The sequence below is a fragment of the Loxodonta africana genome, chromosome 3 (assembly GCF_030014295.1).
Source record: "Loxodonta africana isolate mLoxAfr1 chromosome 3, mLoxAfr1.hap2, whole genome shotgun sequence".
In the NCBI taxonomy this organism is placed as follows: domain Eukaryota; kingdom Metazoa; phylum Chordata; class Mammalia; order Proboscidea; family Elephantidae; genus Loxodonta; species Loxodonta africana.
Window position 1 is genome coordinate 130,946,142 of NC_087344.1, and position 72,089 is coordinate 131,018,230.

At 39.3% G+C, this 72,089-nt stretch overlaps 1 protein-coding gene across 1 annotated transcript; it reads left to right on the forward strand.

The window, feature by feature from the left end:
- The first annotated feature begins 11,954 nt into the window (after window positions 1-11,954).
- Window positions 11,955-49,173, forward strand: LOC100665607 (calcium-activated chloride channel regulator 1). The gene is made up of 14 exons (XM_003411111.4): window positions 11,955-12,650; window positions 16,308-16,448; window positions 16,618-16,765; window positions 26,569-26,674; window positions 30,952-31,129; window positions 33,913-34,131; window positions 34,916-35,143; window positions 38,480-38,654; window positions 40,518-40,624; window positions 42,787-43,002; window positions 43,573-43,834; window positions 44,905-45,075; window positions 47,242-47,481; window positions 48,627-49,173. The coding sequence occupies exons 1-14, from the start codon at window positions 12,489-12,491 to the stop codon at window positions 49,037-49,039; spliced, it is 2,766 nt and encodes a 921-aa protein (XP_003411159.2). The 5' UTR covers window positions 11,955-12,488; the 3' UTR covers window positions 49,040-49,173.
- Window positions 49,174-72,089: the final 22,916 nt, after the last annotated feature.

Here is a 72,089-nt window from a genome sequence, read left to right on the forward strand (position 1 = left end):
GCATATGAGCTGATTGAAAACACTATGGCTTGGGTCAGGCACACCGTAGTCCTTAAAGTGACATCTTTGCTTTTTAACACTTTAAGAGGTCTTGTGCAGCAGGTTTGTCCAATGCAATGCATCTTTTGATTTCTTGACTGATGCTTCCATGTGGGTTGACTGTAGATCCAAGTAAAATGAAATCTTTGACAGAGTATAACTGCCCCATAGGGTTTCCAAGGAGCAGCTGGTGGATTTGAACTGCCAGCCTTTTGGTTAGCAGCCAAACGCTTAATCACTGCACCACCAGCCCTCCTTTAGTGGGATAATTATGGTAAAATGCTAAGATAGGGGTGTGTGGGTTTCAAGTCCTCAAATGCTTTTCTCATTTTACAGAGTGGAAATTGGAGGTTAAATGAGTAATCCAAAGTACTGTGCTAATTAATGGCAGACCTCAGACTAGAGCCAGGTTCTCCAACTACAAGTTCTCCCCAATCTATTTAAGAAGATGCAAGGCATATGCAGGGGATTACACCTAGAAATAGTTCTTTCAAAATCATTTAGAAGGAGAGCATGTCTGGCTTTAAAGGATCTAAATTTCTCTGTCTCTTGGGTGCAGGAATGGAACAAATGAACTTAAGTCCAGAAATTAGTGAATTGGAAAAGGTAAAACTAGGGGATACTAGGATGTTAAAGTGACAAACTAAAATATATTTTATAGGATAGGACAGTGGTCTCAATAAAGTGGGTAGGATGAACAATGTGCAGTGGTCGTGAGGGCGTGAAAGCATTAGATAACAGGAAGAATATGGCAAATATGGGCAAATATTGATTTAGAGATATAGACAATCAATAGAAAGAGCTATTATAAAGTGAGTGACTTGATTCTCAATAAATGATAACAAATATAAACAGAGAACACTTGGGCCAAGGAAAATGAGAAACTGTGGAGCTTTAATCACTGGCAGAATGCCGCATGAGTAGTAACATGATTTAATATTTAACCCTATATTGCAAAAGAAGGAAAAATATGAGCCATGTTGTCTGAGAGAGGGAAGATAAATCTAAGAAATGAAGAAAAACTTTAGGGCTCAAGTCCCTCCAAGTCAGAAGGGCTTGGTAAAAACCTTGGGTTTCCATTGAAGTTTCAGAAGGACCACATTAGGGTTAAAGACCATGTTCTCAGACTAAGAGCTAACCCTAGAACCAAAGACAAAACTGAAATAAATACATCTGCTCTCACAAAGCCTAAAATTAAGTCTGCAGGATCAAGCTAATTTAATTGCTGCTAGGACCAGAGGAAGATAATATAATCCAGAGTCTCTACAAAATACCATCCATATATGCACAATAAAGACTAGCATACAAGCAAGAAACTGTGCCTATAGTTAATAAGAATAAAAATCTGCCAATAGAAGAAGACCTAAAAATGATCCAGATCTGGAATTAGTAGACTTTACAATAACTATTATAAACATGTTAAAGAAAATTATTTTAAAAATATGAATATAAAGGATAAAGACAGGAGAAATTTCAGCAAAGATGTGGAAATTCTTATGACGGGAACCAGTGAGTACCCTAAAATTGAAAAAATACAATTTATGAAAAAATTTTTTTTGGATAGGATGAGCAATAGATTGGTGCTACCAAAGAAAAGATCATTTCAAGGCAAGCCAATAGAAATCATCCAAATTAAACCACAAACAGATAAAAGGTTTTCTTAAATGGACAGAGCCAAAATGACATGTGGGACAATATGCATGCAAATGAATCCCAGAATTGGAGAAGAAAGAAAATGGAACAAAAAATTATTCATTGAAATATTGGCTGAAATTTTTCTAATTTGATTTAAGCTCTCAACTCATGGATCCAAGATGATCAGTGAACATAAAATAAGATACATATAAAGAAAATAATACCTAGGCCTGTCATCAGACTGATGGCGGACGATTAGAAGCATTGGCAATCAGAAGACAATAAAATGACATATTAAAGTGCTAAAAGAAAAACCTGTCAACATAGAATTCTATACTAGGAAAAGTATCCTTCAAAACGAAAGCAGGTAAATAAAAGCTGAAATAATTTTTTGCCAGCAAGAAATGCCAAAGGAAATACAGATTTACAGGAAGGAGAGAAGGTCACCGGAAGTGGTAAATAGGTGGGGAAATATAACATATTTGTTTTTCCTTCTGTTGATTTTTTAAAAAGACAGTCAGATGTTTAAAGCAAAAGCAGTAAGAATGCATGACAGCATTTATAACATATAGAGAAGTAAGATATATGCCAATAAGAACACAAAGATGATAAATGAAATTATACTGTTGAAAGGTACATACATTATACATAAAGTGGTATAATGTTAATTAAAGGTAAACTGGAATAAATTAAGGATGCAAATTGCATCACCTAGAGCAAGCGTTAGTAATACAGAAGTGCACATCTAAAGAGCTAATAAAAATCAGCTGCCATCAAGTCAGCTCCAACTTACAGTGACCACATGGGTGTCAGAGTAGAATTGTGCTTGGTAGAGTCTTCAATGGCTGATTTTTTGGAAGTAGGGCACCAGGACTTTCTTCCAAGGCATCTTCTGGGTGGACTCAAATTTCTAACCTTTTGATTAGTAGCTGAACACATTAACTGTTTGCAACACCCAGGGACTCCTAATATAGAAGATAAAATGAAACATTAAAAAAATACCCCATTAGTCCAAAAGAAAACAGGTGAAGAGAAAAGAGCAAAGAGCAGAGGGGACTGAAGTAAGTCAACAGCAAAATGATATGCTTACAGCCAACCAAATCAATAATTATATTAAAAATAAGTAAACAGTGCAACTAAAAGGCAAAGATTATCAGACTACATAAAAAGAAAAGCAAAACTCAATGATATAGAATTTACTATAGATATACTTTAAATATAAATACAAAGAGGTTGAAAGTTAAAGCATGTGAAGGTAGGGAGTTGCGTGAAACAGGCAAGAGAGAGCTTTCTAGAGACACGAACATGGCTTATCTCTTGATTAGGTTGGTGGTTACATGTGTGTACACATTTATCAAAACTCATTTATGTACACTTGATCTGTGCAATTTTACTCTATGTAAATTTTGTCTAAAAAACTTGGTACAAATGAACTTTTATATCCTTACCTGCTAACAATATTTATAGCAGTGGTTCTCAAATCCCCCAGGGGACATCGGGCAATGTCTTTAAATGTTTTTAATTGCTGAAATTTGGAGTGGGGGCGGGAGGGTTGTGTTACTGGCATCTAGTGGGTAGAGATCAAGGATGTTGCTAAACATCCTACAAGTCACAGGAGAGCCCCCACAAACAAAGAACATGCAGCCCAAAGTTTAAATAGTGCTGAGATTGAGAAATCCTGCTTTATAAGAATATTTGATGCCTGAATGTAAGGAAAAATGACTTCACTGAGGACACAAAACTGGAAGACAGCCATCATTGGTTTGAGGGAATATTTGACCCTTGTGAGAAGAGCCAGATTTAAATGAAGTTAAGAAGCCAAGAAAAGAGAACTAAAATTAAAGTGATCCATGATGGGAGTGGATTTATAAGACTGGTAGAAAATCTCAACTGAGGAAAAAGTAAAGAAGGAGATATAAAGTTTGGGTGGATACTGCATGATGAGTTAAGATCTGTGAATGTAAAATATAGGGAAACAGAATTAAAAAGAGCCCAAGGGGAAGTCAGATAAGTAGTGGGCTCTAAAAGAAAGGAGAATCTGATTTCTTGTGTAAGTATCATAGGAAGTGGAAAAAGCAGAAATTCGGCACAAAGACAGAGACAAGATAGGAAAGTTAGAGGTGGAAATTACGGAATACATGACGAAAGGGCACTCAAGAACATCATGTTTATATTAATGAAGGTAATAGAGCTTGTCCCTAAAGGCCAAAGGAATGCTTCCCTCTATAAATCCCTCCTGCACTTAAAACAGATAGCTCTTATCGGCAAGTCAGTTTCTGGGAGGGGTGAAGAGTGACCTATATGGTGACCAATTTTTTTTCCTACTCCCTCTCAGCTCCAGGCTGTCCAGTCTTATCAAAAAGCTGCCTTCTGAGAACAATTGCCTCAAGGGCATAGGAAAGAAGTTATCTGGTACCACAGGCAATTGCTTTCTATCTTCCTGGCTCTGTGGAACAGAAGCAATTTAAATTAACAAACATTCAAAAGCAATACTTTTTAAATTGACATGAGCCCTCTTGGCTTAGTGGTGAAGAGCTCGGCTGCTAACCAAAAGGTGGACAGTTTCAATCCACCAGCCACTCCCTGGAAACCCTATGGGGTAGTTCTAGTCTGTGCTATAGGGGTTGCTATGAGTTGGAATCAACTTGACAGCAAAGGATTTTTTTTTTTTTTTTTTGGTACTTCATATCAATACAGGAAAGAAGCAGCAAGAGTATAAAGAAGATAAAAGGAAAAGAAGATAGTGAAACGGAAGGATAAAGTTAAAAAAAATACTAGAAATCAAGAGTGGAGAAGACACGGCTTCCTCTCATATGTTAACATGTTAGAATTTCAAAATAAGGATCTGAAGTCCAACATTCTTAGTTTTATTTATAAATTTATTTCAATTACTATAGTAATACATGCTATTATAAAAAAATTAAAAACTATTTAAATTTTTTATAGTAAAAAATTTATTATATTTAAAAAAACAAAAACCAGTTCCCGTCAAGTCAATTTCGACTCAGGGCAGTACCAGGTATGTCAGAGTAGAAATGTACTCCATCGGGTTTTCAATGGCCAATTTTTCAGATGTAGGTCACCAAGCCGTTCTTCTGAGATGCCTCTGAGTAGACTCGAGCTGCCAAACTTTCAGTTAGCAGCCAAGTGCTTAACTGTTTACCCCACCCAGGGACTCCTATAAAAAGTATACCAAAAAACCCAACCTGTCAAGTCAGTAACAACTTACTGTGATCCCAAGTGTTTCAGAGTAGAACTGCTCCAGAGGTTTTCTGGTGGCACTGTGGGTAAGCTCTTGACTGCTAACCAAAAAGGTTGGTGGCTCGAACCCACCAGCTGCTCCGCAGGAGAAAGATGTGCAGTCTGCTTCTGTAAAGATTTACATCCTGTTGGGGCTGTTCTACGATGTCCTATAGGATCGCTGTGAGTCAGAATCGACTTGATCTCAATGGGTAATCTTTACATCAGTACTTTATTCCACAGAACCACTGGGTGGGTTTGAACCACCAACCTACTGATTGCTGTAGTTGATTGCAAACTGTGCCACCCAGGGATCCATTAAAAGTATACATATAAATAAATAAAAATATGTTTAAATAAGATGTAGTAAATAAAATAGATGTTAAATAAGTAATCTTACTTTTATCTCTTCCTTATTAATTGAAACTTGGGTTATTCAAGTTCTTGCTATGTAACATAGGCTTTCAGGGTTATCCTTATACATACAATCTTGTGCACCTGTGCGAGTATATATGTAGGGTAAATTTCTAGGAGTGCAATTTCTGTGTAAAAAGTACATACACTCAAATGTCTGTGTTAAAAGATGCATACACTTAGAAGTACATACACTTCAATATTGCCCTCCAAACATTTGTACCAATTTTTCTTCCATCAATAATGTATGAATGCCTGTTTCCTCACCCTCTTTTTACCATTACTAAAGCGGGTACTGGTGATGCAGTGGTTAAGAGCCACGGCTACTAACCAAAAGCTCGGCAGTTTAAATCCACCAGACGCTCCTTGGAAACCCTCTGGGGCAGTTCTACTCTGTCCTATAGGGTCGCTATGAGTCAGAATTGACTCCAGAGCAATGGGTTTTTGAAGGGGGTAATGAATAGGAGGCGGAAGCAGGAGTCTTATTGAGGCATTGCATGGAAAACAGCTTAAAATTTACTCAAACATCCAAGATCTTAAAATCCACCTTAGGCATTCTTATTTGCTGTCACCTGATTCAAAGCCCCCAGCTTTCCCTGTGTTGTTGACTCTTCTCCAATTTCCTCCTCCAAGGCTAAGGTTTAGGTACAGGGCTGGAGAGAGGAAGTAAAAAGATACTTTGTTTATTGAATAAATACAAAGTGCCAGGCATTGTGCTAGCTGTGTTGTATTTGCTTTTTAAATTGTTTTCAATATTCAAAATGCAAGCATAGCATAGCTATGATCATAAAAAGTAAAATTTGAGACAAAGGTATTACTAGAGATAGAAAAGACATTTCATAATGATAACTCCATAACAATCTTATATCTGTATGCACCAAATAACATAGCTTTGAAATATATAAAGCAAAAGTTGACAGAACCGGAAGAGAGCAAGAGACAGAGAGAGAGAGGGAAAAGAAACAGACAAATCCATAACCACAATTAGAGATTTTAACACATTTCTCTGTAACTAAAAGAACATGCCAACAAGAAATTGGAACAAAAGAAGATACCCACTGTTTCCACTTATATTCAGTATTGTGCTGGAAGTTCTAGTTTGGGCAATAAGAGAAGAAAAATATATAAAAGACAGAAGATTGCAAAGGAAGAAGTAAATCTGTTATTAGCAGATGACACGCCAAAAGAATCTATAAACTACTAGAAATGACACGTGAGTTTAGCAAGCTCACTGAATACAAGGTCAATACATAAAAATCTATTATATTTCTATATACTGTCAATAAAAATTAGAAAATAAAAATTTGTAAAAATGTCATTTACAATAGCACCAACACACACACATACACATACTCCTTTGAATAAATCTAATGACAGATATGCAAGACCCCTACCTTGAAAACTATAAAACACTGTTAACACAAATTAAATAAAACTTAAATAAAGACATATACCATGTTCATGAATTGAAAGACTCAATACCGTAAAGATATTTATTCTACCCAAACTGATCTATAGATTCAATGTAATCGCATCAAAGCCCAGCAGGGTTTGTGTGTGTGTGTGTGTGTGTGTGTAGAATCCTCAGATGATTCTAAATTTTATATCAAACTGCAAAGGACCTAAAATAGCCAAAATAATCTTAAAGAAGAACATATCTGGAGTGCTTATATTATCAGATATCAAGCTACAGTAATTAAGACAGTGCACAATTGAAGTGTGGATAATCAAAGAGACCAATGGAACAGAATAGAGAGTCCAGAAACAGGCTTTCACATTTGCAGACACCTCGTTTACAACAAAAAAGCAACTGCGATTCAGTGGGGGAAAGAATGGTTTTTTTTTTAATAAATGGTACTAGGTCTATTGGCTATCCATAGAGGAAAAAAAAATAAGCCTCGAATTGTACCTTCATGGAGTGAACGGTCTCCTCAAAAAATATATATTGAAGGCCTAACCCCTATATCTATGAATGTGATCCTGTTTGGAAATAGGCAGGAGTGGATGACCCAGTAACCAAGGTAAGCACAGGCTTATCTGTGCTTACCTACTAATCTGTAGTGAACAATTTCACACGAGTTTCAGCACATCGTGTTTACTAGGACATCTGTCCCTGTCAGGGATTGTAAATTTGAAAAGAGGCTTTGATTCTGTAGGAAGGTGCTGTGGGGTTGGAAGAGAGAGAGATTCGAGCCATACCTAGAACCAGAATCTTTGATATGATGAAAAAAGGTGAAATTGTTCACTATAGATGATCTGGTAAGCAAGGCAAGCACCGTGCTTATCTCGCCTATTAGACAATGCACCCCCAGAAATAGGGTTTTTCTTTTGTTATCAGTTAAGTTAAACTGTAGTAGGGTGGGTCCTTATCCTAATCCCTTCTGAGTGATATAAAAGGGGACAACAGACATGAAAACAGGTACACACAGACAGGAGAGTGACAGACACCATGTGACAATGGAGGCAGATACTTAAAGATACGAGCAACAGAGTGATACCAAGGACTGCCAGCAGCCACAAGAAACTAGGAGAGGCATGCAAGAGTTTCTCTCTCAAAGCTCGCAGAGGAGTAGATACAGCTGAGACCCTGATTTGGACTTTTAACCTTCAGAACTGTGAGAAAATAAATTTCAGTACCACGAAGTCATCCACTTTATGGTATTTTATTATGGCAGCCTTAGGAAACTAAGATAGCTACCTTACAGGATACAAAAACAATAATAATAATAATACAAGACAGATCATAGACCAAATGTGAAAGGTAATCAATAAAACTTCTAGAATAGAATATTACATAATGTCTTCATGAACTTGGGTAAGCTGTCTTAAATACGACACGAAAAGCACTACCTATAAAAGAAAAGATTAAATTGGACTCCCTTAAAATTAAGAACATCTGTTCATCCAAGGACACTACTAAGGCAAGCCATCAACTAGGAAAAGATATTTGCAATACATATATCAACAAAGAACTCATATCTAAAGCATATAAAAACTCCTATAAATCCATAAGAAAAAGACAACCTAATTAAAAATTGGGCAAAAAGCCTTGAATAGGCACCCAACAAAAGAGAACATCCAAATGACCAGTAAGCATGTGAAAAGGTACTTAAGAACATTAGTCATCAGATTAAAATTAAAACCACTGTACGATATGAATACACTCCCATCAGAATGGCTAAAATTTTGAAGACTGGCACTACCATGTACCGGTAGAAATGTGAAGCAACTGATACAGCCACTTCAAAATTGTTTGTCAGGATTAAAGCAAAAATATTCCCTGAAGTCTTCTTAAAACCAAACAATAGTTTAACTTAACTAGTAAAGAATGTCTGCCTTCAGCATTGTGCTCTTTTAAGATCTATCTACATAAGATCAAATTGACAAAAGCAACTTGAAAGATTAGATAGGAAATTTAGTGGGCAATGCAATTATGTTAATGGGGGGGAACAACTCAGAAAAGGAGGATAAGAATGGTTGCAGAACTTGAAGAATATAATCATTATTACTGAATTGTATGTGTAGATATTGTCGAATTGGTGTATGTTCTGCTGCATATATTCTCAGCAACAAAAGAAAACGTTATGTGAAAATAGCCAGACACAAAAGAATACCGGTTGCCGTTGAGCTGGTTCTGATTTATAGCAACCCTATAGGACAGTAGAGACCACATTAAATTAGGCCCTCTCCCTGGAGGAAGCTGAGAAGAGCCAGTGGTTGTTAGGAGATAAGGCAACTGTGGCAGCAGGCAGGACTTTCTATTGAGCAAGAAAGCAGCCAAGGCCCGGTTGGCAGGAAGGCCACACAAATCTGGGAAGGCACATAAGCTGAGTCCTTCACTCCAAGTCATGGCTGTCATAGGCAACTCCAACAGCCACAGCCCAACAAGAGCAGAACAGCTAAAGGCTCAGATCTCTCAGAAGTAAAGGGCTGGATTACCTCAACAGACAAGCAACACAGACCAGCCAAAATGCTGGCTAAGGGAAATCTAGAATAGGTAGGGAAGGAAGGCAATACCTATGATGGCCTTAGACCAGCTTTAGCAGTGGGCACTGAAATTTATTTCAGTAGCTCTCTTGTCTTAGGTATTTTAGGAGATTGCAGTTGGCCACCACTTCAAAGTAGAGCCTATGACTGGTTGGACTTGTATATTCTCTCAGGGAAAAAGTGAGTTAATTTGCACTCACAAAAAAAAAAAAAAATGCAAACCCAAATTATAATATTGGAGCTTGATATGATGAAAGGGCATGAGTGGATCTGAGCAGCTCAAGGAGTGAACTGTATGGGATGCACCTTATTGAACTTCCTCAGATTTTCTTGGCTCCATCTGCTCCTAGACCCTCAGTCACTTGCTGGACCTCCAACACCCTGTTGCTGTCTAGTTGATTCTGACTCATAGGGACCCTATAGGACAGAGTAGAACTGCCCCACAGGGTTTCCAAGGCTGTAAATCTTTAAGGACGCAGACTGCCACATCTTTCTTGTACAGAGTGGCTGATGGATTCGAACCACTGACCTTTCAGTTAGCAGCTGAGTGCTTAACCACTGTGCCACCAGGGCTTCTTTGCTTGACCTCAGTCACTACCAATTCCTTTCAGCCCCAAGTGGTTCTGCTGCCTGAGGCCAACCAGGCATCACCTGGAATCCCTGGTTCTTCCCACACCACAGGGCATGGGATATCTCTTTCCAAGCAGTTGCTGAAGGGGCAAGAGAACACAGCCAGGAAGTCCAAGGGAATTGATTCCAAAAAAACCAAACCTATTGTGGTTGAGTCCATTCTACCACATAGTCCATTCCAAATCATAGAGAGCCTATAAGGCAGAGTGGAACTGCTCCATAGGGTTTCCAAAGCTGTAAATCTTTACAGAAGCAGACTGTCACATCTTTCTCCCACAGAGCAGCTGCTGACCTTTCACTTAGCAGCCATGTGCTGTAACCACTGTACCACCAGGGCTCTGGGAATTGATTAACTGTAGGGAAACAGGGGATGAGATGGTACCAAACATTCTCCCTTCTCCCCTCCAATGGGCTGTTCTAAGTCACGGTTTCCTTGTGTAGTCTTTCAGAAGATATCCACACATTAGGGCAGGTGCATCTGTGGGGTGACCTGCTGGCTGTCTTCATTGGGTGGCAATGGTCAGCATAGCAATGCTTCTTCTTTAATTTTTTCCCTGGCTTTCCCTGACTTGTTTCCCCTTTCCCTCACTCTCATTACTCTAGGATGATTAAGCTCCCAATTAAATCAGTAGCACATAAGCTTGCCTTGTTGTTGTTAGATGTACAACAGCACAAAACACCGCCTGGTCCTGTATCATCTTTATAATGGTTGCTATGTGTGAGCCCATTGTAGCAGCTACTGTGTCAATCCCTCTCATTAAAGGTCACCCTCTTTTTTGCTGACCGTCTATTTTACCAAGCATAATGTCCTTCTCCAACAATTGGTCCCCGCGATGACATGTCCAAAGTAAGCAAGATGAAATCTCACCACCTTCACTTCTAAGGAGCTTTCTGGTTGCATTTATTCTAACACTGATTTGTTCATTCTTCTGGCAGTTCATGGTAGATTCAAAGCTCTTCATCAACACCATAATTCAAATGCTTCAGTTCTTCTTACGCCTTCCTTTTTTATTGCCCAGCTTTCACATACATATGAGGTGATTCAAACTTCCGTGGCTTGGGTCGGGCACATCTTAGTCATCAAAGTAACATCTTTTCTTTTTAAGATTTTAAAAAGGTTTTTTGCCACAGGTTTCCCCAATGCAATGTGTCGTTTGATTTCTTGACTGCTGCTTCCATGGGTGCTGATTGTTGATCCAAGTAGAATAAAGTTCTTGACAACTTCAATTTCTTCATTATTTATCATGATGTTGCTTATAGGCTCAGTTGTGAGGATTTTCATTTTTTTCACAGAGGTGTAATCCATACTGAAGATTGTCTTTTACCTTGCCTTAGGCTCTGTTGTTTAGGAAACCCAGGTGAAAACACAGACACACATAGCTGGGAATCTGAGATTGTATGCTAAAATATTTTTTCGTTCATATGTATAATAAATGCATGCATGTTTTTATATATAAAAGCATATTTGGGGTCATCTGGACAATCACTTTATAACTGAGTACTTCCACTCTATTTTTGATTGTTTAAGATAATGTTATCAATAAGTACTAATTTAATTTTTATGAACCAATGTCAAAGAAAAGGGACAGACAAGATAAAACTGATGCATACCACCATGTGAAGTCAAAACGAAGTGATAGAATGAAGATACATTTCAAGTAATTTGAAGACAGGATAGTGGTGGACCAACTTGAATTTTCATCCGAGATTGGGCAAACTGGAGAGAATCTGTGTAGTAGCTGACAATCCGAATTCATATTATGAGTAAATTTAGTTTCAGAAAAATAATTTAATGGTGTTAACTTTAGTTTTATTAACTGGCAAGGGTCATGGAATAGAGGAAGCAGAAGTCTGAAGAAGAAAGCTCAGGGAGCTTGCTTTGAAAAGTGAGATATAAATTTTATCTTCTCAGTCCATTATAACATCTTCAGTAACATCTACATTGCTAGTCAATGCTTTTGGTGTAACTGAATTGTCTAAGGGGAATGCCATGAGGTGCTGGGGTTTATGTCAAGGTCGAAGAGGAATAAAAATAAAGACCGTCATGGGGGGATAACTGGATATATGGGTTACATTCAATGAATGCTTATTGAATACAAAAATCGGTCAGGCCTCCACTAGGCGGGCAGGTATGCAGGGATGAGGTTGGGTGGGTCTGTGCCCACGGTTGGGCAAACATTTGTAAGAAGTAAACAAGTCTTTCAATGTCGAAGCTGCTTATCACCAGTGAGTCCTTCCACTGAACAGGGTGTAGCCTCCCCCACCCTCACTTCAAACATCTCGCATAGCTGAAGGCAAGATCAATGCTTCTTTCAAAATAAATATTTAAAAGTACACAGAGTTGAAGACTCAGTTACAGTTCCTCATACTGAAGACAAACATATAGTGAAACAATTTTGGGTCAAGGAGTTAAAGTCTTGTGACAAACCATCTCTGATAACATGGGAAAATGTGTGTCTATGTATTCATATATATAGGGCAAGGAAAGACACCTGCAAAACCAACATTTTCCAGAGAGAGGAATCAAAGGGAGATGTGCAGCAATGGTGCCATTTAAGACTTCTGTTTTCATCTTGGCCCTTCACCTTCTGGAAGGGGCCCTGAGCAACTCGCTTATTCAGCTGAATAACAATGGGTATGAAGGCATTGTCATTGCAATTGATCCTAATGTGCCAGAAGATGAAGCACTCATTCAACAAATAAAGGTAAACCCAAAAGATAAGCATCTGTACTTTTCTTAAATAATTAAGCATCACGTTGTCATAGAGACAACATGAGTTCTTGAACCCAAACTGGGCAAACCTGGCAAGTTATTTTTATGTCTCTGAGTCTCAGTTTCTTTTTCTGTAACAATGGTAAAAAAAATACTTAACCATTTGGAATGCTGCGAGGAATGGCATGATAAATGCGATGCACATAATCCAGGCCTTGATACGTTGTTGGTGCTCATTGAATGGCGTCTATATTTATTAGCTGTGTTTCATCGAAAATTACGTAGTTCTGTACTAGGGCAGTCAACTACACTTAGCAGTTTCTGTGAGATTCCTGATTTTACCATTGGCACATACCAGATTCTCCCTTTATTCATATAATTGCAGCTCGCCTCCCTGTGATCCTAGTGTAGGAGCCAAAATGCAAATCTCTGACTTAAAGGTCAACACTGATCCTTCCAACGGGGAGAGCCTGCATTTTATTACCCTCAGTGCAGAGGATCTTCTCAGGGCTGCCAAGTGGCAGCATCTCCCTTGCCCCTCCCTCCATGGGAATGGGGAAGCCTTGGGAAGAAGACTCTTCCTATCCGAGCAGAGGTGTTTAACTGTTACAAAGGTGGGAAGATTAGAGAAGTCGTAGTCAAGAATGGAATACTTTTGAGGTGTTCTTGCAGCAAACAGCTAAAAATGAGAGGGGAATATTCTATAAAAGACCACCCGGGAATCTGGTTGTAACATATCCAGAGCTAGAATTGTGTAATGACTAAGAGTACTGATCTGTGAAATGAGGGTAATAATAGTACCTTCTTCACAGAATTTTGTGAGGATTCAATTTTCAAAAGCATGTACATAAGGGGAAGGAGGAGGTGAAGGTATGTGGAAACTCTATGTGTACTGCTTACAAAACTTCTGTAAGTCTAAAATTATCTCAAATTAAAAACAATAACTAAAAAAATGCATGCACAGTGCCTAGCACATAGTGAGGACTCAATAAATGGTGGACATAGTCACTGGCCACCAATGCCCCTTTAGATTCCTCTCCGACAGAAGTGGCCACTCTTCTTAACCACGCCAACGGAATGATAGCTGTTTTTGGGCAAAGCTCCTGAGTGTGTAGCCCAGAAGCTGATAGATTTCTTGCTCTAAACAGGGGCAAACCAAAAAAGGTCAGATTTGGAGAGAACCACCTTTACCACCAGGAGGCAGTGGTGGTGGTGGTGGGAAAGTTTACCTGTTTAATCTGAAGATTGTCAGATACTGCTGTCATTGGTAAAACGGAAATTTGTACCTTTTGAAATCCCTCTCTCAACAATCAGAAACCTTGGTTTAATTTTTGATTGCTTCCAAACTTTGGAAATAACATCATCAAAAATGAAGTAGCCACTTAGAGCACTAGACAAGCAAATGGGAGAAAAAATGTGCCCAGTATGTTGCTGTCCTTGACCAGACAATCAGTGGGGTTCAGGAACATGTCAGAAGGAGACCATTGATGCTTGCCTCTAATGACAATGGTAATATAAATGTATTTGTATGGTGCTTTAGAGCTTTCGAAGTGCTTTAACCTCATTATCTACAGGGTTTTCATCATGAGAAATGTACTTCTGACTACAATTATTAAGTTGGCTTTCTAGTATGAGCCCTAAATGAGTTGAGTGTGAGGTAGGTTGGTTTCCACCACTGCCTTCTTTGTAACAGGAATATTTAAAGATTTAGGTGCAAAAACTGAGTAACGTAGGAACAGTGAGCTCCTTCCCATTCAATGCTCCAGATCTTCAGAGTTAAGGGACCTCACCATGAGCTTTGCATCTTTTCCCAACCACCACTCAATTTCTGTTCCAGTAACCTTCTTTTTGTGGATGTTGTGGTCGTCTAGTATCCTTGTGAGGTCAGAAGCCTCTAAGTCAGTTCTTAAAACAGTTCCTAACTTGCCCTGCAGCTCTCCATCAACAACTGCCTCATTTCTCCATTTCCCTTTAATTTATGGCAAAGCTTCTTCACCCCCTCCATTTTCTCATCTCCCACTTTCTTTGAGCTTTTGCCTTCATTCCACTAAAACCACTCATCCATGTTGCCAAATCCATTGCCTAGTTCTTAGTCCTTATCTTACCTGATTGCTCAGCAGCACTTGACACAGTTGATCACTCAGGAGCGGATTAACCTGTAAGCACGGTATGCACAGGCTTACAGCAAGCAAGGTACGCATGGGCTTAAATGTGTTTACTTACTAATCTGTAGTGCACAATTTCACATGGGTCTCACCATATCAAAGATGTGAAACTGCGCTACAGATTGGTAAGTAAGCACAAGTAAGCCCGTGCATACCTTGTTTATTGAGTAATTTGTCCCTGCTCTTCTTCCTGAAACACTCTCATCCTGTGGCTTCTGATTTCCTGGCCATGCACTGGCTGCTCCTTCTGAGTCTCCTTTGCTGGCTCCTCCTCTTCCCGCCACTAAATGCTGGGGACCCCCAGGGTTCACTCTTCAGCTCTTCTTTCCTCTGTCTACACTCATTTTGGAAGCCAGTGCATCTCAGTCCTAACAGACTCAATCCCTCTTCTATAACATTATCTTGGATTAGTCTCTACTATCTTGTTATGATGTGTCTCAGGGAACCTGCACGGGCATTTATAATTTAATACCACAGCTCTCATTTTAGACAAATAAAGTTAGGTGGCATTTGAAAAGAAATTATATAATTGTACCACTTCCTTATATCTGACTCTTAGTACTGTATGAGAAATAAATATTACTATACATTTAGTAAGCCACGAAATTATTATAGGACTCAGTGGGCGTTGGAGTCATATTCTCTTTACTTTGAGTTTCTCTCTACTTCTACTTGCTTTGAGAGCTTAAGACTTACACTCTCTAATTCTGTTTCTCACTGAAAGGTTTACCAATCTTCAAAGGACCAAATGAAATGAAACTAATAGCTAGCACTTAATAATTTTTTTTTTTTTTTTTAATATGCTAAGTTGCCATGACTCAGGGTCAACTCCAGGGAAACTAGCAACAGCAACAACATGTGCTAAGTGCAGTCAGTGTGTGGTAAAAATGGGTAAACACTACTAACTGGAAGGCTGGCAGTTCAAACCCACCCTAAGGCACCTCAGAAGAAAGCCCTGACGATCTCCTTCCTAAAGATCACAGCCACTGAAAACCCTGCAAAGCACAGTTCTCCTCTGAAACAAATCGTGTCATCATGAGTCAGAATCAACTCAACGGCAACTGGATGTGCCAAGTAAATATGACTCCAAGTACTTCGCATGCTTAATTTCATTTGACCCTCACAGCAACTTTACGAGCTTTATTTAGAGCTAGTCATCAAATATTCTCCATTTTATAAATGGGGAAACTGAGGTTCAGGAGAGGTTAAGAAAATTGCCTGATATCCACAATAAGCTGCAGAGCCAGGATTGGTGTCTGACTCTGGAGTCTGCGTTGCTAACCCTTACACTCTGTTGCAGAGTATGTGGTAAGTGCTCGAAAACAAAAAAGACTAGCTATTACTTTTAATAAAGCTATTTCCAAATTTCCTCTTCCCATCTTAGTGAATATCTCATTTTTGAAAATGTGAAGTACAGATGATCGGTGACTTAGTTCATTTTCAGCCATAACTGTGTTTGTTATGCATGTTTCCTTTCTTCCCAGGACATAGTGACCCAGGCATCTCCATACCTGTTTGCAGCTACAGAAAAAAGATTTTATTTCAAGAATGTTGCCATTTTGATTCCTGAAAACTGGCAGACAAAACCTGAGTATGTGAGACCAAAACTCGAGACCTACAAAAATGTGAGGATTTCAAGTTCTTTTTTCAAATTTATTTTTCTCCTGTAACCCAGACTTTTAAATCAAAATATTCTAGAATCAAATGAAATTATTTGAAAATACTCCAATACGAATCAGGTTAATTCATCGACTGAAATTCTGTGATATTAAAAGTTTTTTTCTTAAATTTCAGGCTGACGTTCTAGTTGCGGAACCTGATACTCCGGGTAATGATGAACCCTATACTGAGCAGATAGGAAACTGTGGAGAACAGGGCGAAAGAATTTACTTGACCCCTGACTTCTTAGCAGGAAAGAAGCTGCATGAGTATGGGCCACCAGGTATGGTACTAGATGAAATAGCCTCCTGTAGGTCTCGTAATGTCATACTGTTATGTTCATGTGGGTCAACGGTAGCATTATTCTTGTGTAACGACATATAGGCCAAATAAACTACAGTGTTTTTACACTATATTGTATTTTTATGGTACCAGAGAACCATAAATAATTTAATATAGATATATCATTATTCAATTGTAAGGTAGATGTGATCATAATGTTAAAATGCAGAATAACACTGAGTCAAATTCCACATGCTAAAACTTCATCTCATTCCACATCCTGAGATAAAGGATACTACTGGTCAGCCAGCAAAGCAGTTATTCTCCTTACTGTTTTCTAGAACATTTTTCGTTTTGTAAGATGTGACAAAACTGAAAAAATATATATATTATCCTTTATGCTGAGGAACATGTTAATGCCACTTATATCTTTTTAATTTCCTTATTTTTTTTAACAAGTTTTATTGAGCATTGCAATTATCTTGGGTTTCATATCTTTCAAATTCATTTTTAAAAATTGAACACCTTCTAAACAGCAGCCACTTTGCTAGGCATCGAGGTTATAAAGGTAAATAAAACACAGCACCTGCTGTCAAGGAGCTATAGTGTGGGAGTTAGTCAAATAAATGGACAGACAGAAAATTTAATTAGGCTTTTACGGATCTTTGAGGTGACGCCTCTGAATGAATGGAACCTCCTGTCTGCAATTCAGGTGGTAGCCACCAGATGGCGAAGATGCACAGTGCTCTCAGACTTTTATGTGCATTCATATTATAAATCTTGTTAATAACATGCAGATTCTGAGCCAGTAAGCCTGGGATGGGGCTTGAATATCTTGCAGAACCCCAAGAAATAAGATTGCAGAGAGGAGCAAGGCTCAAATCATGCCACGTTAAGGAGTTGGGCTTAACGCTGAGCACCATAGGGGAACCGCTGAAGACTGGATACAGAGAGAGGACTATTGGGTGGCTGTTGCAGCAATTCAGAAGTTAGAGGTGGGTAGCCCAATTAAGTGGCAATGGTACTGCTAGGACAATGATAGGTCAAAGCAAAAAGGCAGAGGTGGAGTAGGCAAACCTGGAGATTTTATTAGATATGAGCTACGAGGGAGAAGGACTTCTTGAGGATGCTGCCCTGGCTGACCTGTGGAAGCCTCTGACTCCCACAGCAGCCTGTGCTGACCTCCAACATTGCAGTTGTACTGCCAGGCCCTAGACCATGAGCTATGTGAGGACAAGGCTGTTGTTTCATATTTTTATGAATAACTATCTGGCACCTACTAGGTGCTCACTTAAAATTTGAAGAGCCAAAATAAGCATTCCTACTTTATACTTTCAGTTTTCATATTAGATTTTTCTAAGGAAATCAAATCTTCAATTTTTTAAAAATTGTGCTTGAGGTGAAAGTTTACAATTCAAGTTAATTTCTCATATAAAAATTTATACACATATTGTTGTGACCCATTCAACCAGCTCCTATCCCTTTCTGCCTTCTCATTCCACCTCCCAACAGAAGCTGCCATTTAGTCTCATGTATCTACCCAAACTAAGAAGCACACTCTTCACAAGTATGTTTATAGTTTATAGTCCAGTCTAATCTTTGTCTGAAGAGCTGGCTTCAGGAATGGTGTTAGTTCTGGATTAACAGAGAGTCCAGGGTTCCTCTAGTCTCAATCAGACCATTAAGTCTGGTCTTTTTCCATGAATTTGAGTTCTGCACCACAGTTTTTTCCTGCTCTGTCAGGGATTCGCCTGCTGTGTTCCCTGTTAGGGCGGTCATTGGTGGTAGCCGGGCACCATTTAGTTCTGGTCTCAGGCTGCTGAAGTCTCTGGTTTATGTGGCCCTTTTGTCTCTTGGGCTAATATTTTCCTTGTTTCTTTGGTGTTCTTCATTCTCCTTTGCTCCAGGTGGGTTGGGACCAACTAATGCATCTTAGATGGCTGCTTACTAGCTTTTGAGACCCCAGATACCACTCGCCAAAGTGGGATGCAGAACATTTTCGTAATAAACTTCGTTATGCCAATTCACCTAGATGTTCCCCAAAACCATGGTCCCCAGGCCCCTGTCCCTGCTACCCTGTCCCTTGAAGTCTTGGCTGTATTCAGGAAACTTCTTAGCTTTGGGTTTAGTCCAGTTGTGCTGATCTCCCCTGTATTGTGTGTTGTCCTTCCCTTCACCTAAGATAATTCTTGTCTACAATTCCCTCCCCACTCTCATAACTATCAAAGAATGCTTTCTTCTGTGTTTAAGACTTTTCTTGAGTTCTTATAGTAGTAGTCTCATACAATATTTGTCCTTCTGCAACTGACTAATTTAACTCAGCACAATGCCTTCCAGATTCATCCATGTTGTGAGATGTTTCAAGGATTCATCATTGTTCTTTATCATTGCGTAGTATTCCATTGTGTGACTATACCATAATTTGTTTATCCATTCATCCGTTGATGGGCACCTAGGTTGTTTCCATTTTTTGCTATTGTGAACAGTACTGCAATGAACATGGGTGTACATATAACTATTCATGTGACGGCTCTTATTTCTCTAGAATATATTCCAAAGGAGTAGGATTGCTGGATCGTATGGGACTTCTATTTTTAGCTTTTTAAGGAATTGATTTCCAAAGTGGTTGTACCATTTTACATTCCCACCAGCAGTGTATAAGTGTTTCAGTCTCTCCACAACTTCTCCAATGTTTATTATTTTGTGTTTTTTTGGATTAATGCTAGCCTCGTTGGGGTGAGATGATATCTCATTGTAGTTTTGATCTGCATTTCTCTAATAGCTAATGATTGTGAGCATTTCCTCATATATCTGTTAGTTGCTTGGATGTCTTCTTTGGTGAAGTGCTTGTTCATATCCTTTGCCCAGTTTTTAATTGGGTTATTTGTCTTTTTGTTGTTGAAGTTTTGCAGTATCTTGTAGATTTTAGAGATTAGATCCTGATCAGATATGTCATAGCCAAAATTTTTTTCCCAGTCCATAGGTTGTCTTTTTACTTTTTTGGTGAAGTCTTTTGATGAGCATAAGTGTTTGATTTTTAGGAGCTCCCAGTTATCTAGTTTCTCTTGTGGTATTTGTGCATTGTTAGTTATGTTTTGTATTCTGTTTATGCCATGTGTTAGGGCTCCTAGCATTGTCCGTGTTTTTTCTTCCATGATATTTCTCATTTTAGATTTTATATTTAGGCCTCTGATCTATTTTTAGATAGCTTTTGTGCATGGTGTGAGGTATGGGTCTTGTTTCACTTTTTTGCAGCTGGATATCCAGTTATGCCAGCACCATTTGTTAAAGAGACTGTCTTTTCCCCATTTAATGGACTTTGGCCTTTGTCAAATATCAGCTCCTCACAGGTGGATGAATTTACATCTGGATTCTCAATTCTGTTCCAATGGTCTATGCATCTGTTGTTGTACCAGTAACAGGCCATTTTGACTACCATGGTAGTGTGAGGTAGTCAAAACAGCCTAGTACTGGTAGTGTGAGGCCTCCCACTTTGTTCTTCTTTTTCAGTGGTGCTTTACTTATTCGTGGCCTCTTCCCTTTCCGTATAGAGTTGGTGATTCGTTTCTCCATCTCATTAAAAAATGTCATTGGAATTTGGATCAGGATTACATTCTAACTGTAGATCGCTTTGGGTAGAATTAACATTTTCACAATGTTGAATCTTTCTATCTATGAGCAAGGAATGCTTTTCCACTTATGTAGGCTTTTTGGTTTCTTCAAGAGTTTCTTGTAGTTTTGTTTGTATAGGTCCTTTATGTCTCTGGTTAAATCTCCTAAGTATTTTATCTTCTTGGGGGCTATTGTAAATGGTATCGATTTGGTAATTTCCTCTTCGAAGTTCTCTTTGTTGCTGTAGAGGAATCCAGCTGATTTTTGTATGTTTATCTTGTATCCTGATACTTTGCTGAAATCTTCTATTAGTTCCAGTAGTCTTCTTGTGGATTTTTTGGGGTTTTCTGTGTATAAGATCATGCCATCTGCAAATATAGATACTTTTACTTCTTTGCCAATTTAGATGCTCTTTATTTCTTTATCTAGCCTAATTGCTCTGGCTAGGACCTCCAGCACAACGTTGAATAAGAGTGATGATAAAGGGCATCCTTGTCTGGTTCCCATTCTCAAGGGGAATACTATCAGGCTTTCTCCATTTAGGATGATGTTGGCTGTTGGGTTTGTATAAATGCCCTTTATTATGTTGAGGAATTTCCCTTATATTCCTATTTTGCTGAGAGTTTTTATCATGAATATGTGTTGGACTTTGTCAAATGCCTTTTATGCATCAACTGACAAGATCATGTGGTTCTTCTCTTTTGTTTTATTTATGTAATGGATTGCACTGATTGTTTTTCTAACTTTGAACCATTCCTGCATACGAGGTATGAAACCCGCTTGGTCATGGTGAACTATTTATTTATTTATTTTTTTGATATGTTGCCAAATTCTATTGGCTAGAATTTAGTTGAGGATTTTTGCATCTATGTTCATGAGGGATATGGATCTGTAATTTTCTTTTTTTGTGGTGTCTTTACCTAGCTTTGGTATCAGGATTATGCTGACTTCATAGAATGAGTTTGGGACTATTCCACCCTTGAAATACTGTTAGTAGTACCGGTGCTAACTCATCCCTGAAAGTTTGGTAGAATTCTCCAGTGAAGCCATCAGGGCCAGGGCTTTTGTTGTTGGTGGTGTTGGGAGTTTTTTAATTACTTCTTCAATCTCTTCTTTTGTTATAGGTTTACTTAGTTGTTCTACCTCTGTTTGTATTAGCTTAGGTAGGTAGTATGTTTCTAGAAATGTCTCCATTTCCTCTAGGTTTTCAAATTTGTTGGAGTACAATTTTTCATAGTATTCTCTTATGATTCTTTTAATTTCAGTCGAGCCTGTTGTGATATTGACCATCTCATTTCTTATTCACTTTATTTGCTTCCTCTCCTGTTTTTCTTTTGTCAGTTTGGCCAATGGTTTATCAATTTTGTTGCTCTTCTGAAAGAACCAGGTTTGGTCTTGTTAACTCTTTCTCTTTCAATTCTTTTTTCTATTCTCTATTTCATATTTATCTGCTCTAATTTTTATTATTTCATTTGGTGCTCGAGAGCTTATTTGCTGCTCTCTTTCTATTTGTTCAAGTTGTAGGGTTAATGTTTTCATGTTAGCCCTTTCTTCTTTTTTGGATATGTGCATTTATTGCTATAAATTGACCTCTGAGCACTGCTTTTGCTGTGTCCCAAAGGTTCTGGTAGAACGTGCTTTCAATCTCTTTTGTTTCTGTGAATTTCTTTATTCCATCCTTTATTTGTTCTATAACCCACTAATTTTTGAGCAAGGTGTTGTTCAGTTTCCAAGTGTTTGATTTTTTTTTCCTTGCTTATTCTGTTATTGATTTCTACTTTTATGGGTTTATGATCAGAAAAGATGCTTTGTAATATTTTGATGTTTTAGATTCTGTTAAGGCTCGCTTTGTGGCCTAATATGTGGCCTGTTCTGGAGAATGTTCTATGTGCATTGGAAAAGAAAATATACTTGGCTGCTGTTGGGTGGAGTGTTCCGTATATATCTATGATATCAAGTTGATTGACTGTGGCATTTAGGGCTTCCGTGTCTTTACTCAGCTTCTTTCTGGATGTTCTGTCCTTCACCAAAACTGGTGTGTTGAAGTCTCCTACTATTATTGTGGAGCTGTCTATTTCTCTTTTTAATGCTGTTAGGGTTTGTTTTATGTATTTCGGAGCCCTGTTGTTGGGTGTGTAAATGTTTATTATGGTTATGTCCTCCTGGTGTATTGACCCTTTAATCATTATATAGTGTCTTTCCTTATCTTATCCTTTGCGGTGGATTTTGCTTTAAGGTCTGTTTTGTCAGAGATTAATATTGTTGCTCCTGCTCTTTTTTGATTATTGTTTGCTTATATATTTTTTTCTATCTTTTGACTTTTAGTTTGTTTGTGTGTTTGAGTCTAAGGAGTGTCTCTTGTTAGGCAGCATATAGACAGATTGTGTGTTTTTAATCCATTCTGCCACTCCCTGACTCTTTATTGGGACATTTAGTCCACTTACATTCTGTGTAATTGTTGATAGGTACGAGTTTAGTGCTGTCATTTGATGTATTTGCGTGTGCGTTGTTGACAGTTTCTTGGTTTCACTGAATTTTCTGTGCTGAGTCACTTTTCTTTATGTATTTTCTTTTCATCTTTTTCATTGTTGTTGATTTTTTATTTGCTGAGTCTTTATGTTTTTCTTCTTCTTTATTCTGATGTGTAGAATTGTTAGTTTCCTTTGTGGTTACCTTAATATTTACCTGTATTTTTCTAAGTTTTAAACAATCTTTGATTTCTTGATATTGCCTTGACTTCCTCTCCATATGGAAGTTCTATGACTACATTATTTAATCCCTCTTTTTTGTTTTAATATTGTCATCTTTTACACATCAACATCTCTGTTTCCCTATTTTCAGTGTGTTAGCTTTGATTTATTTTTGTGATTTCTCTACCTGGGTTGATATATGGTTGTTCTGTCCTGTGTTCTAGTCTTGGGTTGTTATCTGATGTTATTGATTTTCTAACAAGAGGACTGCCTTTAGTATTTCTTGTAATTTTGGTTTGGTTTTTACAAATTCCCTTAACTTCTTTTTATCTGGAAATGCCCTAATTTCACCATGATATTTGAGAGACAGTTTTCCCTGATATATAATTCTTGGCTGGCAATTTTTCTCTTCAGACTTATATATGTCATACCATTGCCTTCATGCCTGCATGACTTCTGCTGAGTAGTCCGAGCTGTCTTATCAACTCTCCTTTGTAGGTGACTTTTTGTTTATCCCTAGCTGCTTTTAAAATTCTCTTTATCTTTAGCTTTGGGACTTTCTTTTTGGATCTACCCTGTGTGGGGTTCAATGAGCTTCTTGGATAGATATCGTCTTGTCTTTCATGATATCAGGGACGTTTTCTGCAACAAATCTTCAACAATTCTCTCTGTATTTTCTGTTATCCCCCTTCCCAATTTCTGGCACTCCCATCTCTCATAGTTTATTCCTCTTGATAGAGTCCCACAAAATTCTTAGGAATTCTTCATTTTTTTAGTCTTTTATCTGATTTTTCCTCAAATAAATTGGTGTCAAGTGCTTTATCTTCAATCTCACTAATTCTGACTTCCATTGCCTCAGTTCTGCTCCTCTGACTTTCTATTTCATTGTCTAATTCTGAAATTTTATTGTTAATCTTTTAGATCTCTGTTTGCTGTCTTTATGGATTCTTGCAGCCTGTTAAATTTGTCATTATGCTCTTGTATAACCTTCTTGAGTTCCTCTGTTACTTTGTCTGTATGTTCCTTGGCTTGGTCTGGGTTTTGCTTGATCCCCTTCCTAATTGCTCAAAGAGCTCTGTATATTAATCTTTTGAATTCTACCTTCAGTTATTGTAAGACTTTATCTTCCTCAGTGAGGTTTCTTAGTTCTTTGTTTTGGTTGCTTGCTGAAGCCAGCATGGTCTGCCTCTTTATGTGATTTGATATTGACTGTTGTTTCTGAGCCATCGATAAGTTATTATATTTATTAATTTTATGTTTGCTTACTGTGTCCTAGCTTTGTGTTTTGTTTTGATATGCCTAAATAGGCTGGTCACGTGAGCTACTTTGATTAATGGTGTCTTTGAAACTCTCACGTGCTGTCACCAGATGGTTAGAGCTGTTACTAGGTATGTGAGCCCAAGAATCCATTTACTTTTCTTGTGTGAATTCCACTTAGGTGTCCAGGTCATCGCTCACCGAACGTGTGGTACAGGCTGTCACCTATAGTCTTAGATGGGCAGGGCTACATAGGGGTGATTGGAGTAGGCACAGGTATCTGGTTGCAGTATGGGATTATGTGGTGAGCAAGGTAGGAGGCTGACGGCTGATCCTGAGTGCCTGAGTGGAAGGAATGTTCCTGTTCCCTAGAGTTCATAGGTGGGTGGGTTTTGCAGCCAGACTTTGGGCACCCAGTGCTGTTGGCTGTAAGGACTGGGAGGCACCACTTATTCTCAGACCTCTGTCATGGGTAGCTAGGTGGAGTAGATGGAGCCACCATCCTCAGACCCTGATGTGGGTAGGTGAGGACCCTGCTTAATGGCCAGGGTGGTGTCAAATGTCATGAATCTGCCACCCCTCCTTAGCTGTTGCAGTTGAAAATAGGCTTCAGGTATTGTCTTAGTCATCTAGTGCTGCTATAACAGAAATGCCACAGGTGCATGGCTTTAACAAAGAGAAATTTGTTTTCTCACAGTCTAGTAGGTTAGAAGTCCAAATTCAGGGCATCAGCTCCAGGGGAAGGCTTTCTTTCTGTTGGCTGTGGAGGAAGGTCCTTGTCATCAATCTTCCCCTGGACTAGGAGCTTCTCCACACAGGAACCATGAGTCCAAAGGATGTGCCTGCTCCTGGCATTGCCTTCTTGGGAGTGTGAGGTTCCCAGCATTCTGCTTACTTCCCTTTCTTTTTTATCTCTTGTAAGATAAGTGGCAGTGCAGGGCCACACCCCAGGGAAACTCCCTTTACATTGGATCAGTGATGTGACCTGAGCAAGGGTGTTACATCCCTAATCCTCTTTAACCACAGACAGAGAGTATGATTTATAACACACAGGAAAATCACAAAACAGGACAATCACACAATACTGGGAATCGTGGCCTAACCAAGTTGAAACATATTTTGGACGGACACAATTCAATCCATGACAGGTATATATACCCTGTTGTACTGTACTAATGAGGGCCTACACTGTTGAAATGGGCCCACACAGGTCTAAGCAGGGGTGAATGGCATTCAAAGTCTGTGGACCCCTTATGCCTGTGCTTAGGCAAAGGGCTGTGCCTGCCCTGAGTTCGCAGCTTAGGAGAGCTGGCAGATAATTTTTTTCTGTTTGTTAATTTGTTCTCTCTTCAAAGCATGGAGAATGCCTGGGAGCATGCAATGGGCCTACTTCCAGCCCAGGGATTGTGGCAATCGCTGAAGCCAGACTGGGACCAGAGCAGAGCAGGGAGAGGGAGGGTAAAGGGGGAGAGAGGTACTTCCCGGGGTGGCGGGGGGGAAGGGTTTTTTTGGTCCCACACTACAGGTTAGATTCTTGCACTTAACTTTCACAGATTCAGCACTGCTTCTCCCTGGTTTCAGAGGCTTGAGCAGACTCTGGGCCACTCAGTTTCTTCTGAGATGGAAAATGCATCCGGAGCACTACTGCTTGCCTCAGTTCACGCATGCCGGCCAATTCAGCCTGTAGGGTGCTAGCCAGGTCAGGTCTGGCAAATCCTCGCTACTTTTGAACTGTCTCTCCCTCCCCTGCCATTCAGCCGGAGTCCTCAACTTTGTCTTTGGTGTTCATGGCTTCTAGATTGTCATATATAATCAATTCACTTGTTTTTTCAGGTCTTTGTTGTAAGAGGGACCACAGGAAGCATCTGACTACTCCACCATCTTGGCCCCACCTCAGATCTTTAATTTTTTTAATGAACATAGCAAAGCATAATAAATGTTCAGAAGAAATGTTTCCTCCCAGTGTGACAGGGTGATTTTGCCATTGTTACTATAATTATAAGGAGCCCTGGTGGCACAGTGGTTAAGTGATCAGCTGCCAATGGAAAGGTCAGAGGTTCAAACCCACCAGCCACTCCATGGGAGAAAGATGTGGCAGTCTGCTCATGTAAAGATTACAGCCTAGGAAACCCCATGGGACAGTTCTACTCTGCCCTATAGGGTCACTATGAGTCCCAATTGTCTTGATAGGAATGACTTTTTGGTTTTTGGATTGTCATCAGGTGTTTAAACTATTTTTCCACAGGTAGGGCATTTGTCCATGAATGGGCTCATCTACGATGGGGAGTATTTAATGAATACAATAATGACCAGAAATTCTACTTATCCAATGGAAAAAACAAAGCAGTGAAGTATGTATATTTTGACTTAACTTTTCCCAAACTATTTTCAATTGTAACCATTTCTCAAATTGATTACTTTTAAAAATACCAGTCTTCTATCTTATTTTCTATCTATAATTCATTTTCTCTAGTGCCTTCTTTTTGTATTTATTGTACCAACTATAAGAAATCGACAATTGCGATGTTCAATGTCTCCTGATGGCCTGTACTTAAAATTAAAGCCAGAATCAGGGATAGAAACAGAGCTTATAGGACTTCTTCAGTGCCTTGAGGGCAGAATGATATCTGTGTGGACGTTGTCACTATGAGCGTATCTGGAAGGGACTGTGGAGTTTACCCAAAAAACAAGCCAACTATTAAAACAAAACAAAAAATTTCTCACAGTTTAAGTTAAATCCAATGTGGTGTCAGCAGAAAACTAAACAACTGGGTAGCACTTTTGGCTCCCATGGCTTCATGGGAGTGTTCTTGCAACACAGTTTCAGTATATATATAAACTGTTTTAGTTAGTACAAACATAAAAAAAGGGAACTTATGATTTTATTTTAAAAAGCTAGCATGATTCAGGTAGTAAAACCTGTTAGAGGCACAATTCTGGGGACACAGTTCTCTGAAAAGGTAAAGGCAAATTTTTTAAAATAAAAGGATAGTAAACTAGATTTGGCAGAATTAAGGGAATAACAAACATACTAAGGCCAAGTAGAGTGTCTTCCAGAAATCCACAAATTTTGTAATTACAGGTAAGCAATTTTTTTTAATTGATACAAAATATCAAGAAGAAAAATGAATGATTATGCCAACAGAGTCTCAAAAGGAATTTGATAAAATTCCACACTTATTCTTGAGTTAAAAAAAAAAAAAAGACTATTTTCAAAGAGGTATAGATGTTGCTACAGCACCCCTCTGTACTTCTACTTCCAGTCCCGCTCATCTGCTGGCTCTTAAAGGAGATGGGCTCAGCTTTGGTTCATTTCTTTATTTCACGCAATTGCTTCCCCAGGGGGATAAGAACTCAGCCTTGGTTTCACATTTCTCCCTCAAGAGCATTACTTCTCTTTACTTTTCCCTTTCTTTATTACATCAAACTCTGTCAGCTTGGTCCACTTGCACTGTATCATCCCTCATCATTGGATCTCCTTAGGCACAAATAGACACCAAGTACATCACTGATGCCTAAAGCCATGCACAGCCTACCAAATTCCTTCAACTTGTACGCTCCGCACCACACAGACCAGAGTCTAGGGTCACTTCCCTGATGTGATCATGTATTGGGTTGGTCTCTCAAATCTCCATTCCAAACCTGCCATCTACCTTTCTTGTTTCTCTTTTTTAAGATTCCAAGCACCTAGATACTGTATATTTTCCTTGAAGGAAAAACTGATTAGTACAAAGTCCTTTCTAGAGATATTCTAGAAGTATCTACATACACGGCGTGTTCTTCCTTCCACTGATAATTATGCATACCACATTAGCAAAGCTGACATGATTGCCATGTCCTAAAGACATATTATTATTATATGTTAATAATATGTATTGCCTCTTACCTTCCAAACTTTATTATTATTATTATTAAGGCCTGCAAGCAATTGCAAAAATGGCAGTATTGCCCATGACAGATGGTTACTTCTTTAAAATTATACAGAACATCTATTGAAAGCCAACAGCCAATATAGTATTTAATAGTGAACCACTAGAGACATTTCCAAGAATAAGATAAGAAGGGCCACTATTACCACATTTATCTAACCTTGTTTAGGAAGTTGTAGCCAATGCAAGAGCACATGAAACTCGGGGTGGTTGGAAGGGGGAATAAGAAAAAGACCATATATAGATGATATATGGTCCAGTTACAAGACCCAAGGGAATAAATTGAAATTAAAGTTAATAAGAGAATCAGTAAGTGGCCAGATACAAAATTAATAGTCAAATTGCTTTTCCATATATTAATAATACCCACTTCAGAACTATAATAGAAAAAATACCCCATTCAATATTGCAATTAAAGGTATAATAAAAGTAGGAATACCTCTCAGGAAAAAGGTGGAAGACATATTAAACTATAAAACATTTCTAAAGGATTTAAAAGAAGACCAAAGTTCCTTGAGACTTTTAATTTATTGAAAATACAAATTCAATCGAAATTAATGTGTAGGTCTCATTTTAAGAATACTAGAGTTCATTCAGTAAGGTAGCTAAGAACATTTCTGAAAAAGAAGATTAACAAAGGGGGGATTTACTTATCAAATTTTAAAATATACTGTAAAACTACATTAATTAAAACAATTTGGACTAATAGACACTTGCCTACATAATAATTTACTATATAAAACTGGTAGAATCACAAATCAATAAAGAAAGAATTTATTAAGGTATCAGGACAATTTATAACTTCGTGGGAAAAAAATAAAAAGACTCTCTTCCAGTTGGATAAACATGCTAAGCAAAAAAAGAGAAAACATAAAAAAAACTAGAAGAATATTAATAAATATTGGATCCCTATGTGGTAAAGGTCTATCTGTGCACTGAAGAACTGGAAGAAAACAGAAAAGTATAACTAAAAGAAGGCTAAATTTGGCTATATATGACTTTACAATTTTGTTGTACACAAACCAAATATAAGCTAAATAAAAAGGTAAACAACAGACAGAAAAAGAATTTTGCAAAAATAAAAAAGCAAGCATTCAAAAACTTAATATTCTAATATATAAAGAACTTTTACAAACCATTTAGGAACCAATAACACCCCAACAGAAAAATAGACAAAGAATAGATAAATCACAAAGGAAGGGATAAGAATGGCCAATAAACATATTTTAAAAAGTTTGGACTTATTAGAAATGAAAGAAACCCAAATTAGACAATAATGAGAATCATTTATCTCCTCGTTAGTTACCGCCAGTGGGATGAGAGCTCCCACAGATGGTTGTTAGAGGTATAAATTGGCCTAACTTTTCTGGAAAGCAATTTGGTGACACATCAAATCTCTAAAGTTTTTCCTATTTTTTGACTAAGTAATTTCATGTTTAATCTATTCTAAAGAAATAACTGAATGAGCTGTATGAACAGGCTTCAAAATGTTCAAACTTTTGGATCTGATACTTCCGCTCCGGGAATAGATTATACTTGAAACTACAGTCAGAATTTTATGTGAAATTTTGTTTATTCATTGAAGTGTTACTTTTAGTACTGACAAATTGGGGAGAGGGGAACTAAATTAAATAATCAAACTAAATTTATATTATAGTATCAAAGAGATAAATTTATTAAAATCTTGTTCTGAAAGAATATTAATAAACTAGATTTTTAATATACTAAGTTTGTAAAAGGAAGAAAAGAACTATGTGCACTGTCATTTTGATACATGGAGAGAGAAGGAAATACTTTAACATGTTAACAGTAGTCTACTTCTAATGATGGGAGATGATATTTTTCTTTTATTCTTTATACTTTTTTGCTATTTTCCATTATTCTCTATAGTATTCATGTATTGGTCATATACTAAAAAAATAAGTACAATTAAAAAATAAGATGTGGGGAAAAAAGTATTCTATTTACAATAGCAACAAAACCTGTAAAAATAAAAATTTAAAATATTTGTGAACATACACAGGGTCACTGTGAGTCGGAATCTACTCGAGGGCAGTGGTATGAACATACAGCAACTATGCAAAAGCTGTATGAACTAAACTAATGAGCGGGGCCGGGGTTGGGGGAGGAAGGACAAGAAATGTCAGCCAATTATTGAAACTCTTTGCCTTTGAGTCAATCGCTACCCTGTATGGCAGAATAGAGCTGCCCCATAAAGTTGCCAAGGAGCACCTGGTGAATTCAAACTGCCAACCTTTTGGTTAGCAGCCTAGCGCTTAACCACTGCGTCACCAGGGCTCCAACAAACTGTTAAAACCAAAAAAAAAAAAACCAAACCCAGTGCCCTAGAGTCAATTCCGAGATAAAGGGCAGCAAAAAGAGGGCTCCTGGTTTTCCAGGAATGAGGGGCATGGATTAGTAGGTGACTGAAGACTCTGGTTTTTATTAAATCTAAACCATAAACCAGATTTAGCTTTTCTGCTGCAGAGAAACAAATCTGGATACCATCCGGGAGCCCTTCACATACTTCCTGGCAAACTGAAATGACTCTGATGAGAACTTAACAATTTCTCTATTTGAAGGGGACGTATTTGTTTCTTGAATTATGAGAGGAAATCATAGAAAAGGCCGTCTGTCAGAAATTGAGCAGAGTCTGACCTTTTGAAATGCCTGAACATCTAACCTTAATTTATTTTCAGGTGTTCGGGAGCTATTACCGGTAAAAATTTAGTAAACAAGTGTCAGGGAGGCAGCTGCATCACGAAAGCATGTAGATCCGACAGAGTAACAGGGCAGTACGAAAAAGAGTGTGAGTTCATACCTGATGAACAGCAGACCGAGAAGGCTTCCATAATGTTTGCGCAAAGTATTGATTCTGTAAGTACTTTGGTCTTTTTTTTTCTTCCCTCCCTAGACTCTTGTGAATTTAGTGAGATTTTTGCTCCAGTGCTGTGAGAGAGGATCCAAATTTAGGGAAACCATCAGTGGGCAGCTGATTCTCTGTGAAAAACCACCGATAAAGTCTTATCTTCTCTGACCCCGCCCCTTAGGTCAATTCTTCCAACTCCATCACCTCCCTCCCACTAGCTTTTAGTTTAAGTGCTTAGAATTATAGCCCTGGTGGCTAGTGATTAAGAGCTATGGCTGCTAACCAAAAGGTCAGCAGTTTGAATTCACCAGGTGCTCCTTGGGAAACCCTATGGAGCAGTTCTACTCTGTCCTACAGGGTGGCTATGAGTCAGAAGTGACTGGACTACGAGTTTTTTTGATTGTTTGTTTTTTAAAGGTATACAGGCACAAAAATTCTTGTGCCTGTATAAAAAAAGAAATTTACCCAAGGTTTAGATAATTCAGTAGCCCTTAATTTAACTTTGAGAGAGTTCTTCCCAGCCTGCGTTATTTGTTTTTGGTTGTTAACTGTAATGTTCTGACTTTTTAAGAGTGTTGAAGTTCTTAAAGAATTTGTACTTAGTTATAGTAGCTTTAAATAGTTTCTAAATGGCTTTTTAATGGTTTTGTTTATGATCAACTGGTCCTAAAGTCGCTATGAGTAGGAATCGGCTGGAGAACAAAGGGTTTGTTTTTGTTTTTCTTTTTTGGGGGGGTGATCCTAAAGTGAGTTTGACTTAATTATCCATGTTAATGCTAAATACGTATACCTCAGCAAATTTGCACAAAATAAGATTAAAACTATCAGTTAACTGACTTTAGTTAGGAGTCCCTCTTCCAGTTTATTTACTTAAAATTATGTTTTTCTTTTGAAATAAAGAGTGAAATAACTTGCAAAAGTCATAACAATGTGGCATGAATTTTAAAATTTGATGTCCTTTCCCCAGAACTGTTCAGAAACTTCTAAGAAAGGGCTCAGATTATTTCAAATTAGTCAGAGTTAAATTTTATGTACAGTCTGGTTTGGAAACTTCTGCCTAGGGGTTACACGAGTTTTTCAGGTTCCTTGCCTGAGAAGGAGCCCATATTAATAATATGGAAGCAGTACCAAAATAAATGACCTGAAAATGAAAAGGAAAAAAAGAAATGTTTTATAGCTGATGATTACCATCCAAATTACTAGACCTCTAGACATTTAGGATTTTTAATGGAATAATAATACTGTAAAGTCACTGAGGGGAGGAACTAAGAAGAACATACTTTCTTTGTAGATTGTTCCTCTTTTGTAAATCCCCTGTGAATGCATAAGAGAAAGTAACCATCATTATTGACCGTATTGTATATGTTGTCATTTAATTTTTATATAATAATTATTCTCATTTTACAGATAAGACAACTGAGATGAAGACAGATTAAGGTTACTCAAAAAATAACAACAAATGTATATTGAGATTTTATTATATGTCAAACACCAGGCTAAGTTTTGAAGAAGAAAAATTTAATGGGAAATGTTTCTGCCATAGTTGGATTTACAGCCTAGTAGGTGCACTACGAAGTTAAAGGGACCTTATTAAAGTCTCTACAGAGTGCTGTGAGGGCACAAAGCGTGGAGTGAGAGTTCTCTGGGGAAAGGGGAGGAAATGAGAAAATATTTTGAAAGTGACCTTTTGGCTGAAACATGAAGGTAGAGTTCACAATACAGAGTATGGAGAAGGAAGAATTTCTTGACAATGCAGGACTCATGAGCAAAGACATCGAGATATAAAACAATCTGACAAGTTTGGAGGTTTATAGGCTACAGCAGGGAGACTAGAGTTGGGAGATTAGCGAGCTGGAAAGCACAGCTAGAGTAAGGGTGGACAATGAAGTAAAATTCAGATCTCGGAGGTTGCTGTTTGCTATGTGAAGGAGTTTGGATTTTACTGTGTGAGCAATCATGAGTCACCAAGAGGTCTTAAGGACAGGTGTAAAATGGAAAATCCCTCTGGCAGCTGTGAGATAGACCACTTGGAGGGAAGCAAGATGGGGGAGTCATATAGGAGACTGCAATAGTTTGAGAAATTGCAATGGCTTGAATGATGGAGATTCCACTGGAGAAGGATGGACTGAAGAGATAGTGAAATGTATTGATCTCGGTTAGGAGGACTTGGGTGGCTAGGTGGATGGCAGTGACATTTATCAAGCTAGGAAATACATGAGGAAGAACAGAGTTGGAGGAAAGGTGATGAGTTCAATTATGAACACTTGGAGTTTGAGGTGCCTGTGGGACATCCAAGTGGAATTTGGAGACAGCTGGAATGTTGGGTGTTGAAGGTTGGAATACAGGGGCTTGGTAAATGAGTGGGAAGTAAGGAAGTGGGGTTTGGTGGTAAAAGAATGGAGAGATACTATGGTACCAAGAGAGGAATACTGGGATGTGGGTGGCTTGAAGAGAGTGGTGGTGGTTTGAAATTGCAAATTTGAGGAATAGGAAAGAAGCCACCTAGAGGAGATAAATGGATTGCTGAGGAGCACTAGGAGTCCAATGAGGCTGAAGACATCGTTTTGATTGGAAGCCTGTGAATTAGAGATTCTGGGGTTTTCCCCAGCAGTGCTCTGCAATCTGAGTATGGATTGAACCAAGGTTATGTGTTAGAAAGGCAGATTGGGGAGAAGGGCAAGGGGGTTAAAATAGTTTTTTTAATGTGAGTTTAAAATATTTTAAAATCAAATTGGTAAAGATTTTAGCTAGTGGTTTACTGTTATCTTTATCATTTTATTGACAATTACAGGTGGTTGAATTCTGTACAGAACAAAACCACAATAAAGAAGCCCCAAACATGCAAAATGAGAAGTGCAATCTCCGGAGCACATGGGAGGTGATCAGCGATTCTGAGGACTTTAAGAAAACCACTCCTATGAATACACAACCACCCAAGCCCACCTTCTCCTTACTGCAGATTGGACAAAGAATTGTGTGTTTAGTACTTGATAAGTCTGGAAGCATGGCGGTACGTTCAACGAGTCTCGTTCTTCTGGAGGCTGCTCACAGATATGCTTACAATATGATAGAGCAGAACCTGGAACTGGCTGGGAATAAACACAACCCCAAGGGTCAGAACACTTACAACAACACTGCCATTGGAAACATTCACCTTAACTTTATTAAACAAAGATTCAGCATCAACTGTTTTATTTGCCAATTAAATTAGCTTTCAATGTATAAGCAAAGATCTAATGAATTACAGAAGCTTAAAATTTTTTTTATATTGTATTGAAAAATATATGTATAGGTCTAGAGAACTATTAGGAGTCCCTACGTGGCACAAACAGTTAAGCCCTTGGCTACCAACTGAAAGGGTGGAAGTTCGAATCCACTCAAAAGTGCCTCAGAAGAAAGGCCTGGTGATCTGCTTCTGCAAGGTCACAGCCATTGAAAACCCTATGTAGAGTTCTACCCTGAAACACATGAGGTCACCAGTAGTTGGAATCAACTTGACAGCAAAAAAAAGCAAAAAACAAAACAGCAATGTTACTAAAGCATTGTGCTAAGGAGTGCCTAATTTGGTTTATCATTTGCTATTTATACAACACAATGTTGTTTGTGAAGAGCTCTAAAATTCTACACAAAGATGCTGCTAAATATAAATGAGAACTATTTCCCCATAGAAGGATATGCATCCTGTAAGCTTGTCCGTTGCATCGAGGCAGCCACTTCCAGATTCCCTCTAGCCTGTTCTGTTGTTAGTCTGTCTATCTAAAACCAATCTGTTTTTCTTCTGTTTCTGCATTCAGATTGGTGACCGCCTTAATCGACTGAAACAAGCAGGCAAACTTTTCCTGCTGCAGACGGTTGAGCAAGGGTCCTGGGTTGGAATGGTGGCATTTGACAGTGCAGCCTACATAAAAAGTGAACTACTGCAAATACACAGCAGCACTGACAGAGCTGCGCTCGTCAAAAGCTTACCGGCGGCAGCTTCAGGAGGCACATCCATCTGCTCCGGGCTTCGATCGGCATTTACCGTAAGTCACACTCCTCTATTACAGTTTGCCAGTGGTTACGGTTTGTTTCCTGAGTAATTTTCATTTCCGGTGGTCTCATACATGTATAGGGCCTAATTTGAACATTATTAGTCCAAAAATGTACCCTGACAGAGCAGGGCAATGGTTCAAATGATGCAAAGACACAGGTCTCTAAAGCTTTCTAACTAATTTGTTCATGTTTGTGTGCTTTCATGCATCTGTGCATTCATGTTTTTCTGCACGCATGCCTGCATCAAGGTACGCATGGTGTGCCTTCTACATGCCAGATACTATGGTAGGCATTAAAATACTATGAGGGTCAAACACACAGCGTCCCTCCTGTCACAGAACTTATAATCTTATTAGAGGAGACACATTGATCACAGTCACGCAAATAAGTGTGTACTCATAAACCATAATGAGTGCTATGAAGGAGAGGTACACAGAGATATGGTAGTCTCCTAGTGGCAAGAAAATAAGCTGTGAGTTATGGTTATACTTTGGGGCAACTGAACACTCTAAACTGGATGTTAGACATCCTTTTGAGCAAGGAAATGGTTTATTTATTGAAGCAGGAGGCCTCAGGAACTGTAGACTATGCTTGCATTGATTTGAAAGATCTCATCTGAGCAGTCCTGTCATCCCTCTACTTAGATATCATCATCAACAAAATTAAGAAAAAATCCCCCAGCTAATATTTAATTCTTCCATAATATAGCTCTTACCTCTCTTTTCAAACTTAAACACTAGGGATTCTTTTCTAGGTATCTTATGATTAAGCAAATTGAATCTCCTGTCCTTAAGAGCTTCCACATTTTTGCCAGGTTAGCTCCTCACCTAGAATCTCTCTTTATGCACCATACTCTCTCTCTCTGTATATATATACATATAGCCCTGGCGGTGCAGTGATTAACAGCTCGGCTGCTAACAAAAAGATCAGCAGTTTGAATCCATTAGCCATTCTTTGGAAACCCTATGGGGCGGTTCTGCTCAGTCCTATAGGGTCGCTATGAGTCAGAATCGACTCAACAGCGAAGGGTTTGGTTAATACATGTTGTTGTTCGGTGCTGTTCCATCAATTTTGACTCATAGCGACCCCCTGTGACAGAGCAGAACTGCCCATAGGATTTTCTAGGCTGCGGTTTTTATGGAAGTAGATCACCAGGTCTGTCTTCCACAGAGCCACTGGGTAGGTTCGAACCATCAACCTGCCGAGGACTTAACCATTGGACTTAACCACTAGGGTTCCTTATGCCGTGTATGTGTGTGTATATATATATATATATATATATATGGAATACAATCAGAGAGCCTCATGAAAAAAGAGCAAGAGGCTAAAAGAAGTTGACTGGCTTAAGGTCTCAGAACCTCCACTGTATCTTGGGCACTGCTGCTCCCTCTGCCTGCTTGTGCACACAACACACATCAATGAGGCATTTCCAGATTCCCAAGCAAAAGGTAAAAAAAAAAAAAAAAAAAAAAACTAGCAAACAGTAGGAACATTTAATTTCCAGTTCATGCTGTTGGATGTGAATTCAACCATTTCCTCAAATTCTGTCTGTTCCTCTGGCTATTTTCTTCCACACTGAAGGTCCGTTCCCTAAAGGCACCTCCTGTTACATCCACAGTCAGCCGCAAACCCCTTCTCCAGATGCCTGTGTGCATCTGGGTTTTATGGTCTCTGTATTGACTCAAGATTTGATTAGAGAAGCAAATGAGGGAGAAAAACTAGCAATTAATTCATGGATGTGTCCTTCCAGACTCCTGCTATGCAAAGCCCTAGGAGAGATGGCTAATGCCAGGTGGTGTGCTGGTGGAGAGAGAACTTCTAGATCTACACTTTCCACTCAGATGGGTGAGAAGGAGAGTGTGAGGGATGCCATCAGAATTTAGAAAGCTCCTCCTCCCCAATCAAGTCTGGATGTTGGGTCAGGGGAGCTTGTGTGACTTCAGGATGATGAGATAAAGGGCCTTGGGTCCCACACTGTCCTCAAGATCCCCACTGGTTGCTGCTGCAGGACCTGGTTAGGTCTGACCTGGGTTCCTTGCAGTGGTGTCTGCTGAGGTGTGGCCATTAGATTCTGGCATGTTCTCTTGGCTTGATCAGGGCCCTGTGATCCTCCCTGGAGGACTCAGCTCTACTCTGGCTCTCACTCTTGGAGCAGATTCCTGCACTCCACCACATTCTCCATCTAGTCCCCAGTCTGGCTGTATACCCCTCAGCCTCCATGGCAGGATTACCTATTCTCTCACCTGCCAGCTCTTAACTCGGCTGCTTTCTTTTTCCCCCTAAATGACATGTGGGAACTTCTGGATGTTTTCCATGATATGTGGCAGTGATGGAGAATGGGGCAAGGAAATCCAAATTGGGCTCTTCCTCTGGCCTCTTGGGTCCTGCATCTTGGTCAGACCAAGGCCAGAGCCACGGCTGAGAGGCTTTTGGGCTCCTTTACATAGCAAGTAGTCACAGTTCTGCTCTTTTCACATGTCACCAAGGCCCTCCATATGGCAGCCTCCACTTAGAGTTCAGACAGGGAGTAAGGCAGGAGCTTTCTCTGCTTGCAGCTTTCCTTTCAATCTATTTAACACACCTCTTTTTTCTGAGATACATCTGGTCCAGAGAAGGTAGGTTACACATATGCTTGATTTTTTTGTGCTCCCTCCCCCTATGTCTCTCCTTTCCATTCTTTTTTGGAGACTAGAAGGAGTGGACATCATCTTCCTCTTCTTAAATAGATAATACTCTTCTTTTATTGAATTCTTCTTCTCTAGAGTAGAAGCACTATAATCTTATCCAACATTGGCAGCAGTATCCTCTCTTCCTTATGTAAAAAACTGTAATCTGAGCCAAATACGAATAGCTCTGATAAAAATGTCATAGGATAACTAGGAACTGGGGATTAATAGGAACAAGAATGTGTTGCAGAGGGATATTGAGACTTTTAACAACTCATGTGTGATGAGCACTGACCAATCAAAACCAATGCTAGCCATAGACAACTAGGATGGTCATACTAGTATATGTCATCTATATGATAGAAAGAAGAAAACCAGAGTAACTTTCTTTGGTGCTTCCTCATTGCTGTCCATCCCTGAAACTGTCATGCATCCCACTTGATAGAGCCCTTTCTGGATCAGGCTTGCCAAGAGAAAGCCCATTGCCAAGTTCCATGAATGCTGCTGATTTAAAACAGTGTATTTCAAGTCAGAGAGGTTACTTTTCATAGAACTTTTGTTTATTCCTCTAAATATCTCTTCTAGTTCACTGTGAGTGCAGTTTCCAGAAACACCTTGGCCATCCTGAGTCTGATAACTCACCCTGAATTCTGTCCTTAGGTGATTAAAAAAAAATACCCAACAGATGGATCTGAAATCGTGCTGCTTACGGATGGGGAGGACAACACTATAAGCGGGTGCTTTAACGAAGTGAAACAAAGTGGAGCCATCATCCACACAGTTGCCCTGGGGCCCTCTGCAGCTGAAGAACTAGAGGAGCTGTCCAAAATGACAGGTAAAAGATGAGCTGCTGAATCCCACTGCACTGTCTCTCCCACCAGACTGGAAGCTCCAGGGGCTGGAAGTGGGGAGAGGGGGTCCGTTGGGAGAGATGGAGATAATCTGATTGTCAACTAGCTGCCTTAACCCCAAATGGCCATCAGAACTCACTCACCATTTTTTTTTTAAGGCCTTGATTCTAGGACTAAGGAAGCCTGGAGAAGATGGAACCAGAACTGCAGCCTAGAGAGGACTCAGACTCTCTTCCCAGGCACTTTTAAAGGACTGGGGGAGAATCTAATAGGTTAACCAGGAAACACTCACTTCCAGTTGGCAGGTGATCAAGAGACCCAGGGGAGATAGATAGCAAGCCACTAACTAAAGAACACCATGATGCAAGTGTGATATTAGCAACAGAAAGTATAGTGTACAACAAAGAAGGGAGCCTGTAGCTTTACCTTGGGGAGGGAGAACAGTACAGGAAGATGACATCTGAGTTAGGCCTTTAAGGAAGAGTAACAGGAGAGGGACAAAGGGCATGGAGAACAATACAGTGTGGCTAGAGCACAGCAGGGGGCAGGCAAAGATGAGGGAATGAGGTAAGTAGGAAGTGGTAGAAGGTCACTCTGAAAATGTAAAATAGAATGCAGTTTCTCTTTCAAACATTAATTTACTGTGCTTCTAGTTCTTATATACAGACATATGGTTAAAATAGATCTCATCAATTATTATGCTGAATTGCCTTCTGAGGCAGCTAAAATGACAAGACTCTGCTCCTAATACTACCTGTCTTAGGCCAGGTTTCCTAGCAGCAGAGCTTGAGAGAGGGATTCAAGGGAATGTAATTTATAGAGAATGCACTCTCAGCAGAACAGGTGGAGGGGAGCAGGATAGGACAGGAGGAGCTGAGCATGGATGTGGACTTAGAGTCTAGCTGAAGCCTAACACCACAGGAAGCTCTAGGTCTGGAATTGCATCACAGAGTCACAGACTTAGTCCCACCTTGAGGCAACAGGGCTGGCCTTTTGGACCCCTGTGTCCATCAGTCATTAGCTGTGGACTGTCAGGGTGGCACAGGGATGAGGGGACGTGTCCTCTCCCTAGCTGGTGTGGCCCCCTTTTGATAAGGTTAGTCTTTGAAAAAGGGAGCAGCTGTAGGTCATTAGCAGCCACCAACAGTTACAGCAGCTAAGGATAGACACATCTGCCCAATTAGAGGCTCTGGGTGGGTATCAACAACATTACTATCATACCTTCCTTACATCTGGATGGCTTTTCATAGTTTAAAGGTGCTATCACATCACGTATCTTAGTTCCACCTATTCTAAATGGCCCAGACTGCCAGGTATTCCGTAAACTTGTTATTACATATCATAGTTTTCTATAATTGTCCATTTATCAACTGTTATTTCACTGTGGCCACATGTATGTCTTTAACAGCTCTCGCCCCTTCCAATCTGCTGACTCTGATTTTGGGAAAACCCAAAAGCCAATCTTGTTAGAATTATGTCTCAAATAAGAGGCTATCAATCAATAGGCTTGGAATCAGGCTTAATGGATTCTCTCATATGAAGGTGCATGACATTTAAAACATGATTTCTTGATATTAATTTTGGCTTGTCAGAGGTTCATGGCTGTTTTGCAGATAACTGAAGTGGCCAGACAACTGAGAGGTTGCTGTAGCTATCATTTACTAAGATTTAAATATTTGCATCAGCTTCGGAGTTAATCTGGTACTTGTTTGACTTTTATCTATTAACGCTAATAAATAATACAATGGAATCTTTACTTTCTATATTCTGCTATCTTAACAATAGGTAAAATTTGGCAAATACTTGTTTTCTAGAAAATAACTTCTGACAATGTAATTGCATTTTAGGAGGCTTGCAGACATATGCTTCAGATCAAATTCAGAACAATGGCCTCATTGATGCTTTTGGGGCCCTTTCATCAGGAAACGGAGCTCTCTCCCAGCGCTCCATCCAGGTCTGAGTTCTTACCTTTGGGTTTTTCATGCTTATACATAATCATAACCAAGATGGAGAACTTAATGGTTGGCAGTCTTAAATTCTATAATCTTCCAGTAGTGAATAAAGTTAAAATTCAAGGTTCATCCTGATATTAGACATTATTCTTAAAATTCAACACTAATCACTTAACGCTTGTTTACTTGTATGGAAACAATATTAACTGAGTTCCTCATACAAATGAGCAAAATAAAATTCTGTGACTCCAAGAATTCTTTTTTAACATCTGTTAATAAGCACGTATAGTAATATAATTGGCTTAGGGTTTTCTTCAGAGTAGATCATCTCAATTACAATTTTTCTGGGACATGTGTTCAGAGAATACTTGCTCTGTTTTTCCACTACCTCAAACCCCTGGTATTTGCCAAGATTTTTATATAATGGACTGAAAGTCCTTTGTATTGTGAACAGCCTGTGTAAATCCAGACATCTGGATCCTGGTCCTGGGTCTGCCATTAACTTTTTACCTGAGGCAAAACATATAACCTCTTTGGGCCTCAGTTTCTTTCTCAGCCAGGTATGAACCAGAAAACCTCCTTCTAGTTCTAAAATTTCAAGAAAACCAAATTGCCTTAAAAAATTTGGAGACTATTAAAAAAAAAAAGGCAAATATATTTTAAAATGCTCTTTTACAGTTTCTTTAGTTTCAGAAATTACTCGTATACATTTCGAAACAAGAGCAAGTAAACAACCAGCACTCACAGCTGTAAGCTGTAGCTTTTATTATGAAAGTTTGGATGAACATAAAGGAATACTGTAATAGCAAAGCCTAATAATGACGTATTTCAAAACAATAGGGTTTCTGGTCTCGTGTTGTAACATCTATTCACCCAAGGAAGACAGCAATTATATTCATCTGAGTTATCCTAGTTCAGATTCAGAAAATTAAATGCAACGACCTGCTTTGAAAATGGGAAGAATTTGCCTTAGAAAAATAATCAAACTGATGAAAGGACAAGCTTACAGTCAGGCAGTTTCTGCCTGTTATTTTTGTATTTAAGAATTCTAACAAGGAGAGAGCCAGAAGAATGATCAGGACTCATATACTGACCAGCCACAAGAACCCAGATCTAAAAACTCTTTACTCTCTCTACATACAAGATCTTAATCTATCTGTGAAATTAGAAAGTATGGCTTCATGACCAGTCCATCTTATCTCCTAATAGGTACCAATTTCATGACAATAAATACTTATCTAGGAGATAATCCTCAAAGCAAATTTTCTACAAAAGCCTTGTTAATCCTTCCCCCTCTCTATTCCCGCTCTTAGGCACCTTCATTCGACCCCACGCAGCAAATCAGCCTTGGCCAGTGATTTATGTATCTTCACAGGACTACAGCAGTACTTGACCTGGCGATTAGTTTTTGTAATTCAAACAACCTGTATGTGGGGAAAAATAAGTCCCAGATAGTCCTTTTAAGGGTTTATAGTCTAGGAAATGAGATGAGCTATATATACAAATAGGTATAATGTAAAGCACAATGTGATGAATGTTAAAGGACTGATAAAAATAAAATCCCATGGGAGTTCACAAAGAGAGATTATTTTTAGCTGGTAAATGACATGGTCATCAGAAAAAACTTTGTGGAAGGTAGTAATAGGGAACCCAAGGTTGAGATGGGAGAGTGTTGACATGTCCTGAGGTTGTGAACCAATGTCATAAAACAATATGTGTACTAACTGTTTAATGAGAAACTGTTTAACGCGAAACATTAGAGGAAGGTTTAACTACTTTAAACCTTCATCTGAAGTACAGTTAAAAAAAAAGAAAAAGCTTTGTGGAGGAAGTGACATTTGAGCAGAATGTTGCAGGATGGGTAAAGTTTAGGCAAATAGAGGTGGACATAAAGACTTTCAGGAAAACCAAAGAGGATGATAAAGGCATACAGTCAGGAATTTGTTTGAGAAAGTGGTCTGGTTTGGGTATAAGAATGAAGATTGTGCAAGTTAAGGCTGGAAAGGTAATTTAGAACTAAATCATAAAAGGTTCTAAATACTAAGACAAGGAGTTAGGCATCATTGGAGGATTTTAATGGGCAGTTAGATGTCGGGGCAGAATGAAAGAGACCATGTGACGGGAACTGTACCCTGCAGAGAGTAAATAGCTGTTTTCTTAACAGCTTGAGAGTAAAGGATTGACCCTCCAGGACACTCAGTGGATGAATGGCACAGTGATTGTGGACAGCACCGTGGGAAATGACACTTTGTTTCTTGTCACCTGGACAAAGCAATCTCCCCAAATCCTTCTCTGGGATCCCAGTGGAAAGATACAGAATGGCTTTTTGGTGGATGCACAAACCAAAATGGCTTACCTCCAAATCCCAGGTACTGCTAAGGTATGAAATCAGCTTTCTTTCCTTTATACAATATGGCAAGATAAAGTTTTTGCACAATTATTGTAGCTTTTAAACAGTTGGTAGTTGCTAAGGGGAGTGACAGTATTGAATCAAAGACAGAAAAAGGAAAAATCTCTACCCAGTGGAAATCATTCAGTATGATAGCAAATCAAGAGAAAGGAAATTGATGCTATTTTGTGCAGGTAGTAAAGGGAAACCCTTCAGATTACATAGCAGTCAAGATGCAAAATAATTCCTGAAACTTTGGGATCATGAAAACCATTTCTTCTATGTTAGGAATCCATCAATTTAATTCTTTTCTTGAGAAAGCAAGGATATGATAAGAACACAGCTTTCAGACTTCATTTTTCTAACTAGGATTTTCTTGACATAAGAACCATGTGGTAAGTCCAACCACAGAAAGTCTCCCTTGGCTGACAGACTATCAAAGATGCTCAGATCTTCTTCGATATGCTTGCATAAGACAGGTTTTTTTAATAGGTGACACTGAAGAAGGGTATGTGCCACCTTCAGTTACTAACTGGATATGTCTCTATTTGTTTTGGTCAGGTTGGCATTTGGACTTACAGTTTGCAAACAAGCTTACAAACCTTGACTCTGACTGTCACCTCCCGCCCATCAAGTGCTACCCTGCCTCCAATTACAGTGACCTCCAAAATGAACAAAGACACAGGCAAATTCCCCAGCCCTCTGATAGTTTATGCAAATATTCGCCAAGGAGCCAAGCCAATTCTCAGGGCTGATGTCACAGCCGTGATTGAGTCAGCCAATGGAAAAACAGTTACCTTGAAGTTATTGGACAATGGAGCAGGTAACCACCCAAGAAATTGGAAAACACACCTTTCCCAAGAAGCAACCAGGAAATTACAGAAGGGCGTGGTTTGTTAAGGGCAGTTAGAAACAGGGAGCCCAGCATTAGGGGTTGGGATGGGAGAGTTCTCTGCTTCCCCACAATTCATATATTTCAAAATACTGGAAAACATGAAGAAGGACCTATCTTTAGCTTCTGCAAACCCAAAATGCATTACAGGCTCAAGCCTTTTAGGCTCAGAGACTCTAGGGAATTTCCACAGAGTATTCCACACCCAAAAAAGAAGGGAGGGAGAATTTAACAGTGATCATGTGTTATGTGCTTTGCATGTGCCTGTATGTGTGTGTCTCTTTATCACACACTTTTAAGTATTATTATCCCTACTTTAAAGATCCAGAAATTGAGACTCACACATTTAGAAAGTAGCAGAGATGGGATTCAAGCATGGTTCCTGTATGACTCCTGTATCCATGCAGATTCTGTATCAGCTTGCTCCCAAAGTGAAAATCTTGCCCATTATTTTTGTACTTAAGAACTGTAATTGTGAGAGATAATTCTACATTTCCTGCTAGAAGAAATTTGACTGCTTACTGTGATGCAAATGAACTCATTAGAACAAATTTTGTAAACTAATTTCCTGCATAAATATACACTGGGAGAAATTGTGAATTTTATTAAATAATATATCACATTTTCTTCTCCCAAATCATACACAGCAATTCTATTCCATTCAACAAATACTTATTGAGTAATTACCTTGTACCCAGGGTAGGCTAAGTGTGACAGAAGCACATGACATGATTTCTGATATCAATGGATTTCAATGAGAAGGACAACTCTTCAGGAAGATAAGACATACACATGTGAAACCACACACACTCACAACACAGGGAACATCGAAAAGAAGATAGTAGGCCTCATCCTTAACATAGTCAAATCCTAAACTCTCTTCAAGATAATGCTGTATTTCTCTTTGCTGTGGAAAATATTAACCCATAGATGTGTTGGAAATATAGAAGTGCCCAGTTACCTTTGAGATGTTTATTAATTCTGTAATTTCCCCCCTCAAGGTGCTGACGCTACTAAGAATGATGGTGTCTATTCAAGGTATTTTACAGCTTATGATACAAATGGTAGATACAGTTTAAAAGTGTGGGCTCTGGGAGGAATAAATGCAGCCAGACAGAGGGAGATACCCCAGCAGAATGGAGCCAAGTACATATCCGGCTGGATTGAGAATGGTAAGTAATTTGTAATAACAGACCTGGCTTGAGTCAAAGGCTTGGGATCAAGAGGAAATCATTAAACCTGTGAAGCAGAACAATGCAGTGATTAGATCAGGGTTTCTCAAGTCTGGCACTATGGACTTTTTGAGCCAGACAATTCTTTGTTGGGGGAAAGGGACTGTCCTGTGCATGGTAGAATGTTTAGGAGCATCCCTGGCCTCTACTCATTATGCCCGTCAATCATGATAATCAAATAGGTCTCCAGGCATTGTCAAATACACCTTAGAAGGAAAAATCCACAGTTGATAACCACTAGATTAAATGTGGTTTTTGGCTGCCTTGGTTCAAATCCCAGTCCTCTACCAAATTAAGTATTTCAGGTAATCTCTTTGTGCTTTTTTTTCCTCAGTTATAAAATAGGGATAATACTGGTAACTATCTCACAGAATGGTCATGAGGAAAAAAAACAAGGAAACACATCTAATAAGCTGTTTCTAGTAAAGAGGAAATACTCTATTAACGCTTGTTATATTTTTAATAAATTTCAAAACATTTTTAAGGAAGCTCTTTCCACTGATATTATTAGCATTTCCATAGAACCAAAAAGTACAATTTAGTGCTTTTTGCTTACCTACATCAATATCATTATCGTTGTCTCCCTTTTCCTCTTCTGTCCCGCTGCTTAGACCAGGCAGAATAGTAGATGAGCATAATACCAGTCATCACACTAAGACCACATGTAAGCAGGTAGGAAAATTTTGCTCCATGAAACATGACTACATACGGCTCTTTGTTTTAAACACTTGCCTTGCACTGAAGTGGGAATTGGAATCAAGACTGAGTTTTAATGTGTTCCAGGATTTTTGATGTGTTCCAACAATCTCTACTATGTCCTGGACAGACCGTTCTCCTGGTGCTGGGGTGTAGTAAGGAGAATAGCTTCTCCAAGAAACTCCACTGCCCTCTTTACCTGGGCATGTACTCAGTAAAGGGACGGCTCTCCTAGATATGGTGTCCCTTCAATCAAAGGTTATCACAGGGAAAACACTTTAAAAGATACCATTGCTTCCAAAATTCTTTCACATATTTCAGCTTATTTTATTCTCATTTGCCCTTTTCTTAGAGCTAGGGGAAGGAGGAAGAACGGGACTCATTTAGTGGCTGTGTCTAGCATTGTGCTTAGTGTTTTACTTACTTAATACCTTTAATACTCCTAATGGGGAAACAAAGGCTAGAAAGGTTTTTAGTCTATATAGCTAAAAGTGATAGCATCAGCCTGGCAATGGAAAGCCATGTTCTTTTCTCTATTCTTTGATGTGCCTTAACATCAAGACAGACAATCTCTAGTGGTGGCAACCTGAACCTACCAAAGCACCCACTTCATCTTTGCCCAAGACCAGATTAATGTGTACAAAGATTAATCTGTCTTACCAGATAAAAATTTTGAGAAGTAGAGTTTATGAGAGAGTATATAATGGAATATTCTTATTAAAAAGAGAGTCTGAAAACTCTCTTAGACTGAGCATTTTTTTTAAATCTCAGATTTACTTTTATGTAACCTGTCAACAAGAATGTGAAGGGTTTGTGTTGCTCTAATAATTAGGTTCTTGTGTATTTATTGAGAATATTAGGAGTCTTTCAAAAGCCTAAAATTTTGAGACTCCTATCATGAAACATCTCATGCAAAACTGTCATATAATTAAAGAAAGATAAAACACAAACACAGAAAATGTAAAAGGAAAACACAGGAAAAAAAAAAAAAAGGCAATACTTAAAAGCCCAGATGATTAATTTACTAAATAAATAGGAAAGATAAAGAAGCCTACAATGTTATCTAACTGGAAGAAATTTCTTGAGGTAGTCTAAGAAGGTTTAAAACAGAGGTAGGTTTTAAACTGATCTTGTAGAAGTGTAGTATCAGGATAGGCAAAAAGACGGGGGAAAAAAATTCCAAGACAAATATCATGAAAATAATTTTCAAAAGCTGATTCTACTAAATATCCAGGAAATATGTATTAGATGAAGAACTGTGATTCTTGCCTTGTTCCCTCTGATCCAACCTGATTTGGAGGTCTTGTCATGAAAAAGTTAAAATGAATTTTTGTATGGGAGGGAAGAAGGGGAAGGAGAGAGTAGGAAGAGGGTCTAGATAGCCATGTGTTGAGAAATTTTCTAATGCAGGTGAAGTAAAATGGAATCCACCGAGACCCGAAAATAATGAGAATGATCTTCAAGACAAGCAAGTGTGTTTCAGCAGAACATCTTCTGGAGGTTCATTTGTGGCCTCCAATGTCCCAGTGGCTCCCATACCTGACCTTTTCCCACCGTGTCAAATTACTGACCTGAAGGCAGAAATCCAAGGGGGCGAGCTCATTAATCTGACTTGGACGGCTCCTGGGGATGATTATGACCATGGAAGAGGTAAACTGAATGTGGTGTGGACCCAGTAAAGGAGTTTACCAGCCAAGCAAAGGTATAGAAGGGGGTGAGACAGGCAGGAGTGTTGTGATGCATGAGGGGCGCAAAAGGCAAGAAGGATCTTGAATGTCCTCTGAAATGTAAGTTAAATAAGAGATGTTTAGAATCTGAAAAACATTAGGAGTAAGAAGTTTCAGCCAGGAGGACGAAACTTCAGTTTTTTCTGAAATCTTGCCAAACAGTCCTTTAATAAATGCGCTGCCGTCGAGTCCATTGCGACTCATAGTGGCCCTACAGGACAGAGTAGAACTGCCCCATAGAGTTTCCAAGGAGCGCCTGGTGGATTCGAACTGCCAACCTCTTGGTTAGCCGCCGTGGCACTTAACCACTACGCCACCAGGGTTTCCAGTCCTTTAATAAGCCCTCTATATTCAGTAGTGGGAAACCCTGGTACAGTAGTGGTTAAGTGCTACGGCTGCTAATCAAGAGGTCGGCAGTTCAAATCCGCCAGGCGCTCCTTGGAAACTCTATGGGGCAGTTCTACTCTGTCCTGTAGGGTCGCTATGAGTCGCAATGGACTCGACGGCAGTGGGTTTGGTTTTTTTTGGTTTATTCAGTAGGACTGGGAAGAGAGTATAGAAATCTATGGGCAGAGCTGTCCCTTGAAAGTAACCTCAGGTCCCACCAGACTTTGCCTCTCAAAGGGTGGTCCTCCAACTAGCAACATGGGCATCATCTGGGAACTTGTTAGAAATGCAGAATTTCACACCCAATCCCAGACCTACTGAACCAGAATCTGCATTTTAAGATCCCTGGATAATTTGTATGTACATTAAAGTTTGAAAAGCACCAGTATCAGAAATCCCTCTATAAATAATGAAGTAATAAACTGTAATTAAACAATCTCTTCTCTCAGCCATGACTCATGCCTAGAAATGTTTACCGAAGCTTTAAGTCATGCCTGATCTCTGTTGATTATTGCTCTGTTGGGATGTACAAACAAGAATACAGAAAAGATATTAACACTTGTAAATATGCACCATTGATTACACTTATTCACTGGAATCTTATGGGATGGGGTACAATTTCTAGCAGACTTAAAAACTTTAAGATTTGAGAATTACAGTTCATGTTCTTTTTGTTTTTAGCTCACAAGTATATCATTCGAATAAGCACAAGTATTCTGGATCTCAGAGACAAGTTTGATGACTCTCTTCAAGTAAACACTACTGATCTGATCCCAAAGGATGCTAACTCTGAAGAAGTCTTTGTATTTAAACCAGAAAACATCACTTTTGAGAATGGCACTGATCTCTTCATTGCAGTTCAGGCTGTTGATAAGGTCAATCTGACGTCAGAAATATCCAACATTGCACGAGTATCTTTGTTTATTCCTCCAGAGGCTCCTCCAGAGGCTTCTCCAGAGGCTCCTCCAGAGACATCTAGTCCTTTTGTCCCTTGTCCTGATGTTAGTATCAATAGTACAATTCCTGGCTTTCATATTCTAAAAATTGTGTGGCAGTGGATAGGTGAATTACAGCTAAAAATAGGCTCAAACTGAGTTTTTATGAGGTAAATAAAATAAATCATCCATTCTTTTTTCAATTATAAAACTTTCTAAAATGCATGTTAGACTTCCTGTAGAGGATGATATAATGAAATAAAATGCTGAACAACTGGGTACATACATGTAAAAATTATTTATCTGTTCAAATCCAAAAGTTCAATCATCTCTCAGTCTTTTAGTGATGATTTAATACTAGAAAGGAGTGCCTGCACCTATAAAAACGAGTATATATTAACTCATTTTAAAGAGCTTTGCCAATTAAAAAGAGCATATAACTGCAGTTAACCTAATGTAGTTGCTAAAATTTATTCATATTAGTTTGTTTTCTTTTGGTAAAAGATGCCAGAAATGGCCAAGTCAAACTATTTAAATGTAAAAGGTATGGCTTGATGTGGAGGAGTTTTCACCAATATCACCAGGAATATGTCTTCTTTTCTCTTGATTTGGGCAAGGCTGATGAATTTAAGAAAGGGAATACATTATAGAAAGAAACAGTAGCATGAAAAAGCTTCCACAAGCATGGAAATGTATGCTGTGCAAATGAAATGGCAAATCTGTGATGCTTAAAGCCACAGAGGTAGGAGTTGAGCTGGGAAAGGTAGATTGAGCCAAGTGTGAAGAAAAAAGTGATTGAGAAGAAAATAAACATTGTGTACTTTGTGCCAAGAGCTCTACTAATGCCTTACATGCATTACCTTATTTAAGGTAATTTAGTTTGTTCAACAAACATTTATCAGCTGCCTGCCACACTCCAGGTCTGTGCTAGGTCCTAAGAACACAAAGATGAGTAAGACTTGACCTTTTTTTTGAGGCAATAAAAAGCATTTGTGATTTCTTTTTTTTTAATCAAGAGACAAATATGATCAGAGCTGTGCTTGAGAAGGGGGCTTTGAGGACCTCATGAAGGGCTGAATAAAGGTAAGGGAGGTTAGAGACATGACAGATGAAAGGAGAAGAAGAAAAGGATAAAGGGGTACAAATATAGATTTACCAGTCTGCGAGTCCTGATCAATGACTAATCACAGGTTACAGCGCCTCCAGTTCATTAGCAAAATGGGCAGCTCTCTTTGTAATTGAAAACAAAATATTTAGGAGATTGTTTCTACGTAGACCCAACATTTATTTATTTATTTATAGACCTTCCTCATTTCTAAACAAGATCTGAGGTAGCTTAGAGATGCATACAAGAAACATAATAAAAAATGAAGAAATGAAGTGAAGTGAAAATTTAATAAAAGCCAGAGGAAGAATCAGCACATCCAATTGCTAAAGCCAGGTCACACATTTCATTTTGAGCTTCCAAGCAGATAGAGCAAAGGGGACATGTACAGTGACATGATTAACAGAGTCTACAGTTAAAAGCAAACCAGAGACTCAGGGATAACATGGTTTTTCCTAGTCCCGACACACAAGAAGTTTCCTTCATGAATCCTCAATCGTGATACTATCGGCCTTAGCAATACCCACATAAGAATCACAACAGCGAGTTTAATGTGGCACTGTCGCTATATTCTTCACTGTAAGCCAATAAAGTAACACCGCAACATTATTCAGGACAGGCAGTTATATAAGGTCACAAGCAATGCAGGCCTACAAAATAGCTCTTGAACTTGTTGCAAAAATAAAATTTGGAGTGAAAGGATCATGTTTCCCTCAGGAAGTTCTCTAAGACTAGTACTTCTTAGGTATGAGTTTGTTACAACTGAACAACAGAGAGTTCCAAGGCTAGGAAGATACTGATGTCCTAAGATTCGGTATAGTTGAGTGAGGGCACATCCAGATGCTTTACCAGCCATCTTGGCAGAGGGTCAAGTTGGAGCCCTATTCTGAAAGTTACAGAACCAAATTTACCTGGCCCACTCACCTGCCCCATATGGATAAATTTGTCTGAGGCCCTTAATTCAGAGCCTTAAGACATAGCTGCCATGGATGTAGCCTGTAAATTTTCTAAAGAATTTATTCGTTGAGGTTTTAATCTCCCATTTGAGTGAACTCAGCGAAATGTGGAGTGGGATATAGTAGAGAATGGAGTAGGGGATCTGATATGACTTGAGAAAAGAAAAGAGGTAAATTCTAGCTGTATGGATAATACAGAAAGTAGAGAACAGCAAAGGAAAAATGTTTTTATGTGCTCTGGGCTATGGAGCACCATCTGGGAAAATGAATCTGGGTCATATGTAATCAAACAGGCCAAAATTTTGTTTTATTCCATCATTCCCTCACAGTGACCTTAGTTTTTTGAGCTTCTAATAGCTCAATTAAATAAGTAGGTAAATCTAATGAATGTGTCCTAGACATTGGTAAGGGATATTGATTTATTCAAATAATTTGGGACTTTCAAATAAAAGCCTACATCTCACCTAAAGTTTCGGCAACCATAACTTCATTCCACCTCTACTTCAAATGCCTCTCTGCCACCTTTTCTTTACTGAGCCTGGACTCACACTGGTAGACTCCTATTCCCTTGAGAAGAGGCTGCTCATTCTCCCAATTCCCAAATACCAGGGGTGGGGTAGAGTGACGTATTCTCCAAGCTCCCTTTCATCAACTTGTAAACTAAGCCATTATTCATTCCTCTGATCTTACATTTGTGGGGGGAAGAGGCTTAATTCTGTGCCATTGATCTATGCCACCCTACATCATCCCTTTTCTTCATTATCATCTGCCAGTCTCATCAAGACAGGCACCTGAGTCACAGCACTCCTCCCCCGTCATGTACTAAAATCACTCAGAGTGGCAGAATCTATACAAATGAGTCAGTATCTTAACCTCAAAAATCCTTGACCTTCACTCTCACCCCACTAAACTTTAGCAAACTACTGGGTTGAATCATGAAAGTACCTTTTCATAAGTTAAAAAAAAAGGGAGACTACTGGCAATTCCACATGGTTTGATCTAGCTCACTAATACCATAATCTTGACCTAGTAAGGACCTGGAACAGCCTCACCTATGAAATCTTAAAATCTAGCATCCTACTTTCTGGCCACAACCTCCTAACCATTTCAATTGCTCACTTCCTATCCCACTGAATTGGCTTTGTAATTTCATGATGACCTCCAATCGCTTGACTCATCTTTTTTACCCAGTCCATTATCTCCTTTTCTACATAGCCCCTAGAAGCCTTATGTCACTTCTAGTTCTCTCTTGCCAGCTCCTTCAACTGCCTCATCCACTTATTCTCGTACTACATCTGCCCTGGAAATCCCTAGCTTTGTGTTAAGCATACTATCTGTGCACTTGAGGCATTCATTTATTTATTCAGCAAGTTTTAAGTACCCACATTGTATCCTAAATGCTGTGTTCGGTGCTAAGGATACAATAGGTAAACAAGCTAGACACAGTTTCTGCTAGTGATGAATTTATATCCAGTGGACATATAAGTAGGCAAGCAGCCAATTAACAATGCACAGTATGTATGCACTATTTTAGGGCCTAAAATAAAAGTGATGCTTCCACTTTCATGATGTCTGCTATAAGTCTAAAATAAGCAAAGAAAACCAAGAGAAAGAAGAAAAGCAAAAATACCCCCAGTAAAACCTCTATTTCCCCCAAATACTGCTACATCTTGATATTGGTCATTTGGAGCAAAATCTACAGCCCATAACACTCTATGATGACTGTAGGGAGCTAATTCTTTCATTCAACAGATCATACTCTAGTGATATCAACACCAGCAAAAGAGAAAGAACAGTGGTGAGAGCAAGAGCGAAAGCACGCTCATGGAAAGAGAATACAAGCACTCTGATATTTAATCATAGTTTAAAACAACTATCTGAAATATGATCTCCATGGATTCTACCTGTTCCCAATAACTTTACATGGTTTCGGGCTTTTGAAGGAACGACAAAATCTTTGCAAAGAACTTAGAAGAGATAACTATCTAGACCAAGTATGTTTGTTAGGGTGATTTGTTAAAATAAAGAAAGAGAAAGACAAGTCAGCAAAACAGTGTTCAAGGGGCTTACAGTAAATTTTCACATAAACAGTCTAATAATGAGGGCAGGGAATTCAATGAATTAGCATAAGCAATGTATAACTAGTTAGTGTCAAGTCAACTCTGACTTGTGGCGACCTATGTATGTCAGGGTAGAACTGTGTTCCATAGGGTTTCCAATGACTGATTCTTTGGAAGTAGATCTGCAGACCTTTCTTCTGAAGCACCTCTGGGTGTACTCAAGCTTTTAACCTTTCATTTAGCAACCAAGCACATTAACTGCTGGCACCACCCAGGGGCTTCAAACAATGTATACTCATTGCTGTGAAATTGATTTCGACTCATAGCAACACTATAGGGCAGAGGAGCACTGTCCCAGAGGGGTTCCAAGCAGCAGATGGTGGATTTGAACTGCCAGCCTTTTGGTTAGCTGCTGAGCTCTTAACCACTGTGCCACCAGGGCTTCAAAACAACATATAAAACCCCCCCAAAAAACATTGCCAGGGAGTGGATTCCAACTTATAGCGACCCTACAGGACAGAGTAGAACTGCTCCATAGAGTTTCCAAGGAGCATCTGGTGGATTCGGACTGCCGACCTTTTGGTTAGCAGAAGTAGCACTTAACCACTACACCACCAGAGTTTCCAAACAATGTATAGTTACTGCAATCGAGAAAAATTTATTTGGCCCAGTTTCCTGGCACCCAAGAGTTGCAGAATGGACAGTATAATTCAAACTCCGAAGGGCATATTAAGCTCATGAATGATTCAGGTAGGCACAGGTAAACAGCCCTGGCAACCGCGCCCACACAATAGATGAAGAATCCACTCCACCAGTTCATTTAGATGAAGGTCTTATTATCTGGGATTTGCAAAACCAGAATACTCCCACCACCATCCCACTACCCCGTGATTCTGGTAGGGGGTGAGGGGTGGTGAGAGAGGGAAAAGTAAGCAGGGTTTCAGGACCTTGACCAAGAAGAAAATTATGTGACATTATCACCATCTGCACTGGTTTTATTATCTATTAATAGCCACCATTTACTGGGTTTTTACTAAGTGTCAGGCGCTAAGTGCTTTACATATTTTATTTACATTTAGGTCCCCTCCTAATATTTGCAGAGCCTGAGGCAAAAGTACAAATGTGGGCCAGATACCACGTGTCTAAATAAGCAAAAATTATAATCAAGTCATCAAGCTGTTAAATAAAATGTGTTTATCTCCTAACTTGATAAATATACTTTAATAATGACCTGGAAAGCCAGATTCAAATTTAGAATTCTTGGACTGTCTTAGGCTGGGTTCTCTAGAGAAGCAAAACTCGTAAAGTGTGTAAATATATAGACGGGGAGGTTTATATATGAAAGAAATGGCTCACATAGTTGTAGAGGCTGGAAAGTCTCAAGTCCATGGGTCAGACTGGAAGCTTCCTATGACTCATGCACCCATAGGAGCTGAGGAACCCAAGATCAATAGGTCAAAGAGCAGGGATGTGGCTCACAGGCTGTGGAGACTAACGAATTCCAAGATTGGCAGGCAAGACGGTAAGTAAGCTGCTAGCTCCAGTTCCAAGAACTAGAAGTCTGATGAACAGGTGCCAGCTTCAGGACCTAGAGTGAGTGTCTTAGCCTGGGTTTTCTAGAGAAGTAAAACCAGTAATGCATATAAATACATATAGAGAGATTTACATTAAGGAAACAGCTCACACAACTGTAGGAGTTGGAAAGTCCCAAGTCCGTGGATCAGGATAGAGGCCTGTCCCAATTCACGGAGGCACGGAAGCTGGTGAACCCAAGATGAGCAGGTTGGAGAGCAGGGATCCTGCTCATAGGTTGTGATGGTCAAGGAATCCCTAAGGTCGGCAGGCAAGACTGCAAGGTTTCTCCTGAGTCACATACCTACAGGGGCTGGCAAACCCAAGATAGGCAGGTCAGGGAGCAGGACTCTTGCTTGCAGGCCCTGAAGATCGGCAAATCCCAAGGTGGACAGGTAAGCTGATACCTCAAGTCCCAAGAACCAGAGGCCAGACAAGAGACAGCTGCTGGATCCAGAACAAGCCAACCACCTTTGCAAGGCGAGGAGGAAGGAATCAGGTGGTGGAAGGCGAAGAGATGAAGGCTGAGGGGGTGGGAAGCTGTCACAGGCCCTGCTCCCACCAGTACCACTCAGCAGATTCCATCATGGGGGTGACCACATATCAAATTTCAACAGGAAAGTGACCACAACATTATATAACTGCCAAAACACTGAGAACCATGGTTCAGCCAAGTTGACACACAATCTTAACCATCACAGCCCACCCCTGTCAACTTGGCATCTGTACACATCTCCCCAAACCATACATAATCTCTGAATAAACACAATTACAAAGTTATATTTGCGCCTAACATGATACAACTAACACACGTAAACCAAAAATGCACTAGCCCCTTTTACATCTTATATTTTATAAGTGAAGAAAACAAAAATATCTGATGCACACATACAAAGCAGAAATACTCATAACAATTATGGTCCTCACTCCTGCAACTGGTCAGGTGGCCGTAACTAGTATTTAGAACTACCTTCTTCCACCGCCCACTCTGTATTCCCTTTGCCCTCAGCAAGCACCTCAGCTGGTCGTGGTTCTTTGCCTGGTGGGGTAACCAAACCTTCATCCCTGAAGGGTCTGGGCCATTAGTAGTAATGTCAGAATTGGATTGGTATAGTTTTCTATTGACTTTAATCACAGGACATGTAGTACTAAGAGACGCCCTAAGGAATCTCCTGCATTCCAGACATACTTTTCTTTACCTCCATTATATAATATCAGTCTGATTTTCTCTTGGTAGTCTGGATCAATCACACCAGCCAGTATGGTAACTCCCTTCTTTGCCTGTTGATCCAGAGGCATAAGGAGCCCAAAGTGGCCAGGTGGCATTCTTAGCTTCCAGTTCAATGGAATCAGTGATGTGTCTCCAGGTGGGAGCAATCCTCCCTTTGGAACTAAGACCTCTAGGCCTGCAGAGCATAAGCTCATGGGGACAGGAAGCAAAAATCTTGCAAGTGGGTCACTAGGGGTAATAGTGAGTGGTGCCACTCCCATTTCCACTCCCTGAATCCTGGACCCTTGAATCCTTGAACATTGCCCCAACTCTGCAAGGTATTGCCACCTAGCTGGCACCGTAATTGTGTCTTTAGGAGGCCATTCCATCGTTCTATCAAGCCGGCTGCTTCAGGATGATGGGAAACATGGTAAGACCAGTGAATTCCACAAGCATGGGCCCACTGCCACACTTCATTTGCTGTGAAGTGAGTCCCTTGATTAAAGGCAATGCTGTGTGGGCTACCATGATGGCAGATAAGGCATTCTGTAAGTCCACGGATGGTAGTTTTGGCAGAAGCATGGCATGCAGGGAAGGCAAATCCATATCCAGAGTAAGGTCTATTCTGGTAAGGACAAACGCTGCCCTTTCCATGACAGAAGTAGTCCAATGTAATCAACTTGCCACCAAGTTGCTGGCTGGTCACTTGGAAGGATGGTGCCATATCAGGGACTCGGTGTTGGTCTCTGCTGCTGGCAGATTGGGCACTCAGCAGTAGCTGTAGCCAGGTCAGATTTGGTGAGTGAAAGTTCATGTTGCTGGGCCCATGCATAACCTCCATCCCTGCCAGCATGGCCACTTTGTTCATGAGCCCATTGTGCAATGACGGGAGTAGCTGGGGAAAGAGGATTAGTGATTTCCACACAACGTGTCATCCTATCCACTTGATTGTTAAAATCATACTCTGCTGAGGTCACCTTTTGGTGAGCATTCACATGAGACACAAATATCTTCACTTCTTTGGCCCATTTGGAGAGGTCTATCCACACACCTCTTCCCCATAAATCCTTGTCTCCAATTTTCCAATCATGTTCCTTCCAAGTCCCTGACCATCCAGGCAAACCACTGGCTACATCCCTTTGAATCAGTAGTATACAACTGCACATCTGACCATTTCTCGTCCCAAGCAAAATGAACAACTGGGTGTGCTGCTTGAAGTTCTGCCTATTGGGAAGATTCCCCTTCACCACTGTCCTTCAGGGAGGTCCCAGAAAGGGGCTGTAGTGATGCCACTGTCCACTTTCGAGTGGTGCCTGCATATCGTGCAAAACCATCTGTAAACCAGGCATGAGTTTTCTCTTCTTCAGTCCACTGGTCAAAAGGAACTCCCCATGAGGCCATAGGTGCAGACTGAGAGATGGAAGGTGATGTGACAGGAGTAGAGATCTTGGGCATTTGGGCCACTTCCTCATGCAATTTACCAATGTGACATCTTGTGGGAGGGAAAGGCAATCAAGGTCCTTGCGGACTAAATTATAACATAGGGCTGGAGAATTAATGTAGCTCTGAGGTAGGCAAGCGAAGGTGTATTGCTGGCCTTGACAGCTGAAGACAAACTGCTTCTGGTGGTCCTTTGAAATAAAATGAAATAGGTATGGAGAAAAAGGCATTTGTAAGATCAATAACTGCATACCAGGTACCAGGAAATGTATTAATTTGTTCAAGCAATGAAACTACATCTAGAACAGCAGCTGCAATTGAAGTCACCACCTGGTTAAGTTTTTGATAATCTACTGTCATTCTCCAAGATTCATCTGTTTTTTGCACAGGCCAAATAGGAGAGTCAAATAGGGATGTGGTGAGAATCATCATCCCTGCATCCTTCAAGTCCTTGATGGTGGCAGTAATCTCTGCAATCCCTCCAGGAATGTGGTATTGCTTTTGATTTACTATTTTCCTAGTTAGGGGCAGTTCTAATGGCTTCCACTTGGCTTTTCCTGCCCTAATAGCCCTTACTCCATTTGTCAGGGATCCAATATGGGGGTTCTGCCAGTTGCTGAGTATATCTATTCCAATTATGCATTCTGGAACTGGGGAAATCACTACAGGATGGGTTTGGGGACCCACTGGACCTACTGTGAGATGGACATGAGCCAAGACTCAGCTAATAGCCTGACTTCCATATGACCCCACTCTGACTGGCCGGCCATATGATGTTTTGGGTCTCCTGGAATTAATGTCAGTTCAGAGCCACTATCCAGTAATTCCTGAAAAGTCTGATTATTTCCCTTTCCGCAGTGAACAGTCACTTTCATAAATAGCCATAGATCCCTTTGGGGAAGGCTGGGAGAGAGATCAACAGTATAAACTTCTGGCAGTGTATTAGAGTCCTTCCTTAAGGGGACCTGGCCTCCCTTTCATTCAAGAGGTTGCGGGTCTTTAAACTCACTCAAGTCTGGGAATTGATTGAGAGACTGTGACTCTCTATTCTGGTGATTTGAGTTAGACTACTATTCACCTGACCTAGATTTCATCTGTTTGTACAGATCGATTAAATATTTAGTAGGTTTCCCATCTATTTCACTCCTAGAGACACCATGACTAAGTAGCCAAAGCCATAAGTCCATATGAGTCAGACTATTCTGATTACTGCTTTGATTCCACTGTCTATTACTGTAACCACGCCCACCTTGTCTTTGTCAATTGAGTGCAGCCACTTTGCCCCTACTACTATGGGATCCAATCAGCCCACTGTAACGAGGTGTCTTAATTCAGTTAGGGCAGTTCCCACTGTCGGATCTGATTTACAAAAAATAACAATCACTGCAGCCTTCAAGGATACTGGGGCTCCCTTCACAAATTTGTTCCTCACAGTCGTGGTAAAAGGTGTGTCCTCTGGGCATTCCATGTGTGGGTCTGTGGGTGTAACCTGACAAATCCACTCTAGCATGCCAATTTCCCTAAGCCTTTGGATACCTTCTTCTACAGTACACCAAGGCAGGTCTGGTACTTCAACTTTGTTTAATGTAGGCCACCATGTAATCCATGCCTCAGCAACCCAGCCAAACAAACTATTAGATCCTTTCCTAACTTCTCAAGCTGAAACATTGAATAAAGAATCTGTGCTTAGTGGACCCATATCAATAAACTCAGACTGATCCGTCTTTATGTTCTTTGCACCATTATCCCACACCCTTAACAGCCATTCCCACATATAGTCCCCAGGTTTCTGTCTATACATATTAAAAAAGTCAAGTAGTTCTTTTGGAGTGTAGTGTGCCTCCTCCTGGGTCACATTTTGTACTTCACCTTTTGGGGCTGCAAAGTTGTGCTGACTTTCCGTATATCGTGTGTTGTCTTTCCCTTCACCAAAGTTAACACTTGTCTACTGCCTAGTTAGTGATTTCCCTCCCCAACCCTCCCCTCCCTCATAACCATCAAAGATTGTTTCTTGTTATGTGTAAACCTTTTCGTGAGTTTTTATAATAGTGGTCTCATATAATATTTGTCCTTTTGTAACTGGCTTATTTCACCCAGCATAATGTCCTCCAGATTTATCCATGTCGTAAGATGTTTCTTGAATTTATCATTGTTCTTTATTGTTGCACAGTATTCCATTGTGTGTATGTACCATAATTTGTTTATCCATTCCTCTGTTGATGGGAACTTAAGTTGTTTCCATCTTTTTGCTATTATAAATAATGCTGCAATGAACATGGGTGTTCATGTGTCTATTCAAATGATGGCTCTTATTTCTGTAGGATATACTGCTAGGAGTGGGATTGCTGGATCATATGGTATTTCTATTTCTAGCTTTGTAAGGAAGTGTCATACCATTTTCCATAGTGGTTGTTCCATTTTACATTACCAGCAGTGTATGAGAGTTCCAATCTCTCCACAACCTTGCTGGCATTTATGTTTTCTGAATTTTTGGGCAGTGTCATTCTTGAAGGTGTAAGATGGTATTTCATCAATGTTTTGGTTTGCACCTCTCTAATAGCTAACGATAGTGAGCATCTTTTCATGTATTTCTTGGCTGCCTGAATGTCCTCTTTAGTGAAGTTTCTGTTCATGTCCTTTGTCCATTTTGTGATTGAGTTGCTTATCTTTTTCTTGTTGAGTTGCTGAAGTTTTCTATACATTTTACACATTAAACCTTTATTAGATATGTCATTGCCAAAGGTTTTTTCCCCAGTCTGTAGGTTCTCTTTGATCCATTTTGAGTTATTTTTGTGTATGGTGTGAACTATGAGTCCTGTTTCATTTTTTTCTTATGGATATCCAGTTTTACCAGCCTCATTTGTTAAAAAGACTGTTTTTTCCTATTTGATGTACTTTGGTCCTCTGTCAAAGATCAGTTGACCATAGGGAGATGGATTTACATCTGGGTTTTCAATTCTGTTCCATTGGTTTATGTGTTTGTTGTACTAGTACAAGGCTGTTTTGACCACCATGATTGTATAGCAGGTTCTGAGATCAGGTAATGTGATGTCTCCTACTCCTACTTTGTTCTTTTTCTTCAGTACTGCTTTGCTTATTCAGGGCCTCTTTCCTTTCCACATAAAGTTGGTAATTAGTTTTTCCATCTCATTAAAGAATGCTGTTTGCTTTTGGATCAGGACTGCATCATATCTGTAGATCACCTTGGGTAGGATTGACATTTTCACAATGTTGAGTCTTCCTATCCATGAACGTGGTATGTTTTTTCCATTTATAAAAGTCTCTTTTGGTATTTTGCAATAGTGTTTTGTAGTTTTCTTTGTTAGGTCTTTTATTTCCCTGGTCAGATTTCTTCCTAAGTATTTTATCTTTTTAGGAGCTATTAAAGGAGCCCGGCATGCAATGGTTAAGAACTCAGCTGCTATCTAAAAGGTCGGCAGTTCCAATCCACCAACCAATCCACAACCTACCCTATAGGGCAGTTCTATCCTGTCTTGTAGGGTCGTTATGAGTCAGAATCGACTCGATGGCAATGGGTTTGGTTTTTTTGTTTTTGTTTTTTATAAACAGTATTGTCTTCCTGATTTCCTTTTCAAAGTTCTCTTTGTTGGTGTATAGGAATCCAATTGATTTTTGTATATTGATCTTGTATTCTGCTACTCTGTTGAATCTTTCTATTAGTTCCAGTGGTTTTCTTGTGGATTCTTTGGGTTTTTTTTTCTATGTAGTACCATGTCCTCTATAAATATAGTTTTACTTCTTCCTTTTCAATTTTGATGCCCCTGTTTCTTTTTCTTGCCTTTAGCGCTCTAGCTAGGACTTGCAGCACAACGTTACAAAGCAGTGGAGATAAATAACATCCTTGTCTTACTCCTGTCCTCAGGGGGAATGCTGAGCCTCTCTCCATTGAGAGTCATGTGGGCTGTTGGTTTTGTGCAAAAAAACAAATCTGTTGCCATCAAGTCGATTCCGACTCATAGTGACCATATAGGACAGGGTAGAACTGCCCCATAGGGTTTCCAATGAGTGGCTGGTGGGTTGAAACTGCCGACCTTTTGAGTTGCAGTTGTAGCTCTTAACCACTGCGTGCCCTTTATTATGTTGAGAAATTATCCTTCTATTACTGTTTTTTTGTGTTTTTATCAGGAATGGGGGTTGGACTTTATCAAATGCCTTTTCTGTGTCAATTGAGATGATCACATGATTCTTTTGCTCTATTTATGCAGTGGATTATGTTGATTGATTTTCTAATGTTGAAACATCCTCGCATACCTGGTATGAATCCCATTTGATTGTAGTGTACTATTTTTTTGATACAATGCTGAATTCTATTGGCTAGAATTTTGCATCTATATTTATGAGAAATATTAGTCTGTAATTTTCATTTTTTGTGTGATGTCTTTGCCTGGCTTCAGTATCAGGATTGTGCTGGCTTCCTAGAATGTATTCAAGAGTATTCCTTCCTCTTCTATGCTCTGAAATATTTTGATTAGTACTGGTGTGAGCTCTTCTCTGATGTTTGGTAGAATTTTCCCATAAAGCCATTCAGGCCACAGCTTTTTTTTGTTGGGAGTTTTTTTGTTTGTTTGTTTTACCTCTTTAATCTTTTCTCTTGTTACAGGTCTGTTCAGATTTTCTATCGCAGTTTGTGTTAGTTTAGGGAGTTAGTGTGTTTCTAGAAATTTGTCCATTTCCTGTAGGTTCTCAAATTTGTTGGAGCACAATTTTTCACAGTATTCTGTTATGATCCTTTTTATTTCAGTTTGGGTCTGTTGTAATGTCTTTCATTTTTTATTTGGGTTATTTGCTTCCTCTCTTGTTTTTCTTTTGTCATTGTGACTAACGATTTGTCGATTTTGTTGATCTTTACAAATAACAAACTTTTGATCTTATTGATTCTTTCCATTGTTTTTCTGTTCTCTAATTCATCTATGTTTGCTCTAATCTTTATTATTTCCTTTCTTCTGGTGGCTTTTTCTGTTCTCTTTCTATTTATTTGAGTTGTAGGACTAACATTTTGGCCCATTCTTCTTTTTTGATATATACATTTATTGTTATAAATTGATTTCTGAGCACTGCCTTTGCTGTGTCCCAAAGGTTTTGGTATGGTGTGTTTTCTTTATCATTTGATTCTAGGAATATTTTGATTCCCTCTTTGATTTTTTCTATTACCCAGATATTTTTAAGCAAGGTGTTATTCAGTTTCCATGTATTTGATTTTTTTCCTGCCTGTTTCTGTTATTGACTTCTTTTATGGCCTTGTAATCAGAGAATGCTTTGTATTATTATTATTTATGCTTTGGATTTTTTGACAGTTGTTCCTTGGCCTAAAATGTGATCTATTTTGGAGAATGTTCCATGTGAGTTGGAAAAGGATGTATACTTTGCTGCTGGTGGGTGGAGTGTTATATGTCTATGAGGTCATGTTGTTTGATTGTGGCCTTTAGATCTTCTGTATCTTTGTTTAGTTTCTTCCTAGATGTTCTGTCCTGGGGACATAGTGGTTAAGAGCTACCACTGCTAAACAAAAGGTTGGCAGTTTGAATCCACCAGGCTCTCTGTGGAGTGGTTCTACTCTGTCCTATAGAGTCGCTATGAGTCAGAATCAACTTGATGGCAATGGGTTTTCTTTTTTTTTTTTTTTTAATGGTATGTTGAAATCTCCTATTATTGTAGAACTGTCTCTTTCTCTTTAGTGCTGTCAGAGTTTGTTTTATGGATTTTGGAGCCCTGTCATTGAGTGCATAGGTATTTAGTAAGGTTCTGTCTTCCCAATGGATCATCTTTTTAATCATTATATAATGTCCTTCCTTCTCTTTTATGATGGATTTTGCCTTAAAGTCTATTGTATCTGAGATTAGTATTGCCACCCCTTCCCCGTTTTGGTTACTGTTTCCTTGACATATTTTTCTCCACCCTTTGATTTTTAATATATTTATGTCTTTGTTTCTAAGACGCCTATTGTAGACAGCATATTGATGAGTCATGCATTTTTTTAAATCCATTCTGCCACTCTCTGTCTCTTTATGGTGCATATAAACCATTTGCATTCAGTGTGATTATTGAGAGATATGAGTTTATTGCTGTCACAGTGTTGTGTGCTTGCCTTTTTCGTGATGCTGATGTTTTCTTTGTTCCTCTTACTTTCTTGGACTGAATTCCTTTTGTTTGTGGATTTCCTGTTTATTTCTTTCATTATTATAGATTTTGTGTTTGCTGAGTTTATGTTTTTCTTCTTTTTTATTTTAATGAGTAGGTTTGTTAACTTTCTTTGTGGTAACCTTGTAATTTACACTTATCTTCCTAAGTTTGAACCAGTCTTTTATTACTTGATATCACTGTGATTTCCTCTCCTTTTTGAAAATTCTATACTTACACCATTTACTCCCCCTTTTACTGTTTTGATGTCATCATTTACAGATTGACGTTGCTGTTTCCCTGTTTTAAATCTTTTAATTTTGTTTTATTATTAAGAGTTCTTTACCTAGATCAGTATCTGCCTGATGCTGTCCTGTACCTTAGATTCCAGTTGTTGTCTAATGTTTTTGGTTCTCTAACTGAAAGACTCCCTTTAATATTTCTGGTAAGTTTGGTTTGCTTTTACGAATTCCCTTAAGTTCTTTTTATCTGGAAATGTCCTAATTTTGCCATTGTATTTGAAAAAGAGTTTTTCAGGACATATTACTCTTGGTTGGCAGCTTTCTTCTTTCAAGGTTTTATATATGTCATCCCATTGTCTTCTTGCCTGAATAGTTTCTGCCAAGTAATCAGAGTTTAGTCTTATTGTTTCCCCTTTGCAAGTGACTTTTTATTTATCTTGAGCTGCTCTCAGCATTCTTTCTTTGTTTTTGGTTTTGGCAAATGTGACTTCATATGACTTGGTGACTTTCTTTTGGGGTCTGTCCTATATGGGGTTCTTTAAGCTTCTTGGATGGTCAGCTTTTCATCTTTCATAATATTTGAAAAGTTTTCTGCCAGCAAATCTTCAACAATCTTTTCTATGTTTTCTATTTTCTCCTCCTGTCTGGAATTCCAATCACATGCAAATTTTTGCTCTTGATTATGTCTCACTTTTTTTTCTTGGTTTTGGCTATGTTTTCATTGTTTTTGTCTGTGTTTTCCATGGTTTTATTTTTTCTTTGGTTTTGTCTATGTTTTCCTTGATCTTTTCCCTAATCTCTTGGAGAGCCCTAAATATTAATCTTTTGAATTCTATATCAGGTAGTTGCAATGCTTTTTCTTCTACTAGAAAGGCTAACTAATTTTTTGGTCACTTTCTGGAGTCATCTTGTCCCACTTTTTTATGTTTTGATATTATGTGCTGCCTCGGAGCATTAAGGTATTATTTTCTTTATTTTCTTGATTGTATGTTTATTTGTTTTATCCTGCTTTTTTGTTTTGTTTTGAGAAGTCAGGGTGGGTGGGCCAAGCATGCTTTGCAGCTTCCTTGTCTGTAAGCACAATGGCTCTCACTACCTTGTCCCATTGGGCTGGGCAGCAGCAGGCAGGGTGAACCCGCTTTGCTGTACACTGTTTTGGCAAGGTTGCTGAGGGTGGATTGGGTGGAAGCTGCCTGCCTCCTGTGTTGGTCCAGTGGTGTGGGAGCACTCACAGCCCCTTGCCAGATGGGCAGTGGTATTGGATGGAGAGTGGTACAGGCTCACTTTCCACCATTCAGCAGCTGGTTGAGTAACGATATGGGAGTGGTGGTGCAGGCCTTATGTGGCAGCAAGCCTGAGTGCCAGGGTTACTCTAGCCACAGTGCCGGGGTTACTCTAGGCATGGCAGGGGCCAGTGGGAAGGTGGTAAGTGGCATATAGGACTAGGTGGGAGGGAAAAAGAAAAGAGAGAGAAAGAAAACAAACAAACAAAAAAGGGGGCACAGAAGGACCCAATGGATGGGGTAGGGCAGACCTGGGCCCACCAGGAAGGGAAGGAGATGATGTACAGGGCTAGGTGGGAGGGAGAAAGAAGAAAAAAAAAATTAAAAATGGTCACACAGTGGGGGCTGGTGTGTGCAAGTGAGATGGACCTAGGGCAGAGGTGGGCCAGTGCGCTGGTGGCACTCTATCTGCAGTGGCACAGTGGGGGCTCGTGGAAAGGGGTGGAAAGGTGGCACACAGGTTTAGGTGGGAAGGAGAAAGAAAAAAATGGCAGCGGGATTGGAGCCAGTGGGTGGGGCTGGGGCAGACCTGGGGTAGTGGTAGGCCAGTGGCTCTCTAACCATGGTGGCATGGCTGGTTCACATGGGAATGGGGATACGGTGGCATATAGGGCTAGGTGGGAAGGAGAAAGAAAAGGAAGAACAAGAAAAAAAAAATGGTGGCACAGTGGGGGCCAGTGAGTGGGAGAGACATGGACCAGAGAGCAAGTGGGAAGAGAGGAAGTGGCATATGGGACTCGGTGAGTGGGAGAAAGAAAAGAATAATGGCAGTGGGGTGGGAGTGGCAGAAAGGGGGGGAGGTGGCGTACGGATCTAGGTGGAAGGGAGAAAGAAAAAGAAGAAAGAAAAAAAAGTCACATGGTGGGAGGGAACAGGAGGGGCAAGGGCAGGTCTGAGGGTTGATATCGTATTGTAGGCCCCGGTGGTCGGAGCTACTGGGATGCAGGGGGTTCTTACTTCCCTTTACAAGAAGAGTGAGAGGTGGGGAAGTATGTTTCTCTGGTTACCAGGTGCTCTATCTCCTGTTGGGAGCTCCGTGAAGTTGCCTTCCCATACTCCCTGGCCAGGGTCATTGCGGCTGTGTTTCAAGATGGCCATGCTGTGCCTTGTTAATTGGCAGGAGACCTCCACTCTATATCTCTCCTCATTCTCTGTTTTCCTTCAGTTTATTTTTCCATTCAGTGTTTGATCTAGTTCTTTATTCCTTCATTTGATGCTCACATTCCAGGATTGATGTTTGTATCTGTTTTACTTAATTTGGGGGGTCTTTAATTTTTTTTTTTTTTTTTTTTTTTACTGTGAAGGGTTGGCATGGTGTGTCTGTCTAGGGGCCATGGTGGCTCTGCCCCCCTACAATTCATATTTTGTAACTCATACAGCCACGTGTAGTTTAATTTTATCAGAATAATGGAAATACTACACAACATGAACTCAAGTGTTCTTATGGTACTCCTTGATATGCACATATTCTATCAACACTCTTTACTTTTGGTTTGTTGATGAGTAAGGGAGGACTGAAAGAAGGAGCTATGGGTTGCCCTGTCTTCCCCTTTTCTTCTGTGTCATCATTTTCAGTGAAAGTGGTTGGCTAATACAGTGAATTAAGAAAGAATACAATAGGGTTATTTGATAATCCATGTTTCTTAGAACACCACTGCCTCCTTTCTGTGTTGACAGCAGCTTCTGCTTTAAACAAAGTGTGCACTCTTGGGGCTGTCAGAGCCCCTGATTATTCAGTCTTGAATGTAACATGCTTATCTGTACTCTGTTTGTGTCTTGCTGAACTGTCACAAATTTGGGTCCACCAGAATTCTGTACTCATGAAGCATCATGAGTGCTATATCCAAATGGGGCATCAAGGAATGGCAGACACACATATTGTATGTTATCACATGCATGCTGTATTGTCCCATTGGACTTCACTTACTAAACACAAGTTCAAAGATAAAATTATTAAGAATTTCAAGGCAGCAGAACATTAAACCAGACATGAGGCCCTTCTGAGTACAGAGCCCTATGTGACTGCACAGGTTACACGCTTGTGAAGTCAGCCCTGGGAGAGGCATGGCAAGAGAAGGGCGAGAATTGGGCCCTCAAAAGGGAAGGGATATCATATCTAAAAGCTGTACAGGTTGGAAATAAAGGCTCAGAGTTGTCTGCCCGTGATCTCAACTAGAAGTAACTTAAGTAGTATATCAATTAGAATTAGTCTGGCTCTGGAGACCAACTTCTTTAATCAATCTATTATACTCCCTCTTGAGACAGAAGCCCACCTGTATACACTGGGCCAATACCATTAGTTCCTATTCTCTACTACTTTCAGGTTTTCATGTGTTCTTTTCCCCATAGTCAAGAAACATGTCCAGGTTGGTTCACTGGTAGGCTGACTCCAGGAATATAGTTGCAATTATACTATTGCTACTCGCAAAACATAAGTTTGATGGAGAGAGAGGAGGCAAATAACTTTCCTTAGTAGTAGTAATAATAAGAACACCCAATATTTACTGAGTACTTTTTTTACTTTTTTATGTGCCAGGTACTGCTCTAAAAGCTTCTGCTCTATTATCTCATCTTTTCTGCACAGAAACTCTATGATGTTGATAATATTATTATCCACATTTTACAAATGAGAAAACTGAGGCAAAGAGCAGTTAGACAAACTGATCAAGGTCACACAGTTAGTAAGTGACAACACCAGGATTTTGAGCTCAGGCAGTTCTGCTACTCTGAACCACCTCTTTCTACACATGGATTCATCCTTACATCAGTGAGATCTACTTGAAGCCAGGTGGTCACTAAAGCGGAACTTAAAATGACCCAGACTAAATGATCAGTAAATATTTCTAGAATAATAGTACAAGGAACTTCACATTTTAGTTTATCTAACATAACTGAAATCTCAAATTAACTAGTTTTTCTTACACTTTCCTTTTCAGAACAGAATTTTTAAATGTTCCCTTTATAGACCTAATTTTTGATTATGTTGCCAAGCCTCCATATACAGGAAATGCTTTACGTTTAATTCAATGTGCAGTGTACCTTTCTTATTTACATTTACAGTACAGCCAGGAACCAGGAAATAAAGGGAAAACCCCACTTTTTATGACTTACATAAGAACTGTATGTGTTATACGTAACACAGCTATTGACTTTAGAATTGCGTGTCAATTAAATTTACCAACTTAATGCACATAGTTAATCACCTAGCTTGCTTGTTTGTTTTGCTTTTCTGTTTTAAGACTGGATAGCGTGTGGATCAAATTTGCTGATTTAACACAACAGTTGCTGGTTTGTTTGTTGTGTTGCTCTGTTTTATTGCTGGAGAGGGTTGTATCTATGCGGAAACTCACGTTATCAAATATGCACACCTAGTAGTGAGTCAACAGCCCTGACTAAGAAGCAATGACAAAGGTAACCAAGAATAACAAACTGAAGATCCTAAGCCCTAGAACTGACTGGATCACTCAATTTCCTCACCTGAGAATGAGGGTATCTTCCAGCCCTAATTTTCTGTGTCCCAACAACTGGTAACAACAACAAAAATCCATGTTACTAAATTTAAATATATATATAGAACATAATTTTTATTTTTCAAACTAACAAAGATGTCTTTAACCATTAGTACTGGTAAAGTACAGTGAACTGTACGTCCTCAGATACTATCTCATGAACCATAAATGGGCATTGTCCTTCCAGAAAGCAATTGGCAATATCAAGGGCCATAAAAATCTTTATCCCTTGACGTATCAGTTTACATTCAGGTGTCGATCATAAGGAAATAGTTATAATTACAGATGAAAATGTTCATAACAGCATTATTTGAAAGAGCTCCAAACTGGAAACAATCTGAATATTTAAACAATAATAATAAATTACTATGTGTTCATGTGATAAAATTTTATTCATGTTTAAAAATGGGATTTATGAAATATTTTTACTGATATAATAAAATGCTTTAAAATATATATCCACTCACTAGGACACTGGGCAAATTACTTTTCTCTCTGTACTATAGCTTCTTTATCTATAATGTGGAAATAATAACAGTCCTGAATTCATAGGATCAATGTGAAGATTAAACAAGGAATCTAAGTACAGTGGCTAGAACAGTGCCTGGCACAAGGAAGCAGTCAATAAAAGTTATCTCATCACCTCCATCATCTTCATCCTCATTCCAAAACAGCCTTTGGTAGAATGCTTATAATATAATGTCCAGTTCTTAAATGTTCATAACATTGAATATACAGCATGGTCCTAATGGGTTAAGAAAAGAATATATACATGAAATTTTAGGTAATTAAATTTCTTCTTTAAGCCTTTTAATATTTTGATTTTTTTACAATAAACATGTATTATTTATAGCCAGAGCAAAGATTTCTACATATAAAGAAGAAACAATCTACGTAGTGCAAAAGTGAAGAAAAAAATTGAGAAACAGAAAACAGAAGTGATGATACCATAAATTCAAAATGGCAACAGAGAGGAGGTACTGGGAAAGCAGAAAAGAGGCAGAAGTGAGGAAAATGAGAAGAAACCGTTCTGCAGCATAAAGACATCTCAGGGGTCCCTGTCCCATGCAAAAGGCACACAGGACACCACATACCTTTATCAAACAAAAAAACCAAACTCACTGCTGTTGAGTTAATTCCAACTCATAGTGGCCCCACAGGACACAGTAGAACTGCCCCAGTAGGGTTTTCAAAGCTGTAAATCTTCAGGAAAGCAGACTGCCATTTCTCCCTCCAGTGAAGCAGCTGGCGGGTTCAAACGCTGACCATTTGGTTAACAGTCAAGCAGTTTAACCACTGCGACACTAGGGCTCCTTCACACATTCCTCTATAGAGATTAGCAAATCTCCAAGGATACTAGTGGTCTTTGACACAGAAGTCACCTGGAAACCCCAAAAGTTGATGCGCATGATGCTGAGCCAGACTTTGTACCTAAACTAGTTCTAACATTAATTAAAAGATGCCACAGAACCTCAACCCCAGAAACAGTCAGAGGAGGTGGCAAGTAAATGAGCTTTCTCCCCTCCCTTTCCCCAAGACTGATTAGCATATGAATTTATTTGGAAAATCACTCAAAACAAAAAAAGAAAAAGAAAGAAAGAAAATGTTGCACTTCCCCTCTGTGAAAATGCTTGTGTGCCTCAACAAAAATTTAGTACCTTTGGCAAAAGATTTAAAATAGATGATCCTGGCCTCAAACCATGGTGCCTACTGAAGGGTATTCATGAAAGCTCTGGTCACCTGTCCTCATTCTTAGGTCTCATTACATTACTCAAGTTACCTTTGATATATCCTAGTCAGTATGAATGTACAGGGTCAGCAAAAAAGAGGAAGAGCCTCAACAAGATGGACTGACACAGTGGCTGCCATGATGTGCTCCAGCATAACAATGACTGTGAGGATGGCACAGGACTGGGTAGTATTCCATTCTGTTGTACATACGGTTGCTAGGAGTCAGAACTGACTCGATGGTACCTACCAACAACAACAGTCAATATGAATAGAGCCATGAAAGTAGTTAAAAATTAAGTTTTTTAACTAAATGAGTTAGACCTGAGTTATCTGGAAAGTTCAGTGTTATTATTTATACCCAATAATGCCAGGCAGCCAAGGTTACAGTACAGTCATACAAATAAGGACAAGGAATATGGGACTGGTTGAGACTGGGTCTGTCAGAAGGGGCTCTATAGTAGCCTGATATACCTGACAACCAGAGTGTTTTCACCTGGGACTATCTCAGACTTCATGAAATCTTCCCCCAGGTGTTTTTAGCACCTTGTTTAGACTGAAAAAGTTGCCAGTAAAACTGAATCTGTGTTGGTCTCCTGGGTAATCTTTAGTCAGACTGTTCTGAGTTTTCTCTCAGGGATTTACTTTGTGAAGGAGAAACAGTTTAGCTGCCTTCCAGTAAATCTTGGACTACATAGGGAGGGCCCTTGGCATCTCTAGTTACATTACAATCCTAATAGACAGTTGCTGCTTTGGAAACAGTCCAGCCATAAAGGAAAGTGTTCAGAAAATGAAAGGCAAATGCTTATATGTAGACAAAATAAGCTTTGTTCCTTAAAATTACTGTGCCATAAGAATAATCCAGATCAATGAAATTGCAGGTCATATAACAATTCAACCAAGTTCAGTAATGATTTCTTGGTGTATCTCCTCTTTCTTTCATTTCTTACTTTGTGTGACATGTCCTGTAAATTTTAAATTTGATGGAACAGAAGTAATAAAAGGAGAATCAGCTGATACTGATTGGATTGACTGCCTTGTACAATGCCTAAAATAAAGTGTCACAGAGTATTTGGTAGTTGTATGAGCATTTGGACAGGGCAGAAAAACGGAGGAAGGTAAATACACAATCTCTGATTTTCCACAGTACAGAGTCTTGTTTTCTTATCCAGAGAAACTCATAATTTTCCATTTTTCTTTGCATATAAACAAAGTCCTCTTAAAGTCTTCCGTATTTAAAATTAGGGTAAATATCTTCATTTGTTTATTTGTTTGTTTTGGGCTCCTGTTTCTCTCTCCTATTTCTCATACCCATATTAGCTCCACACATAACAACCTCCCCCCACTTCCTGCCTGCCTGCACAATGTGCTGAACATTACACCCCCAAGCAGCAGAAGCAGGGCCTACCAGAGCCTCCCCAACACTGATTCCTGGCCCACTCTGTTGACCCTAGTATGTGCCACAAACAACCCATCCCAGCTCCTCCCTGTCAGCTGGATCTGCCCTGCTGCACCATAGCTGAGTGACTGGCCCTGCCCATTGGATAAGGAGGTGAAAAATATCATGACTACAGATGAGTAAATAACAATGAACACACAGCTTGCCTACTGAGACATAACCAAATAAAACAAAAAAGCAGGATGAAACAAACAAATTTACAATCAAGAAATGAAGAAAATAACTATTGAATGTCCCAAAGACAGCAGACAATATCAAAACATATTTTTTAAAAAACAGGACAGGATGGCTCCAACAGGCATCCAAAATAAAACACCAGGTGACTTTCCAGTAGAAGAAAAGGCATTAAGAACTACCTGACACAGAATTCAAATCTCTAATATTCAGAGCTATCCAAGAGCTGAAGCAAAAAGCAGAGAAAAATAAGGAAAAAATAGACAAATTTATGGAAAAGGCTGACACATTCATGGAAAATACAGACAAAAAAATGGAATAATTTGGGAAAAT

Excerpts from the sequence above, each read along its gene's own strand:
- LOC100665607 (XM_003411111.4), top strand. The coding sequence starts at position 12,489 with ATGGTGCCATTTAAGACTTCTGTTTTCATCTTGGCCCTTCACCTTCTG. Across the intron at positions 38,655-40,517 it reads GGAGCTGTCCAAAATGACAG|GAGGCTTGCAGACATATGCT; the intron begins GTAAAAGATGAG and ends ATTGCATTTTAG. Across the intron at positions 47,482-48,626 it reads TGATTATGACCATGGAAGAG|CTCACAAGTATATCATTCGA; the intron begins GTAAACTGAATG and ends TTTTGTTTTTAG.